This window comes from Arachis hypogaea, chromosome 1, assembly GCF_003086295.3.
Source record: "Arachis hypogaea cultivar Tifrunner chromosome 1, arahy.Tifrunner.gnm2.J5K5, whole genome shotgun sequence".
Classification (NCBI taxonomy): Eukaryota; Viridiplantae; Streptophyta; class Magnoliopsida; order Fabales; family Fabaceae; genus Arachis; species Arachis hypogaea.
Window position 1 is genome coordinate 101,208,122 of NC_092036.1, and position 60,948 is coordinate 101,269,069.

At 30.2% G+C, this 60,948-nt stretch overlaps 10 protein-coding genes and 1 non-coding gene across 13 annotated transcripts in view; 7 read left to right on the forward strand and 4 right to left on the reverse strand.

Annotated features, from left to right (window-relative positions):
• Positions 1 to 1,609, forward strand: part of LOC112703516 (protein DEHYDRATION-INDUCED 19 homolog 3) — a 2,323-nt gene extending 714 nt beyond the window's left edge. Inside the window, exons 2-4 of the mRNA XM_025754994.3 lie at positions 95 to 754; positions 843 to 997; positions 1,275 to 1,609. Coding sequence (XP_025610779.1) covers positions 694 to 754; positions 843 to 997; positions 1,275 to 1,355 — 297 coding nt within the window. The 5' untranslated portion in view covers positions 95 to 693 and the 3' untranslated portion in view covers positions 1,356 to 1,609. The remainder of the gene's footprint in view (positions 1 to 94; positions 755 to 842; positions 998 to 1,274) is intronic.
• On the reverse strand, positions 369 to 442 carry TRNAT-AGU (transfer RNA threonine (anticodon AGU)). The gene has a single exon. It is a non-coding gene; the product is annotated as a tRNA-Thr (tRNA).
• A 268-nt stretch (positions 1,610 to 1,877) lies between the features above and the next one.
• On the reverse strand, positions 1,878 to 5,897 carry LOC112703506 (uncharacterized). 2 transcript variants are annotated; one of them, XM_072201058.1, is made up of 6 exons: positions 5,428 to 5,897; positions 4,820 to 5,314; positions 2,980 to 3,259; positions 2,812 to 2,897; positions 2,617 to 2,708; positions 1,878 to 2,529 (listed from the first exon to the last, which is right to left on the reverse strand). In XM_072201058.1, the coding sequence occupies exons 2-6, from the start codon at positions 5,197 to 5,199 to the stop codon at positions 2,285 to 2,287; spliced, it is 1,083 nt and encodes a 360-aa protein (XP_072057159.1). In that variant the 5' UTR covers positions 5,200 to 5,314; positions 5,428 to 5,897; the 3' UTR covers positions 1,878 to 2,284. The 2 variants fall into 2 exon arrangements, with proteins under 2 accessions (XP_072057159.1, XP_025610768.1); XM_025754983.3 differs by having other exon boundaries at positions 4,820 to 5,031; positions 5,428 to 5,872.
• A 6,105-nt stretch (positions 5,898 to 12,002) lies between these two features.
• Positions 12,003 to 12,986, forward strand: LOC112703534 (class 10 plant pathogenesis-related protein 2E). The gene is made up of 2 exons (XM_025755018.3): positions 12,003 to 12,444; positions 12,551 to 12,986. Exons 1-2 carry the CDS (start codon positions 12,267 to 12,269, stop codon positions 12,844 to 12,846), a joined length of 474 nt encoding a protein of 157 aa, XP_025610803.1. The 5' UTR covers positions 12,003 to 12,266; the 3' UTR covers positions 12,847 to 12,986.
• Positions 12,987 to 22,269: 9,283 nt separating this feature from the next.
• Positions 22,270 to 23,401, forward strand: LOC112703549 (pathogenesis-related protein 2). Its single transcript, XM_025755038.3, has 2 exons — positions 22,270 to 22,622; positions 22,771 to 23,401. The coding sequence occupies exons 1-2, from the start codon at positions 22,445 to 22,447 to the stop codon at positions 23,064 to 23,066; spliced, it is 474 nt and encodes a 157-aa protein (XP_025610823.1). The 5' UTR covers positions 22,270 to 22,444; the 3' UTR covers positions 23,067 to 23,401.
• A 7,306-nt stretch (positions 23,402 to 30,707) lies between these two features.
• Positions 30,708 to 31,862, forward strand: LOC112703541 (pathogenesis-related protein 2-like). The gene is made up of 2 exons (XM_025755028.2): positions 30,708 to 31,071; positions 31,422 to 31,862. The coding sequence occupies exons 1-2, from the start codon at positions 30,894 to 30,896 to the stop codon at positions 31,715 to 31,717; spliced, it is 474 nt and encodes a 157-aa protein (XP_025610813.1). The 5' UTR covers positions 30,708 to 30,893; the 3' UTR covers positions 31,718 to 31,862.
• Positions 31,863 to 37,972: 6,110 nt separating this feature from the next.
• LOC112703527 (class 10 plant pathogenesis-related protein 2E) lies at positions 37,973 to 39,345 on the forward strand. Its single transcript, XM_025755006.3, has 2 exons — positions 37,973 to 38,371; positions 38,750 to 39,345. The coding sequence occupies exons 1-2, from the start codon at positions 38,194 to 38,196 to the stop codon at positions 39,043 to 39,045; spliced, it is 474 nt and encodes a 157-aa protein (XP_025610791.1). The 5' UTR covers positions 37,973 to 38,193; the 3' UTR covers positions 39,046 to 39,345.
• Positions 39,346 to 44,555: 5,210 nt separating this feature from the next.
• On the forward strand, positions 44,556 to 45,997 carry LOC112703564 (pathogenesis-related protein STH-2). The gene is made up of 2 exons (XM_025755074.2): positions 44,556 to 45,100; positions 45,442 to 45,997. The coding sequence occupies exons 1-2, from the start codon at positions 44,917 to 44,919 to the stop codon at positions 45,738 to 45,740; spliced, it is 483 nt and encodes a 160-aa protein (XP_025610859.1). The 5' UTR covers positions 44,556 to 44,916; the 3' UTR covers positions 45,741 to 45,997.
• Positions 45,998 to 46,603: 606 nt separating this feature from the next.
• On the forward strand, positions 46,604 to 47,251 carry LOC112758753 (uncharacterized). Its single transcript, XM_025807529.1, has one exon. It carries the CDS (start codon positions 46,604 to 46,606, stop codon positions 47,249 to 47,251), a length of 648 nt encoding a protein of 215 aa, XP_025663314.1.
• A 434-nt stretch (positions 47,252 to 47,685) lies between these two features.
• Positions 47,686 to 52,987, reverse strand: LOC112703557 (uncharacterized). 2 transcript variants are annotated; one of them, XM_025755051.2, is made up of 13 exons: positions 52,772 to 52,987; positions 52,125 to 52,268; positions 51,916 to 52,031; positions 51,553 to 51,707; positions 50,984 to 51,072; positions 50,231 to 50,777; positions 49,814 to 49,972; positions 49,530 to 49,672; positions 49,282 to 49,361; positions 49,020 to 49,131; positions 48,617 to 48,691; positions 48,373 to 48,531; positions 47,686 to 48,052 (listed from the first exon to the last, which is right to left on the reverse strand). In XM_025755051.2, the coding sequence occupies exons 1-12, from the start codon at positions 52,859 to 52,861 to the stop codon at positions 48,391 to 48,393; spliced, it is 1,851 nt and encodes a 616-aa protein (XP_025610836.1). In that variant the 5' UTR covers positions 52,862 to 52,987; the 3' UTR covers positions 47,686 to 48,052; positions 48,373 to 48,390. The 2 variants fall into 2 exon arrangements, with proteins under 2 accessions (XP_025610836.1, XP_025610844.1); XM_025755059.2 differs by having other exon boundaries at positions 49,530 to 49,657; positions 52,772 to 52,985.
• A 1,104-nt stretch (positions 52,988 to 54,091) lies between these two features.
• LOC112703568 (probable polygalacturonase) lies at positions 54,092 to 56,999 on the reverse strand. The gene is made up of 6 exons (XM_025755085.3): positions 56,547 to 56,999; positions 55,767 to 56,084; positions 55,554 to 55,674; positions 55,289 to 55,463; positions 55,108 to 55,178; positions 54,092 to 55,024 (listed from the first exon to the last, which is right to left on the reverse strand). The coding sequence occupies exons 1-6, from the start codon at positions 56,550 to 56,552 to the stop codon at positions 54,336 to 54,338; spliced, it is 1,380 nt and encodes a 459-aa protein (XP_025610870.1). The 5' UTR covers positions 56,553 to 56,999; the 3' UTR covers positions 54,092 to 54,335.
• Between the last annotated feature and the right edge of the window lie 3,949 nt (positions 57,000 to 60,948).

The window sequence follows — 60,948 nt, forward strand, 5'->3', positions numbered from 1 at the left end:
AATGTCCACATTTGCTTTTCCCTCATCATGATTAGAATAACATATCCCTTTAGCTAACGAATATTACATCATCCTTCTATATGTGTCAATCCAGGAGGAACAATCATAGGGTTCAATTCTATCCTCTCATCGTAATATGATTGATGGAAAGTCCAAAAACGAAAAGGAACAAAGCAAGCCAAAATAATTGGACGAAGTCTTGCAAAGGGTAAATCGGTAAATGTAAATGGTCACATGCAATATCTCAACAGCTTTCTTCCTTTTTTTTTTTTAGGACCCCACAAGGGGTATTGGGCTGGGTCCTTTGATTGGAAAAAAAAATCACTAATGATGGATCTCAACAGAGGCCCACTAGAAAGTTAAAAAACTGCTCTCGTTGAGAGTCGAACTCAAGACCTCCCGCTTACTAAACGGGTGCTCTAACCAACTGAGCTACGAGAGCTTGTTGGTAAGCATAACATTTAAATTATAACTATTTAAAATATGTTCCTGGGAAAATTGGCGGGTGTCTCCTGAAGCTGAACGGTGAGAGCCTGAGAGGCAGTTAGTTATGAATTCTCAAGTGTGATTCGGAAATGTGAGAGACACGTGGCGTTCTGCATTCTCTTCTCTTCGCTGAGTCTTCGTTGAGGTAGTTAGGGTTTTACTTACCAGTGTGTCTGAACACTGAACTGAACTCAATAGAATTCAAGAATGGAACCCGATCCTTCCTCTTTAGCTTCTTTCAGCAGCACTGATATTCAATCTCTTGCCGGTTCTCTCTTCTTTTTCTTAGCTATTTTTCCTTCTTTTGTTTTCGTCGTTTCTTCATTGTATCAGTCAATGATCGCATTGTGTTGCAGATCTGCTCGCAGATCTGGTCCTCGGTGAGCAATCGGTCGATGATGATTTGAGGCCGAAGCAGGAGTTTATGTGCCCTTTCTGCGGCGAAATTCACGACGCCGATTCACTTAGCTACCACATTCATGATCAGCATCCCCGGCATCTCACCAATGGGGTATTCACTTCTTTCTCTTCTCTTCTCTTCTCTTCTCTTTCTTTCTTTCTTTCTTTCTTTCTTCCTTTCTTTCTTTCTTTTAGTTCTAATTCCGATGTCCTTTGCCGTTATTATTGTTATTTTTGTAATCATAATAATTTCTTGTACGTGTGCAGCTCCTTTTCAATTTGTTGTTTCTTGCTTTAATAATGATCATGGTGTTATTCTGAAACTTTGAAAGGTAGGAATGTCGGTATTTTATGTTTTGATCAAAGAGTTTTCGTGCTTGGAATCTCAGGTTGATATGACCATGTTTAGTCTTGCTGTCAAGATCGTCCTTCACAGCTGTTTCTTTCCTTATGCTGTTCAGAGAACCTGAACCGTTGCAACCATTGGACAAGGATCAAGCCGAGAAAGATCCAAGGTTTGAGTTCGTTCAGAGGTTACTGATGTCTGCTATTCTTGATAATAACTTACCAATGAAATTGTAGCTAGTTCTGACGTTATTGAGAGAGGGGGTTTATGCTCATTGATAGAGTGGATATGTGGCAGAACGATTGAATGTGTCCATAATGTAACTAGACTTATCTACAATTGTTCATATAAATGCAATTAATAGTATTTTGATTGTCACCTGTGTTGCTTCCTCTTGGCCAATTGCCATTGTGAATGAAATATCCGCAAACAAGCATGGATCCTTGGAGAAAGCAAGTACTTGGAATCTTAGATGAGTGACAATTTCGAGTCCCAACCCAAATAGTTGCCAATTTGCCATTTTACAATACATTACTTTATACGTCGCCCAGCTTTTAAATTGGCGGTTAACCTTCTATCCAACATTAAACAACAAACATTAGGAAGCAGCAGCTTGTTAGTGTAACATCTGATCTTAACACAAGGATTTGTATACTGGGAATCAACATGTATCGCATATGCTAGACAACAATAAGTGAAATAAGTTCTTTTACATAGACTTTGGCTCTTTTCCCCATGATCTAGATAAGCCACATAAAAGAAGAAAACCTTGGTTAAAAAGACTTGACATCCTGTGAAGAACAGAACTATAAAAGTAGACCATCCTCAAATGAAGAACGTATAAATTTCAATGCCTACTCTTTTCCTGAAATACTTACAGAGGCAGAAACCCTTCTGTACTATTTTAGGAAAATACAAGTGATCCTAAAGTTTATGTATAGCCTTCCGGAAAAATAACTGTTCAATTAATGGACAACACAGTATATTAGGCAGGAGCTGAGCAGCTTCTGTTTTTGAAATAAAAAACAAGGTAAGAAAAAATTATATCTTTGCTCATCTCAGATATGTACAACGGGTAATAAAGTAATTATAATCAGGATGTTCAATACGCAATCGCCTGAGCCAGTTTTCGGCAGATTGCATCAGAGAATTGGCTTTCTGACATTCGGAAACCCCCTCAGGATCCCAGACAGAAACTTTGAACTTGTGAAAAGCAAGCCCAAAGATTGGCAGGGATAACTTTGATGATATGTCCCTACCTCTTGAATAATGGATATGAAGCCCATCAGTATTTGGACCTGATTCAAAGGTTAAGCAGGTAAGATTGATGTCCCTTCACATACATTTTGCACATATAAAAGCTTAACAAAGATAGCAAGGCATACTCTGCAAAGCCGTCGACAGGGAATGGTAGGTCAGGAAGCAGGCACTCAGGCTCTGTAGCGTTGGACCAGTAGGTATTCTATATATTGGATACCTTCATAACAGAAACAGAAAATATTCCTTTCAAAATTAACAATTATAACATGAATCATCCACCCACAACAATTTGAAAACCAATAAGTATAGAAAAAACATACCAAGCCAGTGAAACCCAACTAGCAGGTGAGAGATCACAGCTCCAGTATGTCTTCAACTCTGGAAAGTGACGTGCAAGATCAGAAATCTGAGTCAAACAATATGAGGATTTGTTAGACTTAAAAAGAAAAAGTCCCAATGTGGTATTTTACCAAAGGAAAATGTCTTGCCTTGTCTGCTAATGGAGCACGATTATAAGGTGTCTCACGCTCGAAGTATTCAAATATTTTCTGACCAGGTGGGTTGCAGCTCTGAGTCTCATCACTAGATGAACTCACAAAAGGCATACTTCCTGACACCCTTTCCAGACCATGATTGTTGGCATCTGATATGTTAAGATGATTCCTAATGCTAGGGATGCTATTTGTTCCTCGTTCATGACAATAACCACTGCTACTATCACTGCTTGTCTCTCTTGCTGATTCAGAATCACTTTCTTGACTAGGCTTCCTGAAATAAAATAAAATTGAGAAGAACACTATGTTATTGACACACTAAACAAGTGGTTAGCTAATCAACTTCAGTTGAAATGGTAAACTGGCCTCCTGTAAAAGGACCAGGTTCTAGGCTACATTCATTTCAAAATAAGACTGAGAAATGGAAAAAGGTAAAATAACTAGGTGGTCTCCTATATCTGAACTCCTAGTAAATGGGTGACTATATCTTTTTTATCATAACAGATATAAGATAAATACGTATCATACTCAATGTCATCTAGAACTTGCAGGAAAAAATATGAATAGTCCTCCTAGTAGGCAACAAGAAGTCTATAAGCAACAAATGCACAATTGACAGTATTTAATAGAACTTAAGGTGGGTAGCAGACAGAGGGAACACGCGCAATGTTCCACTTGATTCAGCTAATATGTGTAACATGAGGTAAGTAAATCAAGTTTAGCTGTGATGGTGTATTGGTGTGACCCTAAAACAACTAGCTCAAGATAATTTAGTAGCATCATATGACAAAGGAGGGCAGATCATGGTAGCCACTTTATTATTGTGGTCAGCTAATGTTTCTCATACAGATGTTTCATCTATATCAGTTTTCAGACTTTCAGCAAGGCTAAGGAATTTGAGTTCTTTAGCTAGTTAGTCCATCATCATGCTTGCACCAAACTGTTATCATTCATCATGCAGTTACTGAGAGAAAGTTATCAATATTCAATACCATGCCAGTAGCCAAGACAAGATCAATGATAGCTAACTACACCTAAGCATGATTGGATAAAAAATGAGTGCGCTATAGAGAGAGAGACTTGGGAATAGCACCTAGCATTGAGAAGATGTTAAAATCTTGCCTTATATGGTTTCAACATAAATGGAGAAGACCTGTAGAGGCTCTCCTAGTAAGAAAGAGTGTTAAAATAATAGTTCAACATATAGCTTAATAGTTAGAACTATAGGGAGACCTAGAAAAACCATACATAAAACTATTAACATTTAGATCGAATACCAAGATGTTGTTTGATTATTGTAATTAACCCCACCTAGTGGGACAAGACTTAGTTGCTCTTATTGTATTGTCATCCCCACACATGCAGTGATCAGCTGGAGCATATTAAGAATAGATAAACTAGAGCAAAACTAATATGGAAGGGGTATCATGTATCACGGGGGCATAATCTCTGAACTCTGTCATTCTTCAATCCGTAGAGAAAAAAGAAAATTTGGTCTTAGCCTCTTCACCACCAGCAACAGTCATGCATTAATCAACATAACTTTATAAAGCTAAGTAATACACACTCAATTATTTAAGTTCTACTCAGAGGAGGCTAAGCATCAAGCTACTAAAGAGAATCTTAGTGTGATTGCTGTTTAGATACATAATCCTAATTTTTATGTCTTCCCTTGTAAGAGAGGATTACAAGTACAACCCTCCAATGAATAATAACAAATTGAAAAAGAGCAAAAATTAGGAAAATTGCATCAGAATATATTAAATAATCAGAAATTGGCCAGTCGTCTGAGTTTCTACAGTTAGAACTAGCTTGTTTGCAGTGGCACACTGACCTTAACCGTGAAGAAGGTTTTGATGGGTCAATGTAGAGCTGAATGGCAGACAAGGAAACATTGTAATACTGCGTCACGGATTCACTCCCATTCAACATCAGAGGTACACCCGCCCCATATGCACTCCATTCCTTAAAAGATTCCCACAAGTCCCCAAGCACAAAGTATGGATGTAACTCTGCCTCCGTTGGCTTCCACTTCTTAGAGCTTGTCTGTTGATTCCCAAAAGAAAAAGAAAGTTTCCACCCAAATAAGCCAAATTGCCCTTTGAAACAAACCCAAACAACGGAAGCTATCTTGAATAGCAAGGGCATTCTAATTATATATACGCCACCTTCTTTGCAATAGCTCAATTTAAGGAAAATCTCAAAGCAAGGCATAAATTATAAAAACATTGGTAGCATTCATCTATAAACGAAGCATTGATTAACTCAAGATCCCTTTTTTTTTCTTAAACAAAAAAATTCACTAGTAGGGTCCATTGCTCCTACTTCCCTACAAATAGAGAAAATTCACCTCATCGGTCATGCGAAAAGCAAAGAGTGATATGAATATCAAAAAATAAAAAATCGTTGCAGGATGAAGAAAAGGATTGAATTGATGAGAACCTTGGGGAGATATTGGGCGGGAACAAGGGGAGTGGTGTACTCCAAGAAGCGATCCAAATTGGAGATGTCAGATGTAGCACGCGAAGAAATCGAGCAATCGGAGGAGGAGCCGGGCCTGTTCTCCGACGAGGTTCTGGAAAGCGAAGACCTCTGCGGCGGGTCGTGGTGGTGGTACTGGTGGTTGGGGTGGTGCTGCTTCTCCCTGTGTTTGCGGAGGGGCGGGGGGCTGTAAAATCGATTATCTCCGAGATGGCGATTCCGGGTGCGGTTTCCGCCGGATATAGCGGCGCCACCACTGGCCGACATTGAGTTTGAGAAATAGGAGGCGTAAAAACGACGACGTGTTGGGGATGTTAGGTTAAGAGAGTGTGAGTGAAAGTAACTAAGTGGAGAGGGGAGAAGAGTTGAGGGTTTAACCTATTTTATGCTATTCCCTATGTCTCACGCAATAGTCAAAACGCTTGTTCTCTTTCTTATTTTATCGCGCGTGTTTAAATTATTATACTGAGACCGGTAGTTTTAGTTTACGCAATGCTACATGCCACGTCACTTAATCCGTAAATCACTACACTTTCCTGTATTCCTATTCCCTAGATTTGCACCCCATGTGGAAATTATACCAATTCGGTATTCAAAAAATCTAACATTAATATCTGAAAAATATTAAAAAATATTAATTCAGTATATTTAGTCAATTTAGATATAATGTTTTATTTAAGGGTCGACTATGACTAAAATTTTGATCTGATCTGTATTAAAATTATCAGATCAAATCGAATTCAATATCCGTAGTTTTTTTGCTTGAATCCAATCTGCGAATCGAATCGGATATTAGATATATCTCCGAAACACACAAATATTTTTTAAAATTTATTTTTATTAAAAAATATCAATAAAATTCATTTTTCTATTCTTTTAAACATGTTTACTATTAAAATAATATTAAACATATTTTTCTTAAATAATAAATTAAAATAATACAATATATATAATAATTATTAGTTCAAATAAAACATAAAAAGAATATTTACTTATTTATTTTCTTATTTTTGCGGATTGGATATACGGATATCTACACAAAATCCGCAATCTGATCCTATTAGTATGCGGATCGGATCCATATCTGCAACTTTCGGATCAGATTCGGATAAACACCACAGATATGCGGATCGGATCCGATCCATGAATACTCCTAGCTCATCTATTAAACATAATATTATGTCTTAATATTCTATACTTATAAACAAACGTAGTCATACAGTTTGATATTATGGCTATCATTGACGAAGTAAGTACACAACATATGTTTCATATTCACTAGCAAACTCAAATACAATAGTCAAATATTAAGTTGTATGTTGAGTTTGAATATATAAGTGAGGATGGAATTCAACATGACCTAGATATAAAATATGATAAAACTGAAGTGACGAAGGAACAGTGATAATGAAAAAGACTTTGAATCTAACTACGGAGCTTGTGGCGAGAATGAGGATGGTGATGGGAGAGGCGAGACAGTTATGAAAAATATAGTAATTTCACCCGCAGTCAGTCCTTAGATGTTCTACCTTTTATGTATAGTTTGGATCTTGACGTCATGTATACACTGAAATTATCCAAATATGTGAATATAGGTACATGAGGAGTGAGTGATATATTTTTCTCTGCAGGTGTTGTTGTTCCTAAAGATGGAGAGTTCAGGATCGAAATGGAATACAGTTTTAGATAATCAATCGTTGCGGCAATTAGGAGTTACACTATCTTTAGAGGAGTCGATTACACTGTGTATGAGTTTGAGTCACATACATTGTATGCAAAATGCAAGACATATGGTCGTGCATGCGATTGGCTTATTCAATATTACTTGATACGGAAGAAAAATTGTTGGGAGATACGGAGATACAACGGGAGGCACACGTGCACCATGGGAACTATTCACAGGACCACTCCAAATTAGACTCAGACTCAGACACAATTGCAAAGACTATAAGACCATTGGTTGAAACCGCCCCATTCCTGAAGGTGAAATCTATAATTACGGAAGTTCAGTTCAGGTTCAATTACAATATCAATTACCGGAAGGTTTGGTTGGAAAAGTAGAAATCGATCAAAAAACTCTTCGATGGTTGAAAAGATTTTTATCAAGCTTTGCTATTGTGATGCATGGTAATGGTTCATAAGATGTCTGGCTCAGTTGTCCAAATAGAAACACGACTCCTATATAACGAGAATGAAGAGTTGGACGGTGTCTGGATACTTCACCGAATATTCAAGAGTTTCAATCTATATATTAGAGTGTTCCGACATTGCAAGCCTCTAATTCAGGTTGACGGCACATGTCTTTACAAAAATATAAAGGTATCCTTTTGGTTGCAGTTACATAATATGTGAACTAAAATATTGTATCAATTGCTTTTATCATCATGGAAGGAGAGACTACAGATGCGTGATACTTTTTCTTCAGTAATTTATGAAGGCATATTGTTAGGAACAACGGTGTGAGAATAACATCCGATTGCTATGAATAAATAAAGATAGCAGTCTAGCAATGTTGATTGGAAATTTTTCTATTATTTCTTTATTTCTCACTTTAACGAGTGAAGCAAGCTTTGTTTATGCTGAATTTAAAAGCCAAATCATTACTGCATCACCTATTCTTGAACATACGTTTGTCTCCTGCATGTAGGTAGGTATAACCCGCATGTTGAAAAAGAAGTTAAAAGAAATCTGAAAAGGTGAACATAATCTCTAAAAATGTAACTAAAATCTCCGACGAAGGAAAGCATTACGTCTCTTACGTGTTGAGTAATAATTGACACGTACACATTACGTCTGTGTATTGTATCAGGACAACTCTAAACATCTACAATACTATAAATCACCTCAAATATCAATATGGTGCGAATACAATACTTATTTTTTTATATAAAAAATAATTTATATCCTAGTTCTAGATAACATCAATACTTAAAAAAAATATTATTTTAAGTGTATACAATTTCAAATTGTATAGCAAATAAATTATTAAAAATACTTACTCATAATATACATGTATAACATTTTTTTTATAAAAGATAATATGTTAACTAAAGTTTCTAATGATATTAGATACTTTAAAAATTATTTTCACAATACTAATAAGATAAAAAATAGAAATGTTTATCGGTGTATGTAAAAAATATTTTATGCAAAATATTTTGTAAATAATTAATAAATGAATTGTCTCTACTTATATAGAATGTGTATTTATTCGAATTCATAAAAATAACTCATCCAACATCAATAAATTTAATATGTGCAATAATAATGCATAACGTTTTAATTTATGTAATAATAGTACATGAATAAAACAAGCTATATATTCGTTTACCAAAAAAAAACTATAAATTATTCCTTGCGAGTATTTAGGAGGGGAAATGTGAATCAAACATAAAAATTTTATACACACAAGATATACAAAAAAAAAAAAGTAGAAAATTGTGGTATCAACCATGAATAATAAATTAAACTAAACGTATAAATATATTTGTTTTCAAAGAGGTTTACCCAAGCTGATAAAAGATTTTGGACCTGATGGAAGGGTAGTCCGAAACTCTTGGGCCAGGTCAGGTATACTCATATTTGGGCTTATTATGGACCCTCTTCAACTCTGGTTTCTTTAAAGAGGCGTCGTAGTCCCTTTAATTTACCAAAAAAAAAAGAGGCGTCATAGTAAAAGAGTGGACTTGTGTGGTTTTGGGCTACGTAACAATATCATAAAAGGTTATGCGGTTCAGATCCTTACCAAGCCTTTATCTGCTATTTCTTTTGAAAAATTGAGAATCAAGCTGTGAGTTGTTCTTCGATCATATTCAATATTCAAATTTGAGGGAGTATAAAGGAGAGAAAAAATAAAAATTTTAAATTTTTATTCGTAACAGAATTATAGAAGTAGTTAGTTTAGTTTTATTTGATGGTATATTCTATTTTGAGTGAGTTTTGATATAAGGCAATTATACATATTTTTGTATTGTTTATATATATAAGCTACAACAGTAATTTTAAAAGTGCAAATATATTCGTTCTCTTTCTATTTTTTTTTTTTTTTTTGCCTTCTATTAGTCTGTCGAATTGGGAATACCGTAAACAACAAAAAAAAAAGTTATGCGAAACAATTTTGCATTATTTTTTGAATACACTTCTTTTGTACATTTTTATAATATAAAAATAATAAAAATAAAAAACTGAATAAAGGAGGGATAGATATAGATAACCTATAACGTTCTTGAAAAGTTATTATTCAATTGGGTTAGATTAAATAAATTTTAAAAAATTGATCTAGGATCCAATCCATTTTTTTTGTGGTTTTCACCTTTTGTTAAGATCCAGTATAATTTAAAATTTTACAGTTCTAACCGAATTAAATGATCAGTTTTAAATGAGGATAGATAGAACTCCTGTTAAAGAAATGGGGTTTTGCGGTGGGGTTGTGTAATTTAAAATTTGTGTTCTAGAAGGGCGTCTATAAACTTTTGTGCCCAGTGCATTATTAAATTTCTTTGGACCATTAAATAGTAAACATTACACACTTTCGTTGAACGACTTATGGATAATCTTATAACTTTCCTGAAATTCCGTTCGTCCTAATCGCAATGTTTGACAAACTGCTAAAAAAGAAGTGGAAGATGTAGAAGAAATCTAAGAGAATTTTACATAAAATATTTAATTATGTGTTATCATTATAGCAAAAAGTTTATTAATTTATAACTTTAAGAATTTTATTGCATGATGATAATAAAATTAGACACTCTCCTTATATATATATATATATATATATATATATATATATATATATATATATATATATATAAAAGTGGATCTTATTTAATCTTGTCATCATACCCTTTTTTTTATGTAGAAACTAGTGAGGTTTAATTTGCTTAAACAATGAAAAATGGCATGTAATATTCTAGTTTCTAGAAAAAAAATTGGATTAATTAATGGTCAAATAGTCAATTATATTTCATGCGTTAATTTATTAATTATCAAAAAATTACTTATCTAAAATTCATCCCTTAAAAGATACACGAGTAAAACAAATTAGTAGTTTCATTAGTTAGACTATAATATTTTACTAATTTGATTCATTAGATACTTTGGGATCAATTTAAAACGTTTAATATTAAAAAAAAGTTAAGTATCATTTTTGTTCCTAACATTTAGGATAAGTTTTAAAGTTTTCTCTAACATTTTAATGGTTCTATTTAAGTTTTTAACATTTTAAAATTGACTCAATGTTGTCCTGCCGTTAGGGATCCGTTAACAAAATTGACGGCAGGACAAAATTGAGACAATTTTGAAACGTTAAGGATTTAAATAGGATGAAAATGTTGGGGACAAAATAATACATAAAAATAAATTTTAATTTTATTCTTCAATAATATCAATTTTTTACTGTACATAGTATTCAATTATTTTTTAATCACATCGAAACAAATTACAGTTAATCACATTACTTTCATTCTAAATAAATTAATTTTTTTATAATTTTACTCATAAATTACAGTTAATCACATTACTTTAAACATAAAATTATAAAAAAAATTAATTTATTCAGAATGAAAGTATAAAATTATAAAAAAAATTATAAGTAATGTAATTAAGTAATAAAAGTAAAATTATATTACTTTAAGTGTAAAATTATAAAAAAATAAATTTATTTAGAATAAAAGTAATGTGATTAAGGATAGTTTACTTAAATGTGATTAAAAAATAATTAAATACTATATACAGTAAAAAATAAAAATTATTAAAATTTATTTTTATGTATCATTTTTGTCCTCAACGTTTTTATCCTATTAAAGTCCTTAACGTTTCAAAATCGTCTCAATTTTGTCCCACCGTCAATTTTATTAACGGAACGATAGGATAATATTGAGTCAATTTAAAATGTTAAGAACTTAAATAGGACGATTAAAATATTAGGGATAACATTATAAAAATGATACTTTACTCTTTTAAAAATTAAGTTGGTGCGCTCATGATCTTGAATGAAATTATTATAATCTAATTAAATTGATACACTCATGATCTTGAATGACCAATATTTTAGTTAATAAACAGTTTTTTTTATAACATAAAAAATATATTTGTAAAAATAGAAAATATACTTGATTAACTTTTTTTTTACTTTTTTTTATATTAACTATAAAAATATTATTTACACAATAAAATTAACTGTTAAAATTAACAATCTTATATTTACATATAAATATATACAATTTAATTTATTTTTAATATATATTTTATATTTTAATATATATTCTATCGTAATAACTAATTTTAACCGCTTATTTTAGTGTATAGTTAATTATATCAATCCCGCTACGTTATCAATAGTATTTCTGCTAACATCTGTTAACTCTTATTTATAAAAGTATTTAATAAAAATGTATTTGTGAAGGTGTCTAATAAAAATATCTTTTTTATAGTTGTGTTTAATAAAAATATCTTTATAAATATATTTTTTAGATGTATCTCTTTATATATATGTTTAAAATATAATAATTAATAATTATTAATAATAAATTGACAGATAATATATTGGCACCTATATTTTTTTTAATTATATATAGTTGAATATAAAGTATGATTAATGAAAATCAAAGACGACCCAACATGGCGGTCGTAGCAATGATGAGTCAGCACCTTCACATACACACCATCCCCTCCTCATTCCCCATCACCCCGTTACCATTATATGCCTATAAATAGAAGCCACTCTTCTGCTCATCAACCACACACTACAAATCTACTTCTCATTCCTTTCATTCCTTCCCTTAGCTTCTTAATTCACAAGCATGGCCGTCTTCACATTCGAGGATGAAATCACCTCCACCGTCCCCCCTGCTAAGCTTTACAATGCTTTGAAGGATGCCGACTCCATCACCCCTAAGATTATTGATGACGTCAAGAGTGTTGAAATCGTCGAGGGAAACGGTGGTCCTGGAACCATCAAGAAACTCACCATTGTCGAGGGTCAGTAACAACTACTCAATTCAGTAGACATACTATATATATATATATATATATATGTGAGAATTATGTGTTGTGAATTGTAATAATAATAATGATAAATATGCAGGTGGGGAAACCAAGTTTATCTTGCACAAAGTGGAGGCAATAGATGAGGCTAACTATGCATACAACTACAGCGTAGTTGGAGGAGTGGCTCTGCCTCCCACGGCGGAGAAGATAACATTTGAGACAAAGCTGGTTGAAGGAGCCAACGGAGGATCCATTGGGAAGCTTACTCTCAAGTACCACTCGAAAGGAGATGCAAAGCCAGATGAGGAAGAGTTGAAGAAGGGTAAGGCCAAGGGTGAAGGTCTCTTCAGGGCTATTGAGGGTTACGTCTTGGCCAACCCTACTCTGTATTGATTACAACAACATCATCAATTCTGTGTCGTTCAATGTTGCATGTTTCTTATACCAACCAAATTTGTGTGCTTGGTTTCTAATAAAATTTGAGTCTTTGTATCCCACTTCATCAATATAAAAAGTTAATACGGTTTTTTGAATTTCTTTGTTAATTCTTTTCAATTATTTTTCTTCTTTTTATTTATTTTCGCCCTCCGTACTATATACGATTGTCCATTATTGGTTGACGGAGTCGTATATGAATTCAACCACGTTACCGATAGATCTCATTAAGACACTTTGACAAGTTTGTTGAATCCTAAGCATGATTGAGAAAACTCAAAAATAGCGTTTGACAGAGAGACAGAAACAAAAATAATGAGATTAAAAGACAGAAATTAAGAGATAGAGATTGAAATAAATTTTAGTATTCTGTTTGGTGTAAAGTATGAGACAGAAATTAAAACAAGAATGACATTCTAATTTAATTTGTACAAAGGGTAAAATTAAAATTAATTAATTGAAATGAGAATATTTTAGATATAAAATGTTATTAAAGTTTTAATCTCAATCTCTAAAAATTTTAATCCCCTTTCTCCCTACTTTTTGAAGGTACTGAAATATTGAAATTTTAGGGACAGAGACAGAAATTTTGATACCAGTCTCTGAACCAACAAACATGATACTGAGTCTCAGTCTCTCAATCTCTGTTTCAGTACCTCAAAACAAACGCTACCAAAGAATCCCCTCGTTTGCAGAGAAATGCATATAAATTATGAATAATGCTAGGAACCAAGAAGGGGTTAGCAACTCCTGCCAATCTTATTGGGTTCGACTCCAAAGTCCACCACAAAAAGAAAAAAAAAATCATTCTCCCACCACCCCATTTGCCCTAATTATATTTCATTTGCCCCAATTTACCCTAATAGCATTACCATTGTCGTTCCTCACCTCTCTATCTCTGTCCCGTCGCTCAAACTCTAGCAAACAAAAGCGCATTGTAGACCTCTTTCTCACGCCGTCAACATTGTCCTCAACAACACCGCTACACGTCATCATCTTTGCCTCCCAAATAGACGACGTCACCACCACATTCAAGGACGCTGTCGTGGTCAATAGCGCTTCTCATCCCTTCCATTCGCTGGTTCAGACTCGGGTCAATCTCGCCGGCGCGGACTCGCCTTTTTTCTAAGCTCACGACGTTGTGAACACCCACCTCCAAGCTGTGCCTTCTTTGCGCCGCTACCGTGCTTCTCACAGACAACGCTGTCGTTGGTCTCGAACCCTCCCCTGCGTTGCGTGTTTCGGACGTTAACAACCACGAGAAGGATCTCTGGTAGTCTCTCGCGGCCTCGCGCCTAACCACGGCCTCCATCAGTCTCGCGGCCTCGCGCCTAACCATGTCCTCCATCAGTCCTAAGTCAGGCCCTCTAACACCTCTTCTTGCCGTTTCTTTTGACTTTTTGCTTGAATTTTTCAACTGCTTGAACTGGGTTTTCGGATGTTCCTTTACTGAGAAAATGGATATTTCTTCGCATAGGGTTTCACATGTTTCTTCCTATGTTAATGTTTTTCCTAGAACCGCTCATCGATGACTATCTGTTAGTTAACTAGTGTTTTCTTCTAAGCTCTCTGGATGTTCCTTCGACAGGGTTTGAAATGTTTCTTTCAATATTTGTTAGATAAATTGTTTGTAACTTTGTGTTAGTAAACTAAGAGCAACTTATTCAATGAAATCAATGAATGAATGGAACAGATTAAATTTCGGAACTATGGCTATCTTTTTTAGTTTTGACATTGGGTGCTTCAAAAAGTAATTACAAATTTTTTTTATTATACTTTTAAATAACATCAACTTCGTCACATAAATATCAAATCAATTGAAAAAAATAACATTCACTTAGTTTACAAAAAAAAAATCACATAAGACTAACTAAATACAGCCCATTTCAAGGAAAAAAAAAACAAAATCATTAATGAGATGGAACACTCACGATGTGAAAGAAGATGACATGGTAACAGAGCCGTAAATCACGTTTTTCATGCGCAGTAAATACTAAATCTTAATTTTTTAAAATAATCATTAATGATAATTATTCAAATTATAATTTATTAAAATTAATATAATTAATTTAGTTGTTTAAGTTGGCTGATTAAAAAGTTAATTCTCTATATTTTTTCATAATTTATTTGATATTATTGAGCTTATATCACATATGGTTCTTGTGCGACTTGAACAGAAATGATCCTAGCCTTTTTTCTTTTTTCTTTTTCCCTAAAGAAAGAGATTTTTATTCATAATGGAATAAAAATACAAAAGCCTAAGTGTTGGGTCAGAAGACAAAGAAATTGGAGGTCTTCCAACTAAAACACTCAACAGAGCAAGAAACATGATTTAATTAACAACAATGCTAGGATACCAACTTTATATAAGTCAAGAATCAGTCAATTGGTAAATCTGAGGTACCGGTAATTTTAACCGGATGTTGCTACTGATAGGCACACGGATGTTTTTTTTTCTTGTAAATTGGATGATTTTGGATATGATTTCTATATTTCATATGTTACGCATTAATAAAACATAATTAATTATATAGAACCAACTAATGAATGATTAAAGTATCTGTTCCGTGACTCTCTCTTATCACTAGCGTATCTTCCCTCATGTTTTAAATGTGGTCAATAATAATTTAAATTATAAATTAATAAAACTAATTATAATTAATTATATTGTTCCATTCTTAGCTAATTATTAGTTGGTTCCATATACTTTTCCTTTAATTAAACAAACTGGAACTTTGAACATGATTCATAGCCTCTCCATCCCTTTCCTCTCTTCCAACTTCCATCATTATTAAGCAAGCTGCTACTGTTGTACAAAAGACATAAAAAAAAAAACAATAAAATCAAAAAAACAACTATAAATATCTATTGTCAAAAAAATCTATTTACAGTACAACAAGTCTTCTTGAGCTTGTATCTCTTGTATCTCTTCTACTACAAGCCCAATCTTTGCAAGTTGTTCAGTTAAACATTTCGGAACAAATAGTAAATACTATTTTCCTTCTCAACATTTATGTTTTATCGTAATTTTATTTTTAACGATTGATTTCAATTTTATCCTGAATCAAAATTTCAATATGTTTTAATTACACTCATCGATTGAACAACATATGACGTGACAATCATAGGCTAATATATCATTGATATGTAAATTGTTGCCACGCGTTAGTAATACATCTATTTCTATATATATATATATAATTTTATAATTAAAATACGTTAGATGTTACTTTTTCATTGCAATTAGATTTAAATATATTTTTTTTAAATTAAAGAATTTTTTTTTATTAGTTTTATAACCAAAATGTGCCACATCTCTCGTTATAATTGAAATTAAATTTTTTCCTCTAAAATTAAAGAATTTTTTTCTCTTCTTATTAATTTTACAACCAAAATATGGCACATGTTACTTCCTCATTGTAATTGAAATAAAATATTTCTCTCCAAAATTAAAGAGTTATCTCCTCCATATTCCTTTCTCTATTTCTCTCATTTCTTCAAATACTCTATTTATTTTATATGTCATTATCAATATCAATAATTAATTATTAATTTGACAAACAAAATATGCATGACATTCTTTAATTTCATTAAAATTAAAATTAAAATATTAAAATTGAATTAAAATATACATATATTATGTATCATATATTACTATCTAATTTAATAATCAAATGTGTCACATGACACTCTCTTATTAAAATTGAGAGAAAATATTTTTTTTAAATTAATAAATTTTCTTCCTAAATTCTCTCGTCTACCTCTCTCTATTTTTCTATTTCTCTCTACCATTATTACTCTATATATAATTTATATTTTATATATATTAATAATTTAACAAATCAATTCCGATATTTTTTTACAATTAAAATAAAAAAATTTTCTTCTAAAATTAACAAACTCTCACCGTCACTCTCATTTTTCATCTTTACCTTTCTCTCTCTTTTCTCTCATTCTTTATTTTTTCTATCTTTCTGTTCTACAGAAAAAAAATTAACAAAATAATGTAATTTAAATAAAAATTATTATTATTATTTATTAATTTTAAATTTTTACCGCTTATCTTTTTAATCTATATTTTTGTTTTTCTTCTTTTAAATATTTATTATATATAATTTGGAGAGAATACTAATATTGTAATTAAAAGTTAGAATCAAGATTCAATTGTTTTAAACAAATTAATTTTGAGCTAATTTTATAACTATCAGTATAATTTTTTATGCTAATATCTAATTATATTTTTATATACATAGAAAAAAATATTATTTTTAAAATAGCAAGTATAAAAATTCATTATTTCTATTTGTGCAACGGACTTAACATCTAATTAAATGTAAAAGTATACACGTTAAATTATTTTAAATTTTATATAATGAATATTAAAATTAATTATTAATAAAAATTAAAATTTTTCATATAAAATTAATAACTAAAAATCTTATTATTTGATTTTTTATCTACAGATACATTGGTCTCTTAGCCAAAAAATTTTGTCAACCTACGATTTTTTTGTAAAAGTAGTTTAATTTTATAATTTTTTTATGTCATGCATAATCTATAGACCATAATTATAAAAAATTTATATTTATGTAATATTAGTACGGATAAAAATACCAGTTAATATATAATTGCCATATTAGTATTTTCACTAACGACATTAATTATTAAAGATATCTTTAAAATGCTAGAAAAAAATTAAAATAAATTAAACGTTAAAAATATTTTTAATAATTTTTTAATTTTTTTTAAATATACTTTATCCTTAAACTTATTATAGATAAAAAAATATAATATATCCATAAAAATCATGAGAAATAATATTCGCTTTTGTGTAAATATTTTTACTTTCTTATAATATATATAAAAAATCTTCTATCTTCTCTACTTCATATTAATGATTTCTAATACTACGAATAAAAAAATATATGAAAGAAGTATATACATAAAAATAGTATATATAATATTCTTCGAAAGTAATTATTCAATACTATTCATTTGGATAATAAACAATTTTAAATATTTAATGATCTAAAGATCCAATTCAATTTTGTGGTTTTGACCTTTTTGTTAAGATCCAATATAATTTAGAATTTTGCAATTCTAGTTGAATTAAATAACCAGGTTGAATTAGAGGATAGTACTCTATCTCTTAAACTTAAAGAATATGTTTTGGAGATATGGGCGTGTTTAATTTAAAATTCTGGCTCTAGAAGGGCGTCTATAAACTTTTGTGCCCGCAATACACTGCATTATTAAATTTCTCTGGATAGTAAACAGTACACATTCGTTGAACGACTTATGGATAATCTTATATTATTTATAACTTCTCTGAATTATTTCCATTCGTCCAAATCGTAATATTTGACAAACTTAAAAAAGAAGTGCGTAGAAAATATCTAAAAGAGAATTTTACACAAAATATTTAATTATGGTTTATCATTGTAACGAAAAAATTTATTTAATAATTTATAAATTAAATTTATAATTTTAAGAATTTTATTGTATGATGATAATAAAATTAGACACTTTCCTTATATATATAAGCAATTAACTTTAAAACTAGAACATATATGATACAAAAAGCTAACGAAACCACCACTACTAATTATTGGTTTTGAAACCATTGAGATTATTATAAATTAAGATCCAAACCTATTATGTTTTGTTATTTTGTCAATTGTTGTGTTTATATTAAAATGAATTGAAAGGATGACCTATTTATTTTATAAAAATAAAGTGTATCATATATTTAAGCTTGTCTTCATATACAGTGCATGTTTGGGCGTTATTATTTTGTTAAAAAAATTTCTTTTTCCAATGAAAAAAAATCTTCTTTTATTTTTTAACGTGTTTGGCAAATTTCTAGTAGTAAAAGTAAAAATACCAGTAAAATAAAAAAAGATCTTTTTTAAAAAGTTGTAATTTACATCTTTTTTAAAAGATCTTTTTTTCTTAAAAAATATATTTTTCATGTAATAAATAAACAAAAAGTACTTTTATATTGTTATACCCAAATATAATTGATAGATAAAAAATCTTTTTACATGAGATATCCAAACATAAAATTACTTTTACTTTTCTATAAGATCTTTTAAAAAAAGATAACTCAAAAAAAGATCTTTTTTTAGAAACTCACCCAAATAAGCTATACTAATATGCTTAAGTGTACACTAAAATTAATTATTTATATAAAATATATATTAAAAATAAATTAAATTATATATATATTTATATATAAATATATCATAATTAATTTTAATAATTAATTTTAGTATATGAATAATATTTTACATATATATTCATTTCTTTACGTAGAAAGTAGTGAGGTTTAATTTGATTTAAACAATGAAAAATGAGGATGTAATACTAATGAAATAAAAGATGAATTAATGGTCAAAATCTTTACTAAAAGATTATCCGTTAATTTGGTTTTGAAAAGATTATATGTCTCAAATTTGTGTCCTACAGAATATTTATAACAAATTAAATTGCTGTGTTAGTTAGATAATAGAATTATAGAATTTAACTTATTTGGTTCATTAAATTTTTTCTGAAAAATCAACATGCTAAACCGTGTGAATCCTTACTGATTTAATCAGTTTTCCGGTTAGCAATCGATTTATCTATTTTTTTTTTTAAAGATGGAAAGAGTCAAACTCGTAAATTTTAAATGAGTATAAAAAAATTATATCATTTGAATTATAATTTATTGTCGTCGATTTATCTAATTTTTCAGCAATAATTTAATGCAAATATATTTTTTATAGAGCTGAATTGGTCAAAAGACTCCTTTTGGTTTCATTCTTAAAAGCATGATTTTTGGGACCAATTTAAAATATAAGTTATGCTATATGTACATTAAGTACAAAATACATGTTGAAATATAAATATATATTAAAAATAAATTAAACCACATATTTATTTATATACTGATGATTTCAATGGTTAAGAGAAGGGGGTTGAATCTTAGCTCCTTTTTACTTTAGAACTTTAGCTGGTCTTTGAAACAACTTCTGAAGGTTTATTTGATTTTTGTTTCGTTCCTAGCCACGAGACTTTTTTTTGTCTCGTCACTTGGCACGAGATATTTTGCGGTTTTATCTCCCATACAGCAGAAACAGAAAATGGAGTAGAAGAGAAAGAGAATTACATCCAAATATATCCTGGTTCAACTGCTAAGTGCAGTGCAGCCTACATCCAGTCTCCATCACAACAATGATAGAATTTCACTATAATCATTCTTGATTACAAGCACCAATTCTCCCTAGGAACTACTCTTCCTATCTAGGACAAATCCAGAATTCTAAACCCAATCCTGAACTTGACTTGGTCACTGCCAAGGTTTCAACTGTAAAGTGCTAACCCAACTTACAAGGGGATTCCCACAGAATCATGATACACAACACATATATATAAAAGAACTCTAAGGACATCTATGCCTTTTTCTTTTAATTTTGCACTCTCTGCCATTTTTCGCTTTATGGCTTTTTCATACAAACTTCACTGTTTACCTTTTTTCCATGAGACTCAAGACATGACAAAATTAAACAGAAAAATACAAAACAGAATATATTAAAGGAGAAGAAAAAACTGCTAGCTTAGATAGCTATGAGAACACTGTGCCTTGCACTCTCACTTCTTTTCCTTACTTCAAACCCTGACTGTTCACTCTTACTTATAGAGAGAAGCCTTCAAGGTTGAAACCAAACAAACCAAGCTAAACTTCTTCTTCTTCAAAAACAGAACCGGTTCGGCCATAGAGAGAAGAGATAACCCATGCAAAACCCAACATGCAGTTACCTCTAGTCCTTCCTTGGTCACCAATCTTCATCAATCCGAACCCTTCATCTTTTCTTGTTCTCCAAAATGAACTCCTGGCCCTTGATGCTTCATGATGATGATAGCTTCATCTGCTCCTATCTCTGCCTCTTCCATCATGTAGCCACTGTAGCTACCTCCTGTGGTGGTTGAGCAAGATCAGAGTCAAGCCATCCATTCAAAGATCTTCTCCTTGCTGGCCGAAATCTTCTTCAACTATTTTTGGTATGAAAGAGCCAAGATCTCATCACCAAATCTTACCACAAGTGAATGAGAATCTTAGCCACAGCATACTTTTTGTTTGTTTTTTCTTGCCATCATTTCGATGTTCTTGTAGCGTGCATTTCCTTCTTTTCGGTAGCTCAATGTAGCTTCCATGACTGGCTGTGTAAGGACCGAAAGAGATGAAGAAAGTTGAGAGAGAAGAAAGAGAACTTTGAACATTAACTAATGTATTTTAGTAAAGCAAATTAAATGTCTACTTCCCTTTATTTTTCGGTGGCGTGCATCATTAAAGGAGCCATTAAATCAATCATAATTTCTCTCTCATTATTTTAAGGACTGAATTAATTTATCTTAATAAAATTTTGAATTCCATCACATGATGAATAAGGAGATCCGTTGGAAGCAATGGAACTTGGCTTTTCTTTGCTTATTGGATTCGGACCATGTATTGGTCTTTTTAGCAAAAATTGCAATTTGTGCTATTAGTAATAATTCAATCTGGCTCAATAACTTCAATAATAATTCAGCTTAATTTTATTGAATAATTTTTGAATCAATGCCGAATAAAAAATTCATACTTGGCTTGCAACATTTCATTTTAATTTTCGACCCAATATAAATCTGCATTATAAAATTATTTTAATCAATATTTAATTTAAAATTAATTTTGCAATCAATTATATTAATAATGTTTAGTCATCACAAATATTAATTTAGAGTTTTCCAAACTCATCGTATATAAATACATTGATAACTGATTTTAGTGGTTATTTTTTTTAATGATTAATTTTATATACAAATAGTATTTTTGTTAAAGTATTTAATCTTTTAAAAACCAAAATCACGCACATACGAGATCTTTTACTAAAGATTTTAACAAATAACCAATAAAATATATGTTTCTTCTTAAAGAGAAATAAGTTTTTCAATTCAAAATGTATATATGTTTAAGTGATTAACAGTTTTTTAGTTAATAATCTTATTTTCATTTTTTATTTTTCATTTATAAAAATAGAAAATATACTTGATTAAATAGTTTTCTACTTTATTTTCTTTATGTCAACTATATGCCGTTGTATATAACGTATAATTAATGAGGACTAATACGCAATATAAAAAAAATGTTAGATATTTAGTAGAATTTATTATTTTTGATCAATAATTAGTCAATAATATTTAAAAATATAGACTAAAATTATATTATTAAATTACTAAATTAAATATATTAAAACAATTATTAAAAATACTAAAACAATAATAAATTTTGATAACCATTTAATTTTTTTTTCCTTTGAAAATAGAAAGAAATGGAGGAAACAACAAAGGCTGTTGTGTGGTATGTTGACATTGTGGTTTGTTGGGCACATCAGAGCAGAGAAGAGATCACAGCACCACATCCCACAGGGCAGTGCCTATAAATACAAGCCACTACTCCTCTCTTCTTCATCAACCACACACTCATTCTTAATTACTTTACATTTTCTTCTTTATCATCGACATATATTCAACAAGCATGGCCGTCTTTACATTCGAGGATGAAATCACCTCCACCGTGCCCCCTGCTAAGCTTTACAATGCTATGAAAGATGCCGACTCCATCACCCCTAAGATTATTGATGACGTCAAGAGTGTTGAAATCGTTGAGGGAAACGGTGGTCCCGGAACCATCAAGAAACTCAACATTGTCGAGGGTCAGTAAACATAATACTATATATATATATATGAGATAATCATAGTTGTGAATTGTAATAATAATAATAATGATATATATATATATATATATATATATATATATATATATATATATATATATATATATATATATATATATATACGCAGATGGAGAAACCAAGTTTATCTTGCACAAGGTGGAGGCAATAGATGAGGCTAACTATGCATACAACTACAGCGTGGTTGGAGGAGTGGCTCTGCCTCCCACGGCGGAGAAGATAACATTTGAGACAAAGCTGGTACAAGGACCCAACGGAGGATCCATTGGGAAGCTGAGTGTGAAGTTCCACTCCAAAGGAGATGCAAAGCCAGATGAGGAAGCCATGAAGAAGGGGAAGGCCAAGGGTGAAGCTCTCTTCAAGGCCATTGAGGGTTACGTTTTGGCCAACCCTGCTCTCTGTTGATTACAAAAACCAAATTGAACAATGCTAGAGGCAGCAATTTTTGTGATTGTTAGTCATCAATTAGCCATCAATGATAATTTGATGGTGTGAGATTGGTGTGAGATTTCATCCAATGGCTCACATTTCTCTGCTGGTTATATGCTGGCCAAAATTCAATAAAACTGCTGCCCCTAGAGTTTTCTAACCAAATTTGTGTGTTTCATTTCTAATAAGCGTGCCCCTTTCTTAATTTTTTTTACTTTCCTTCCTGTGTGGCACCGCATAGTAAAATTTGAGTCTTTGTAATTTGTATCCCACTTCATCAATATAAAAAGAAAATACTTTTTTTTTTTGAATTTATTTGTTAATGCTACTTAGCCAATTTTTTCTTTTCAATTCTTTTTCTTCTTTTTATTTATTTTCGCCCTCCGTACTATATATGACTGTCCATTATTGGTTGACGGAGTCATATATGAATTCAACCACGTTACCGATAGATCTCATTAAGACAATTTGATAAGCCTGTTACACTTAAGCATAGATTGAGAAAACTCTTAAGAGTTCCCTCTTTTGCAGAGGAATGAATAGAATTTATTTGATATTAATTAAGCTTATATCACATATGCTTCTTGTGCGAATTGAAAAGGAATGATCCTAGCCTTTTTTCTTTTTTTCTCCCCCTAAAGAAAGAGATTTTTATTCATAATGGAATAAAAATACAAAAGCCTAAGTGTTGGGTCAAAACACAGAGAAATTGGAGGTCTTCCAACTTCCATCATTATTAAGCAAGCTGCTACGCTGTTGTCGTGTTGTTCATCTTCTTCATCTTCTGTCATTCCATCCTCTTGTCCTGTGACTGCTACTTGCTATTGTTATTAGCCTTCACCCAAAAAAAAAAAAAAGAATTAGGCCATAATTTAATTTGACATTCTCATTATTTATTAGAGCAAATTTATAAAAGTTGTGTAAAAAATAAATATTAGCCACAGAAATAGAATATTTTAAGTTGGTCTTCTAAATTCCTTACTATATTTTTCCCACCATAATTAATTACGTGAGTATAAATAATAATATTGGAAGATCATCTACATCAAGAAAGAATTTCTAGTTGTTTTGATAACTCGAAAAATTAAATTATTAGGATCGAATCTTCACAATACACACAATGGATTCAAAATGGCCAAAACCTAATTTTCTGGTTATTGACTTTTATGAACTCAGTTTTCAAACCAAATGGTTAGATGTGTCTATAGCTATTAAATTTGGCATAATATTAAGTCTTATTTTGAGGAGTCAACAAATTTTAGGATCAAGTAATTGAAGGCACAACTCTAGAATATCAAGATACACAATCTTACTGCATCAGAGTATATTTCCAAAATCAAAACAATTGCAGATTCTTTCGCAGCCTTGAAAAAGCTTCTCAAACCAGAAAAACAGGTTAAATCTATTCTTAAAGGACTTAATGAGAATTATCAAATGCTTATGACTACTGTCAATTTAAAATCAGAAACGTTTAGTTTTTGTGAGCTTGAAACTATGCTGCTAACTCATGATGAAATGCTTGATAAGTATCGAAAGCCAGAGAATTTGGTGATGCAAGCGAATCTCACACAAACTTCCTTTCCATCCATTCCAAATTTCAATCATGGAACTAGAGGAAGACGACTAGACGAGGAAGAGGAAGACAAACCAGAGGGGGAAGGTCCTTCTATACTTCTCCCAGACCTCAGTGTCAAGTATTGGCTGTTTTGGTCACATTGCTTGGCACTGCTTCCATCGATTTAACCAAGAACTTCCACTCCCTTCTCAGTCTCAGTCATTCAGGCCACACACGTAGGTTTTCACTCTACATTCCCCTCTTCATCACAAAACACTTTCACAGCTTCCACTCGTCTACCACCAGTTTCATCTTTTCATAATTCACAAGCCTTTCTTGTTGCACCATCCACCATATCTGATCCAGCATGGTATCCAGATATAGGAGCTTCGCATCATGTGACTCCAAATCAATTTAACTTTCTTTCTTGCTCAGAGTATAATGGTCCTGATCAGGTTCAAGTTGGCAATAGTTCAAGTAGCTCTATATCTCATATTGGTAGTTCATTTTTGCATTCTTTGGATTCTAAACGATGGTTTCCATTACAACAGCTCATACACATACCACACATCACTAAGAACCTAATAAGTGTATCCAAATTTACTCAAGTTAATTTTGTTTATTTTGAATTTCATGCAACTTATTGTGTTGTTCGTTGTTAGTTCATCAAGAGAGTTCTTCTACAAGATTTTAGAAGAGGAAGTCTTTATCAGTTTGTGAATGTTTCTATGCTTCAATCTTCATAAGTCCTTAATACTCCTTATGTTTTTCTATTTTCTATTCTAATTTTGGTCTATGGCACAAATGCTTAGGTCATTCTGTCACCAAAATAGTTCAATTAGTTCTCAATCAATGTAATATAGCTTATAATAGTTTTAGTTTTGATTTAATTTCTAAGATCTGTAAAAATTGTGCTAAAACTAAAATGCATAAACTGCCTTTTTCTGATTCTAATACATCTTACGATGCACCTTTATAACTTGTTTATAGCGATGTTTGGGCCCTTCTCCTGTTGTCTCTCATCTTAGTTATTGATACTATGTGACTTTTATAGATACATTTAGTAGGTATACTTGTACTTTTTTGCTTGTTAATAAATTTCAGGTGTTATATGTTTTTAAACAATATAAAAATCTCATAGAGAATCTTACTAATTGTAAAATTAAAAAACTCCAATATGATAATTGAGGTGAATACAAATATCTTGTTTTTACTAATTTCATTGCATAAGAAGGCATTTCATATCATTTTTCATATCCTTATGTTCTTGAGCAAAATTGCTGTGCAGAGAGGAAGCATAGACATCTCATTGAAATGAGTTTGTCTATGCTATCCACTGTGTCTATGCCTTTAATCTATTGGGATGAAGCTGTTATTATCTCAATATATTTAATTAATAGATTACCTACTTCTATTTTGGCAAATAAATCACCATATGAAATTTTATTACATTAGAAACCAGATTATAATTTTTTAAAATTTTTTTGCTATTCTTGTTATCCATTGCTGCGACCTTATTCTAGTACTTGAATCTAGATCCCACAAATGTTTTATTTTTAGGCTATGCCACAACTTATACAGGCTACAAATGTCTTGATTCTACTAGCAAGATTTATGTATCTAGGCATGTAAAGTTTAGTGAATCTGAGTTTTCATATCTTAAATTATTTCACAAATCTTTTTCTGAGAACTCTTCACAGGTTCCTAATAGTAATGATCAGATATTAAGCATTATTTATCCTTCAATGGTTCCTGTTTCATTATTACCAAATAATAATAATGCTACTACTTCTATTGATAATTGTGCTGTTAGTTCTGCTTTTTAAAATGACATTGTCACTGCCAATCATAATTCCAATGCTTTTTATACTAACCTTCATCAAGATTTTAATACTAACCTTAACAATCAACATTCTAATTCTTCTCCCTTAGTTAGGTTAAGCCCCACTTTGGTCCCTGAGATTGGCGAGTTACACTGATTTAGTCCTCGAAATTTTAATTGCACTAAATTAGTCCTCTAAATTAGAAAAAATGCACCACGTTAGTCTTTCCCCCTTTTTTTGTCACCGAAGCACTGACGCCGTCAGTGACGTAGCCAATTCTTGCCACACTGGATACAGTAACAGTTAGATGATATGGCATAAAATTTGATTAGCTCCAATTTGATCATTATCCTTTTTTATATCCTAAATTGCTTCCCTTACTTCTTTTTTCTATTTTTTCTGATTTTTCATCTCCTTACTCGTTGTGCACCCTTCTGATTTTAAGATCACAATTGCAAATGGGAGCCAGAGCTCCATACGGTCCAATTAAAGAATCTCATAATAAGTCAAGTCAAATTAAAGAATCTCATAATATTCATCATATGGCTACCAAGTCTAAAATTGGACATTCTAAACCAAAGATCTATACTGCTACTGTTAACAGTACTTCTCATGCAGATTATATACCAAAAACTTTCGAGGTTGCTCTTAGTATTTCACATTGACATAGAGCTATGATTGAAGAGTATAATGCTCTTATGAGAATAAAAATTTGAGATTTAGTTTCCAAACCACTGAATGCCAAAATTATTGGCTGCAGATGGGTTTACACTATTAAAAGACTACCTGATGGGTCTATTCAAAAGTATAAAGTTAGGTTAGTTGCTCAAGAATTTCATCAGCAAGAGGGATTTGATTTTGAACAAATTTTTAGTCCAGTTATCTCACCTACTACTGTTAGACTAGTTTTAAGTATAGCTCTCTCTAGAAATTGGGTTATTAGACAATTTGATTTCAATAACACTTTTTTAAATAAGGATTTACAGCATATTATTTACATGTCTCAATCTATTGGTTTTGAACAACATAGTGATACTCATGTTTGTATGTTGAACAAGTCCCTTTATGCCTTAAAGCAAGCCCTAAAGAAATGGTTTCTGAAGTTAAGTAATACCTTGAATCAGTTTGGTTTTAAAAGTGCTAATTCTGATACCTCTTCATTTATTCGAAGAACTATAGATTCTTTAATTTGATTTATATCTTGTGTTATGTCGATGATATAATTGTAACTAAAAAGAATTCTACTCATATGTAAATTCTATGATTAGGCAACTTAATCAGATTTTTTCTCTTTGAAGAATTTAGGAACTTTGAGTTATTTTTTGGGTGTTGAAGTCCAACATACAAGTAATGGAGTCTTATATTTGTCTCAAACAAAAATATATAACATATTTATTGTCTAAAATAGGCATGAGAGAGGCTTCTCCTATGCCAACTCCAATAGTTTCTTCTTTGCAGCTTTTGTCTTCAGGTGCTGAAACTTTTGAAGATCCAAAATTATTTAGAACTGTGATCGGTTCCTTGCAATATCTTACCATCACTCGACTAGATCTCTCATTTGTAATTAACAAAATCAGTCAATTCATGCATGCTCCTCTTTTTTCTCACTGAAAAGTTACAAAGAGGATCCTCAGATACTTGCAAGGAACGAAGGAACTTGGCTTGGCCTTTCATAAATGCGCTGACATAAGGCTTTATGCGTTTTCAAACTCAGATTGGGCTGCTGACATTGATAATAAAAGGTCAGTATATGAATTTTGTGTCTATTTTAGGACTAATTTAGTGTCTTGGTCATGTAAGAAGCAGTATACTATAAGCAGAAGTTCTACAGAGGAAGAATTCAGGAGCTTGGCGTCTTGTGAAGCTGAATTGGTCTGGCTGCAAAATATTCTTCATGAACTAGATGTCTCTCAGCTGACTCCTCCTACGATTCAATGTGATAACCTGAGCACCGTTCTCCTTATGCATAATCCAATTCTCTATGATAAGACGAATCATTTTCAACTTAAAGTTTAGCTCATTAGAGATAAGTTGAGGAACAACTCTCTACATATTGTGCACATTCCAAGTGCTGAGTAGATTACACATATCCTTACCAAGCTTATATCTGCTACTTCCTTTGAGAAATTGAGGATCAAACTGCGAGTTGCTCTTCGACCATATTCGAGTTTGAGGGGGTGTAAAAGAGAGAAAAGATAAAGATTCTAAATCTTTATTCATAACAGAATTATAGAAGTAGTTAGTTTGATTTTATTTGGTGGTATATTCTGTTTTGAGTGAGTTTTGTGTAAGGCAGTTATACATATTTTTGTCTTGTTTATATATATAAGCTATTGCTGTAACTTTAGAAGTGTGAATATATTCGTTCTCTCTTTATTTTTTTCTTAATTTTAGCTTCTATCTTCTATTTTTCTCTTCTCAATCTTTTTTTTCTTTCTTTGGTGTTCTGCTCTCTCTTGTTCAAAATTCACAATTCTAAAATGGAAAAGTATGAGTAACCAATGGAATAGTTGTACAATGTGTACAATGGAGGTTTATAGAGTATTAGAGATATAACCATTAGTGTTACATTTTTTCATCAGCTGAAATTTTTGGAATGAGTGTTATCATGACATGGTATTAGAGCGTTAGATCCAAAAGGTCAAGAGTTCAATCTTTTGTAAATCCCAAAATCAGTTTAAGCTTTTGGAAAGATGTTTATTATCCCTAGTACCCAAATAGTTATTCTAGATAGTATGAAAAATATTAATTTTGTAACTCAATAACTCATTATACACATTATACAAATAGTCTATTATCTTCCTACGAGACTCTTCTAAAACTTTTTTAAATTTCATTATAAAGTGATCACTTACATTAGTATCACTATAAATACTTCACTAACTCAAATAATTAAAGTGCAGTTTTAACACACACTACTCCATTAAAATACCTATTATTTTTGTCATCAGAAATTCTTGTAGGTACTACAAGGCGAAGTCTTTTTCTAGAGCTTGTATCTCTTTCACAACAAACTCAATCTTTGCAAATAGTTTAGTCAAATATTTCGGAACAAATAGTAAATACTATTTTTGTTATAGTAAATATTTTTTTATTCTCAATATTTATGTTTTATCTTAATTTCATTTTTAATGGTTGATTTTAATTTTATCCCGAATTAAAATTTTAATATATTTTAATTATACTCATTAATTAGATAACATATGACATGACAATCATCTGCTGATGTATCATTAAAACGTGGATTGTTGTCATACGTTAGTAACACATCAATATATAATTACCACATTAGTATTTTCACTAACGATGCTAATCTTAAGGATATATTTGAAATGCTAGAAAAAAATAAAATAAATTAAATATTAAAATTTTTTTAAAAAATTAAAAAATATATATATTTTATTCTTAAATTTATTATAGATAAAAATATACTATATCCATAAAAGTCATGTGAAATAATATTTGCTTTTGTGTAAATATTTTTACTTTCTTATAATATAAAAAAATCTTTTATCTTCTCTACTTTATATTAATAATTGCTAATACTACGAATAAAAAATATATGAAATAAGCATATACATAAAAACAATATATATAATATTCTTCGAAAGTAATTATTCAATACTATTCATTTGGATTATATTAAATCAATTTTAAATAGTTGATGATCTAAGATCCAATTCAATTTTGTGGTTTTGACCTTTTTGTTAAGATCCAGTATAATTTAAAATTTTGCAATTCTAGTTGAATTAAATAATCAGGTTGAATTAGAGGATAGTACTCCTGTTAAACTTAAAGAATATTTGGGGGTGTTTAATTTAAAATTTTGGGTCTATAAGGGCGTCTAAAAACTTTTGTGCCCGCAATACACTGCATTATTAAATTTCTTTGAACCATTTAATACTAATAGTAAACAGTACACTTTCGTTGAACGACTTATGGATAATCTTATAACTTTTCTGAATTTCCATTCGTCCAAATCGCAATGTTTGACAAACTCAAAAAAGAAGTCGTGGATGTAGAAAAGATCTAAATGAGAATTTTACACAAAATATTTAATTATGGTTTTTCATTGTAACGAAAAAATTTATTTAATAATTTAAATAAAAATATATTATTAAATTATTAAATTAAAAATATTAAAATAATAATTAAAATACTATAAAAAATAATAAATTCTGATAACGATTTAATTTTTTTTCTTAGAAAAATAAAAAAAATGAAGAAAACAACAAGCCTGTGGAATGTTCGCATTATTATGGTTTGTTCTTTGTTGGGCACACAAGAGCAGAGAAGAGATGACACCACCACATCCCACAGGGCAGTGCCTATAAATACAACCCACTACTCCTCTCTTCTTCATCACTCTTAATTACTTTACATTCTCTTCTTCATTATCAACATATTTATAACAAATTAACAATCATGGCCGTCTTCACTTTTGAGGATGAAATCACCTCCACCGTGCCCCCTGCTAAGCTTTACAATGCTTTGAAGGATGCCGACTCCATCACCCCTAAGATTATTGATGACGTCAAGAGTGTTGAAATCGTTGAGGGAAACGGTGGTCCCGGAACCATCAAGAAACTCACCATTGTCGAGGGTTAGTAACTATTCAATTCAGTCAGAATGATTACTTTTTTTGCCGGTTAAGTATTGGACAAATTTTAATAAAAGTGCTGGTTTGGTAAATCTATTATAACAGATATTAATATAAAAATTAAATTTAAATAAAATTATATTAAATTTTTTAATTTTGATAAACATAAATTAATTTAAAATCTTTTTAAAAATTAAACCAAGCATACGAGTTTTTTTTATTTATTAAATATAAAATAAAATTGTTATGATTTTTTAAAAGTACAAGCGTCTCTTTAAAAAATTTTACTAGACAAAATTAGTAGATGAAATAATTATGGATTGTGAATTGTAATAATAATGATAAATATGCAGGTGGGGAAACCAAGTTTATCTTGCACAAGGTGGAGGCAATAGATGAGGCTAACTTTGCATACAACTACAGCGTAGTTGGAGGAGTGGCTCTGCCTCCCACGGCGGAGAAGATAACATTTGAGACAAAGCTGGTTGAAGGACCCAACGGAGGATCCATTGGGAAGCTTACTCTCAAGTACCACTCAAAAGGAGATGCAAAGCCAGATGAGGAAGAGTTGAAGAAGGGTAAGGCCAAGGGTGAGGGTCTCTTCAGGGCTATTGAGGGTTACGTCTTGGCCAACCCTACTCTGTATTGATTACAACAACATCATCAATTCTGTGTCGTTCAATGTTGCATGTTTCTTATACCAACCAAATTTGTGTGCTTGGTGTCTAATAAAATTTGAATCTTTGTATCCCACTTCATCAATATAAAAAGTTAGTACGTTTTTTTTTTTTGAATTTCTTTGTTAATGTTACTTAGCGAATTTTTTCTTTTCAATTCTTTTTGTTGTTTTTATTTATTTTCGCCCTTCGATCAGTATTAGACGATTGTCCGTTGGATGAAGGAGTTGTTAGGCTAATTTTTTAATATAATGATTTAGTTCTTGTGAATCACTTAAATGTTAGGTTATTTGGTGTTTAACAAATTTATTGGAACGATTTGTGACACAACCAATTTGCAAGGGGGCATATTGTAAGAAAAAGTAAGTTTTCATTTATAAAAATACAATTTGCTAGGGATGTATTGTCAATCCGTAAAAAAAATATTTTTCTATTCGAAAAAGTATAATTTATGGAAACATATTATCAATTTTTTTTTTTTACTAAAGATAGGAGACTCGAACCCCAACCTCTTAAATGAGTATGGGAAGATTATGCAATTTGAACTATTACTCATTGACAGAAACATATTATCAATTCGCGGTAACGTATTGTTAATTTTTAACTTTTTATTAAATCCTATCTTTTCAATATGTGTTTGTTTCAAGCACTTTTGTATAGTGTAATTTATCTAAAATATGGATAAATAGGTAAATTCGTTATTAAAAAATTATTAATTTTTTAAATTAGTCTTCAAAAATTTTTTTAATTGAATTTATCTTTTAAAAATTTTAAATTAATTACGTTAGCCTTTTTATTATTTTCTTTGTTAATAATGATAAAATATTTTTTTTTTTAGAAAAAGAATGAGCATTATGTAAGAAAAGAACATACATAAGGGGAAAAAAAGTTAATTAATTTGAATGAATGTTTAATATTCTTATAAAAGAATGATAAAATAAAAACAAAATGATTTTAAGAATATAGTATGTTTCTTGTATGGCATGTTCTTAATGTAGCTTGTCTTCAAATGATCGTCTTTCGGTCTTCAATAAGTTATACTTTGGTTGCTAAAGAATAAGAAAGGGGAATGAGTATCTGTGGAAAACATTTCGATATTTAAGTTAATCTGAGATTTATAAACCATTTTTAAGAATAGTAATGATAGGAAGATAAAAAAATTAAAAAAATTGAAACTTACTTTATTTTAGTTATTTTTTTTCTTATTAAACATTTTCGTTTTAAGAAAGTAATATTATATGATTGTCTTATTTTTTTTTTCAGACTTACCCTTTTATAAGTGTGGTGTGTCACTAACTGTTATCGGTTATCATTATGTTAATAATTATAGTTATAAAAATCAAATCGAACCGGTCAGTTTGACCAGATTAATTAGGAACTGGACATCTGGCCGATTCGATCGGTGTTAAAAACCACTTGATAAAGAATCAATTTAAGAACTGACCGAATCAGCAGTTAACTGATGAATTATTAGAATCGACCAATTTTTTTTAAGATTTCTAGTTTGGTGGATGCCCCTTAAAATGGCGTCGTTTTTCTTTAAAAAAAATTAGAATTGAGATACAATCTCTCTCTCTCTTTTCAAAGTCATTGTCAAACTCTTCTCCTCCGGTAGAGAGTATCGTCGTTGTCAAAAGAAACAGACCGTGGGTGCCGTCATTGCTTGTGGAAGGTTTGCTCAACCCTTCTCTCGTCGCCATCGCACAGAGCTCTGAGTTGAACTCGTGGCGTCGCCAGTCGTGAAGGGTACCATCCTCCCTCCCTCCCTCCCTCTCTCTCTCTCTCTCTCTCTCTCTCTCTCTCTCTCTCTCTCTCTCTCTCTCTCTCTCTCTCTCTCTCTCTCTCTCTCTCTCTCTCTCTCTCTCTCTCTCTCTCTCTCTCTCTCTCTCTCTCTCTCTCTCTCTCTCTCTCTCTCTCTCTCTCTCTCTCTCTCCGAGCTCAGTTTCCATCGTCACTTTCTATTCTTCTATCGACGTCATTTTTCTTCCTCTCTCGTTGCCGGTAAACGCTGCAACTTCAATTTAATTGTGAGTTGCTGAGTTGTCTGAGCTACTTCAATTGACTGATTTTTTAAGTTGCTAATTTTTTAAAATAATTGTTGAATTGAATGATTTTGTTGATTGTTGAGTTAATTTTGTTGAGGGTCAATTTTTTTGTTGTATGTTGAATAAGGAACAATCATAAAGTGATCAACAACCACAAAAAAATGTTGTTCAAAAATCCCAATCAGATTCTTCTGGAGGATTGGAACACTTTCAGTAGTGCCTTTGATAATAATTTGTGATGTGTCTTGATTAGTTGAAAATTTGTTTGTTAATGTTTTTTTGGGTAATATAACATTATATGTTTGTTATTTATGTGGGTTTTGATTTTTTTTTAGTTATAAATTTTTATGTTTGAAGTTGTTTGTGAACTTTTAATTATGTGAAATTGTGAAATTGTAAATTTTATTAGTTTAAAAATTATTGAATTTAAATATTTAAAATTATATATTAAATTTTTAATATTTTTATTTTATATTTAATTAAACTAGTTAAATTCCAATTGAATTTCGATTAGATCACTGAAACCATTAAACCAGTAATTTTATTGATTCATTGACCGATTCGATTCTCGCAACCTTGCTAATTAATAATAAGAAACAAAGATGTTAGAAACGATTCACGCGATATCAATATTAATTGTTGATTTGTAATGTTCGGGGTCAAGTTATAGCGTATACACGATCCATAACAGGTGTATCATAATATTTAGGGTTAAGTACGATTTTGGTCCCTAAGGTAGGGGCTAAAAATTTATTTCGTTTCCGGCCTCTTTTTTTGCTATAAAATGATCCCGAAGGTTTAACTAAGTTTTAAAATCGTCATTCGAATTCCCCATTCTTTCCCAAAATCAACCAAAAACAGAACTGAAGCCCAAGTTGAACTAGAACCCACCACCATTATCATCATCATTAGAACTTCTCCAAAATCAACCAAAATCAACCAGAAGCAGAACAGAAACCCAACTTGAACTAAGATCCACCACCACCACCACCATTATCATCATGGTTATCATCATCATCATCATCAGAAGAACAATGGATAATGGAATTATAAGAAGAAATATAAGAAAAAGAACAACAACAACAATGATAATGAAATCATAAAAAGAACAACAAAACTCTGAATCCACCACCACCACTACCACCCAGAACTCAAAAAATGAGAACAATCAAAACTCAAAACCATCAACAAAACTCAAAACTAAAATTCTTCCTTTTTCATTAACAAAACTCATATGCAATTACAATAATAAAAAATTCCCAAATTCATCTTCAATTACAATAACAAAAAATTCATAAATATAATTACCAAAACAAATGATAAGACGAGGTGCGACGGCAAAAAAGAGGTGTGGCGAGACGAGGTACAACGGCGAAGAGGAGGTACGGCGAGACGATGATGACAAGGGCGAGGAGACGATGACGGCAAGGGCGAGGAGGAGGAGCAGAAATGGCTCGCAGCTCGCGGCGCGCAACGTCCACTCTCACAGTAAAATCTAGCGATGAAGACTAAACAACGAAGAGCAGGAGCGGCGGCGGTAGTGGCCCTTTCCCTTCCCCTTCCCTTCCCTTCCTTTCCTCATCTTCTCCATGAACCAAAACCCAACCCCCTTCTAGCTAATACCCTCCCCCTTTTTCTTAACTTGTGCTCCTTTTCTTTTTTTTTCTTTTTTTAGTTAAGAATATTTTAAAATAAAAATAAAAAATTTGGTAAAAAAGACGATTTAAAAATTAAGTTAAATTTTTGGAATCATTTTAAAATAAAAAAAATCGAAAACAAAATAAATTTTTAACCCCTATCTTAAAGTTTAAAATCGTACTTAATCCTAATATTTATTTAAAACTTAATTTACTATATATAACAATAACAATATATCTTAACCCATGGTTAAAATATAATTTTTAGTGGCGGTTAAATTTAACTTCAAAAGTAATTAGCCCACCATATTGATATAGCAATATTTAAATATGATATATATAGAACATGATCCAGTCATTATATATAACTCGGTTAAATCCAAAGTACAACTCGGATAAAATGATCACATCAATACTATAAGTCGGAAACAGGTGTAAAGTTCATCGCCTTCATTATGATCATTCATTTCTAGATAATAACAGAATATTTCAGGAGGAACGTTCTTAATTAATTAAATTTTGTTATACCTCATAAGAAGATATTCACCATCTTATTATTGACTTGAATATTGAAATATTTTTTGAGAATTATTTAGATAAAGATGTTTAAAATATTTATTTTAAAGATATTTTTTAGTAATTAAAATTTAATACATATAATCAATTAAATTATATTATTTTTATCAAAATTAGGCTAAACAAATTAATTTAATCAAAAAATAGTTAATCAAATTTTGAATTAGTCTAAATTAATATTATTTTTTATAAAAAATGACTACAATACCCTTATTATAAAAAATAACTAAAATATTCTTATTATATATATTAATTTTGAGAATCCTAAATTCTAGTCTTTTACTTCTCTACTAATATAGGGTTAGGATTTAGAATTTTTAAAATTAATATATATATATATATATAATAGGAGTATTTTAATCATTTTCTATAATAAGGATATTGTAATCATTTTCTATCAAAAATAATATTAATTTAGACTGGTTCAAGATTTGATTCACTATTTTTCGTTTAAATTAATTTGTCTAACCTAATTTTGACAAAAATAACACGATTTTATCAATTATATGTGTTAAATTTTAATTAATAAAAAATATCTTAAAAAAAATATTTTAGACGTTTTTATTTGAATGGTTCCTATATTTTTTTACAGATACCCAACTTGTGTTTTCTAGAAGTTGAAGCATACTTCATACCCAGAAAAAAAAAAGGAATAAGCCTAACTTCTTTGAAGTCAAAAGATACCTTAGTGGGATCATCAACACAAGAATATAAGAAATATTAAATTTGCTCCAAAAACACCTAAGAATTAAGAAACTCTCATATAATATAAGTACTATAGTATATGAGGCTATGAGCAACGACAAAAGTTGGTAGCATACCATAGAATTTGTTACATCTCATTTACAAGAAGAGAAATTAATTGAAATTACTTTTGTAATATCTTTTTTATCGATCATGCTATTTATATATTAAAAATTATCTACCAAATGATTAGTTATATGTATAAATTGTATGCTGAAATAAAAAATATATATTAAAAATATTTAAACGATATATATATTAACTGATTTTTAATATAATATATTATTTTTCTTTTAAATACCTTAAGTGTATGTTCTTTTTCTTTCTTATATTAAAAAATTTATATATTTTTTTCTCTTCTTCCTTCCTAGTGATAGGCACGCTTTATACTTTAAAGAAAAAACAAAAGAGTGTAGTATACGATGCATAGAAAGAAAACGATATACAAAATATGAAAAATTGGGAGTTCTAGAAGGGCGTCTAGAAATTTTCAACCACTTTAAATTCCACTACATGCATTTTGTTTCTGTTCAATATACTTGAGTAGTAATTTATTTCATCAAATATCGTAAACATTAGAATACGACTGATAACTGAGGAGAACGCCTTATTTGAAACTTGAAAGTGATGTGTTCAATTTAATGTTAACTTTGTTGAATTTGATTGCTTCCAATTGCAATATTTGACAATTTAAAGCTTGAATTAGTCTCCACCAATAATATTCTTCCACCCGAAAATGGGATAAAATAATGCTTGATATTAAATTACTTCTAATGATAATATATAGTGTCTAAAAAAATATTATAATATTTAATTTTTTTAGTCAACTATCAATCAACATTTTTTTATTAATAACAATTCAAATCTTAATCCTTATTTATATTTTCTTTTATTGCTGAGTAATTGTTAGTTAAGAAAAATTAGTTTTTAATATATGTGTCTGCTTAGCTATTTTATATATATAAAATTCACAGTTGGTATAAGGTGACATGCACTGACCGATGAGTAGAATAGTATTTAGAATAAAATTAAAGATATGTTTGGTTAATATTTTTATTTTTTATTTTTAAATTATTTTAGATAAAAATAATAACTATTTTCTGTTTCTAATTTTTTTTAAAGATTTTAAAAAGAAAAATATTAAAAATAAAAATAAAACTTAACAAACTCTAAAAAAATAAAAAATTAACATTAAAAATACCCAACATGGCAGCCACAATAAATTAACAACAAAAATACTATTTATTAACAATAAGTGAACATGCAGTCAGCACCTTCATAATTCGCATACACACCATTCCATTGCAATTCCCTTGACCCCATTATATGCCTATAAATAGAAGCCACTCCTCTGCTCATCAACCACACACTACAAATCTAAGCTCACTTATTACTATCTACTCCTCATTCCTTTCGTTCCTTCCCTTAGCTTCTTAATTCACAGTCATGGGCGTCTTCACTTTTGAGGATGAAATCACCTCCACCGTGCCCCCTGCTAAGCTTTACAATGCTATGAAAGATGCCGACTCCATCACCCCTAAGATTATTGATGACGTCAAGAGTGTTGAAATCGTTGAGGGAAACGGTGGTCCCGGAACCATCAAGAAACTCAACATTGTCGAGGGTTAGTAACTATTCAATTCAGTCATCACCATTTTTTTTCTAGTTAAGTATCGGACAAATTTTAATAAAAATGTTAGTTTCGTAAATTTATATGACCGATATTAATATAAAAATTAAATTTAGATAAAATTATATTAAATTTTTTAATTTTAATAAATATAAATTAATTTTAAAAAGTTTTTTTTAATTGCTTTCAAAAGTATTTTTAGTTTTTTAAAGCTAAACACAAGCATACGAATTTTTTTATTTACTAAATACAAAATAAAATTGTTATGATTTTTTAAAAGTACAAGCATTTCTTCAAAAAAATTTATTAGACAAAATTAGTAGATGAAATAATTATGGATTGTGAATTGTAATAATAATGATAAATATGCAGGTGGGGAAACCAAGTTTATCTTGCACAAAGTGGAGGCAATAGATGAGGCTAACTTTGCATACAACTACAGCGTTGTTGGAGGAGTGGCTCTGCCTCCCACGGCGGAGAAGATAACATTTGAGACAAAGCTGGTTGAAGGAGCCAACGGAGGATCCATTGGGAAGCTTACTCTCAAGTACCACTCGAAAGGAGATGCAAAGCCAGATGAGGAAGAGTTGAAGAAGGGTAAGGCCAAGGGTGAAGGTCTCTTCAGGGCTATTGAGGGTTACGTCTTGGCCAACCCTTCTCAGTATTAGAACATACACTTTGCTCAATCTTGATACACAAGTTTTTCTTAGTATTATTTCTATACAGTTTTCTTTGAGTGAAAATAATAGTTAAATAATTTCACATGTTTGACTAAACAATATATCATTTTCACACGAAGAAGACTAGTTGGGAATTTTCATTTTCTTTTGGGCATATGTTTGTGTGGTGTGGGCTTGTGCTTCAAATAATTGGTTTTCTACTCTGTAATAAGTGTTGTCTTCTGCTGCAGCTTTGTCTTTGTGTGAGCTTCATATCAATAAAATTTAATACAAAAGAAATTTGAATAATTATTGTTTTGCTCTTGAGTCTTACTCATTTGAAGTTTGAGATCAGTTCTAAGAGGAGAGCAGTTAACCTCTAATAACAATCTCATCTCATATAATCAACTAACCTAATTCAACAATTTCATAGTTTGTTTTCTTAATTTGGTTGATATATCTTAATTGACCCTCAGCTGAATAAAGCTCTTGCTTTTGCGTTGCATCTATTATTCAAAAGATGTGAGACATATTTTGACCAAATTAAAGTCACGCTTAAAAAAAAAAAGTTATGTTAGGTAACTAATAATTTGTTTGAACAATATAAACAACCACCAATTAAATCAAAACACATTATATTTTTAAATTATCTACCTAAATCTTAATATTAGAATAATCATTCATACACCTAATGAAATAAATATTTGATATATCCATTATTCATATTGTTTAATATTTTTATTATCTATCTATACTTTTTAAAAAAAATCTCTTAACTGATAACTAAGGGTAAAAGATCCATAAATAAGTAATTTAGCTCTAAAATTTTTCGAAATTCAAGGTTTCTATATATATATATATATATATATATATATATATGCAAAAATACGTAAACGCAATTTATATATAGATTAAATTATTTTGTATCTTAACGACACATTTAAATAGTATTATAATAGAGTTTTTTAAAAAATTTAAAAATTATTGATAATTTAAAAAAAAAGCATAAAATATATTCTTGTATTTTGACGATCATATTTTTTTTGGGTGACTCAGGATCATATATATATATACTCTTCATTTAATATTGATGGTGTTTTCATCCATCTGCCCCACACGGTTTGAGTCTTTGAGACCATTGGTTATGAATCAGACTAATGGCATAGAAGAATTTATATTAAATAGGATCAGCTGCGTAACGCATTGGGCAATATATTTGGTGATTGTTATGATATTTAAAAATAATATCTAATTTATTAAAAAAAATTAAAAATTAATATTTAATTTAAAAATATAAAAATAAATATTTTTTAAATATTTAAAATTATTATATTAAATTATTTTTTTTATCTGAATTTATGACAATAATAAAAAAGTTTTACAACCTACAAATTCAACCCAATAGAATACACAAATTTATCAACTTTTAAATTTAAACTATAAAAAAATGTACAAATAAATAAAATGGCTAAAGAGTACTTTAACTAAAGATCATCTTTTCTTTGCATTCAAAACCTAGTCATCTGTATATTATTATAATCTTTGTCAAATAAACTAAGTTGTCCCAATTTGGGTGCAATTTTACAGCATGGAGATTGAGCAGATAGCATTTCAAGTTCCTTCATACTTTTATCTTTTTCATAAGCAATTATCTTAATCTTTTCTAATCCAATGGCAATTTCTCTTTCTATGTTTTTCTGTCTCTTTATACTCTTTCTCAACAGTTTTAGTTTGGGCCTCAATCCTAGCTCACTAGAATCAGCATCAGATTTCTTCTACAAATGTGAGTTGCGATGGCCTCGTTTTTCCAGTTTATCAGCACCAGATTTATGTACACGTCCTCTTGATCCTTTGTGCATGCCTCTCGGAATCACTCTGAACCTAGCAATAAAAGTCGGTGTGTAACAAATTCTAGCAAGTCTTTGAGGTGGCTTGTTGGACAAGGTATCATTTTTTTTATTCATACTTTTTCTAGGATTTGTTCACACTTCAAACTTCTCTCAAACTCTTCCCATTTACCCTCAAATATTTGGTTGAGTTCCATTGCAACTTTATAAACTTCATCACCACGGGCATAGTATATCATGGAGTTATAGAAGGTCAATCATCAGCCACAAAATCCTCCATGAAAGAATAGCTATTTGATTCAAGCTTGCATTTAATTGTGCCTAAATTCATGGGATGTGAAATGATATCAAAATAATCAAGAATTTGGAATAAAACAGGATCTACTAGCCGATTGAAAAGCCATCCATGTTTGTGAGAGGACAAAATATTGAGAATGGTAGAACATTGGCGAGATGCTTTCAAATCTATGGTCCTCCTCATTTTTTGCTTCTTTTCCTTTCGGCACTCTGTACTCTCTGCTCCTCTCTTGAGGGATACAACTGCTTCAATGTCACTCATTTTCATGAATTTGTTCATGATGTGCTTCTGTTACACATTTTTTTCTTTTTCTTTAATAAAATTGTGAAAGAATAGAAAAAGAAAAAAAATGAAAAAATTTTATTGATTGTTGATAATAATAATATATAAAATTATAATTAAATTTCTATATTTTATTGGGTTGAACTTATAAACTGTGAGATTTTTTTATTTTTGTTATGGATTAAGATGAAAGAGTAATTTAATAGATTATAAAAAATAAATTAAATACTAAATAATATCCGTGATAAAATTGACCAATATATTTTAAGTATTTAACACTTGACAGTGTATAGTCCAAAGATCCTATCTAAATTGTATTACCATAAAAGGACTTAGATGAGAGAAAATTTAACCTTTCTCTCTTTTTTTTTTCAAATAAAAAAAAATAAAAGCTCCATTATTGCATTACTTAAAATCAAGATATTAAATATAACTATACAATTCTAAATTTTAAAACATACCAAAATTAATTTTCAGTATAAAATATATATTAAAATAAATAAATAATATACACATATAATTTAACATTAGATTCTAAAATTAGGATAAGAATATATTGATTTGGGCATTTAATTTTTAACTTCGAGGATGATTAAATTGATTTAAAATATCATATCATTAATTGAGTAATGTTAGAGGGACAAAAAAATAGCCAAAATTTATCTTATTTAGCATTTATTAATTGTCGTAACAATTAATGAATACTAAATAACACAAATTATAGTTATTTTTGACTGATTTTTTTTTATTACCAAATATTTCTGTTATTAATTTAAGAGTGAATTATATCATCTAATTTCAGTAGTCACTTTAATATTATGTTCATCCAAAATATACGCCAACTAAGTAATGAATATGTTTATCAAATTTTAAAATTATTTTTAAAAAATTTGTCGTGAACATCTTTTAAATTTTTTTGTTAGTACTTAAATATTTTATATACCAAGAAATGATGATTTAACTACTAACGAAACAATATTGTAAAGCTTGGTCTCGTGGCATTTATGGATGTCTTGCTAGAAGTGTATCAAAGTTTAAATAATTTTAGCTATGATTAAGAAGTGGTTAAATGAAATTCATTGAGAGAAAAAGTATATGTCAGTTAGGGTGTATGACAACCTTATACCTGCTTCAAGTTTGTCATATATAACCTCAGGTTTCACAGTCACAGTAGAGGTAGGTAAGGATAAAAAATGTTTGTCGAATAAAAAAAAACGGAACAATGAAGTTTGAATTCAATTTGTTTAGGTGGATTCTATGGTGTAGAAGCCAAAATAGTTCTACACATGTATAAATATACGTGTCATTCAACTGAAGGAGAATAAATTTAATGTGTAACCCAAAAAGAGATAATTCGTGCATATTGAGTCCTATCAAGTCTATAAGAGTTAAAATTGAAGGCCCCACATGTAATTAAAGTTCTTATTAACCCACTTGATTATTTTTTTTGGTGACTTATTAACCCACTTGATTAAATCATGATATTAGCTACTAGTATTTGAAGAAAAAATAAATAAATACTTTTTTAAATAAATAAATATTTTATTAAAATGAGACAAACAGTTGGACTACTACTCATTAACACATCACAAAAAAATTATAAAATATGAAATTAAAATATAATATTCTATTTGTTGAAACAAATTAATTTTTATCTTTTAATATTTACCTTGTAATAAAGTCAGTTTATTATATTTATTTTTATTAATAAAATTTTGTTGTAAATGTCTCTTGAAATGATTTCAAATTTTATAATTTATTTAAAAGTGATTACAATCACTCCAAATTTGTGTATTTATTAAGTACATTAAGACTAGAAGTGAATCGAGTTAGACCAATTTCAAACTTGACTTACAAAAATTAAGCTTGATTAATGATGCATGAGCATCATTCATATCTTTTCCTATTAACTTATATGGTGAATTATTAAATTTTTATAGAAAATAATTATATATAAAAAATGACTATAAAATTTTAAATAATTAAAAATATTAATATATATGTAAAATTATATATTATTTGAACCAGTTTGTTGAACTGAATTTAAACTCAAATAATATATAATTTTATATATATATATATATATATTAATGTTTTTAATTATTTAAAATTTTATAGTCATTTTTTAAATATAATTAATTTCTCTAGAAATTTAATAATTTACCGTACAAATTAATAAAAAAAGATACAAATAATACTCATACATCATAAATTAAGATTAATTTTTGTGAGTCGAGTTTAAATTTGATCTAACTCGACTCATTTCTAACCCTAATATACTTAATGAATATACAAATTTAGAGTGATTATAATCATTTTAAATGAATTATAAAATTTGAAATTATTTCGAGAGATATTATTTACAACAAAATTTTATTAATAAAAATAAATACAATAAACTGATATTATTACAAGGTAAATATTAAAAGATAAAAATTAATTTGTTTCAACAAATAGAATATTATTATGTTTTAATTTCACTTTTTATAATTTTTTTGTGATGTACTAATGAGTAATAGTCCAACTATTTATCTTATTTTATACTTTATTTTTTCTTTAAATGCTGGTAGCTAATATCATGATTTAATCAAGTAGATTAATGAGAATTTTAATTACATATGGGGCCTTCAATTCTAGCTCCTACAGGCTTGATGAGATCTAATATGCAGGAATTGTCTCCTTTAAAGGTCACACTTTAAATTTATTTTCCTTAACTGAATGACACGTATATTTCTATATGTGTAGAAATATTTTGGCATCTACACCATAGAATTCACCATTTGTTTATGTATGAATGCAACTCATGCGAGCCTCCAAGGTAGCCAGTAGCCACATGATCATATTCTACCAATAGTCATCCCTGTCTGGGACCATTAGTCTCAATAATATGCTTATTATTTCTAAATTATCTAGAGATATTTTCATATAAAAATAACCTAGGTAAATCGTTTGATAATTTAATATTTTTAATTAAATTATTTAATGTAACATGTATTCACATCTTAACTATTATCTTTACATAAAATATTTTCATATAAGTATTCACAATTATATGTAATAGTTATATCAAAACAAGGAAGTATGTGTGTTTTGAGTTTGTTAGATAAGAAGAATTATAATACGCTTCTTTCTTGATTTTGTGTAGTTGTCGGTTATAATTTTCCAAAATTTAATTATTTATAATTATATATCCTTTTTTAATAAATAATAATTTAAAAATGTATATATATACCCAGCAGCCTTTAGCATTGGAAGTCATCAAATAAGAAAAGTCACATTTATCATTGCTAAATTCCAAAATAAAATATTTATTTAATCAGAGGACTCATTTCTATGAAACTTCATTGATTTATTGGGGACCTATAAAACACCAAAACTTGTCCCTGAGGTTCTACATCATTTCATAATCATAACTTGGATTCTCTGTGATTTCTACATCCTACAAAATTCACCATGGGAGTCACAACCTTTAAGCAGGAGTATTCATCTTCTGTTGCACCATCACGTATGTTCCAGGCTTTGATCATAGACTCCAGAACTTTGATTCCAAAGCTGTTGCCACAGTTTGTAAAAGAAGTCAACCTCATCCAAGGAAACGGGGAAGCTGGTAGCATTGAACAAGTTAACTTCAGTGAAGGTAATTAAGCAATCAAACATAGACAATCTGAATTTTAAAGGACAAGTAGCATTTTTCATAATCAGTGAAATTAATAATTTATGTTGTGTAATGATTGCAATTGGCAAACACTGTTGCTAGTTCTAAGGAATTAGAGTTTAATTTTAATGCAAAACATTTTTATAATCGTTCAATTACATCAATTTTCACTGTTATCAATATGAAAGTAGTTATTTTACTGACGTAATTGAATGTACGTGTAAAATTGTTTTATATTTACTCTAACTTAGGGGTAAACACTTGATCCAACACTATATATATATATATATGCTGAATATGTTCTTATGATTGTTGTTATGCAGCTGGTCCATTCAAATATCTGAAACACAGGATTGATGAGCTTGACAAGGACAACTTGGTTTGCAAATACACTCTGATCGAAGGCGATCCGTTAGGCGACAAGCTCGAGTCTGTTGCTTATGAGGTGAGATTTGAGGCGACTGATGATGGAGGTTGCCTCTGTAAAATGAGTAGCAATTACAACACCATCGGTGAGTATCAAGTGACAGAGGAAGAGGTGAAGGAAGGAAGAGAAAGCACAATTGGAATTTACAAAGTTGTGGAGTCTTACCTGAAGGAGAATCCAAATGTCTATGCTTAATTGCTATTATTGAATTTATTGTTATTATTATTCAATTATTGTTACATGTGTCATAGATTTGATATACAAAGTTATTCAAATTATTTTTTACATTTGATAGTGTGCATCCATAGCCACAATTAGAAATGGTTGCAAAGATTTGAACTACTCAATAAGGCATTAGCATGTATTGCCATAAAAGGTTGTGGTTTTGCAGAATATTTGTACTTTGGTTTTGGTAGTAACAGAATTGAGGATTTGAATCACATTTTTAATCATACTTTGATGCTATTATTTCTGCCCAATCTTAAGGTAAATAATAAGCTTGTATATTCCTTATGATAAAGTTCAGTCGCTATATATTTGTGTATAAATATATATATTGTTTTACACATTTTTAATGTATATTTTGTATGTCAATATATATTTTATATGAGTGAATGATTTGATAGCTGATTTTTCGTGTACATGTAGCATAATTGTTGAAGCTTAACCTCTAATCAATCATATTGATAATGTTTAATAAAAATTAGAGTGACTGATTTGGTAGCTGATTTTTCGTGTACATGTAGCATAATTGTTGAAGCTTAACCTCTAATCAATCATATTGATAATGTTTAAAAAAGAAGTTAATATAAAAGGATTAATAAAAATTAGAGTGACAAAGCATATTTTTACCCCTGAGAAAAACAATTCCTTGCATTTCTGACATTCCTAGTCTTTTACATATTCCTTGCCCGTGTGCAAGGCATGTCCAAATAGAGATTCCATTCACATATTCTTAATCCATAATCCACTTCCTTAAACCAGAAAACATCTCTTTGATTTCTCCAAATTCAGAGATCCATGGCAAGCAATCTTTGCAAGAGTGGCTAATCCATAAAATGCAGAAAACTCGCGTCACGCAGATACAGGTCCGAGTGGACTGTAATGGATGTGTGCAGAAGATCAAGAAAGCTCTTAAAGGCATTCTTGGTATACATGATCTTCATATCGATTTCAATCAGCAAAAGCTAACAATCACTGGGTGGGCAGAACCAGAAACTATTGTCAATGCAATTAAGAAGACAAGGAAGAAAGCTATCATCTGCGCTGATATCGAACTGTCCCTTCCTCCGTCTCAAACAACAGAGTCAAAGCCGAAAGCTAATCATGCAACAGTCGACAATGCAACACAACTGCCACCAGAAGCCTCTCCACCACCGCCTGAGGCAACACCACCATGGCCACCCACATCTACAGAGAACAATTCAAGCCAGCAGTGGGAGAGATACCCAGGAAGGAAAGATGTAAGAGAGGTTCATGTGATTCACCACCATCTGCCAAACTACCTTAACAGAGTAAATTCTAGTCCAGTGCTTGTGACAGAGAGTTATAATTCTTACATGCTTTCACATTATGTCAGTGAATATGAATATGTCATGCCACCACCAGTGCACACACATTACAATCTTATAGAAAATTACGGTGGAAACGGTATCATCACATCCATGTTCAGCGATGATAATCCGAATGCATGTTGTATAGTCTAGTTTCTTGTCATTGCTCTCTAAAGTCTTGATGAGCAAGTTTTCATGGTAGAAGATAATTTGAAAGGAAATTGAATGAGGGAAGAAGTAATGAAATAGCTTAGGGGTGAAAGGAATCAGAACAACAATTATCATATTCTTAGCTTCTCAGGTCCTACATAAGTTATTCTGGATTCCTTTCGTGAAAAAGGTTTTCTTGTTCTTTTATTTTAAAGAAAAAGGCACTGTAGATTGAAACTGGAACAAGCCCTATTTCCCGAAATCCTTTTAACACTATGTTTACAATCTCTGTTTGAGTCTATGCATATCATCATATTGCAGAACACCATGTCAGTGGATAAACAAATGCATGTTTATACCATATTAAATAATTAAATCACCACAAATGCAAATGAAAGAAGAATCCATGAATAAAAATTGAATGTACGCACGCCAACTGCCATGAAATAAATTTAAATTATACAAATTTTATAGCAGTAGAATATGGGTATGCAAAAAATGTATGAAGAATACAAAGATATTACTCTCGAGGACAAAAATCCTATAAGATACGATTTTCCTTGGCTATCTTGTATTTTAACTTATCAGTGAAAATGTCAGTACATAATGGAGACGGTACCATTTTTAACAAATCTAGATGCTAACAAAATTTCTTTCTCCAAGAAAGCAACTATCTATATGGCCACAAGTCGTGCATGGAAAAGTTGGCTCAGGTCCAGCCAGCATGTTATGCCTTTAAACCTCTTTCCGCTGCAGAGAGGCTGGTAACTCCTAATCTGTGCAGAGAGGCTGGTAACTCCTAATCTGTAAAGTAGAACAGAAATAATTAATTATATAATCCAGTCACTGAGCATACAAAATATCATATAAAAGCTACTACAATCTACTATCCAGTACATCATGAGACTCGAATTTTCTAGGATGAAACACATGTAAAATAGGCAACTAAAAAAAGCGATCAAATAAATCTTTTGGCACTTTATGAAGCTTAGTCCTAGGGAACAATCTAGTGCTGCAAAGGCGTAGCGTATACCAAATTTATACATTATGTCATAACCAAATTGCATTTATCTTATCCAATTTTTGTAAGAATCAATGAATAACCCGGGAGAATTTTGAATTACCTCTCATTGAAAGAAAGACTAGCTTTCATCATCACTGCTTATTTCAGAGTCATCATCTCCTTCATCATGAAAATATTCATCCTCTTCATCCTCGTCTCCACTTTCATCGATTTGGAGATCATGTACTGGATGACTTACGGTCTGAGATGCCTTGTCAATCTGAAAGAAAGCCTGAATTAGGCTACTGCGCACAAATAAGATTCACCAGAAAGCCAAATTAATTATAAGCAAATGTCAACCAAACCTGTGACGTCATTAGTTGCAGGCGACCTGATAGTTGTAATAAAGACTGAAACGTAGGCCCTCTAGAATTGGTAATCTGAAAAGTGGCAGACGTCAATTCAATTTTCCTAACAGTATGTTTGTCACAATCAAGCTAAATTACTTAATCTGAACATGAACCACTGGAAAATCAGAATGCCTAGAAGAAGCAAAGTTGAAAAAAATAGTTACACAGCAATATTGTGCATATTCCTGCTGTGATTTTAGATCATACAAAAAGTTGCGGAAGAAACATGCCGCAAGAACAAAATTAGTAGTAGTACAAGTGTAGTTGAATTTTATAGTATCTCATAAATAATGTTTGACAAATGAAGTCGAGACCGTGGAGACAAAGCATGTAAATGAAAAACTTCAAACCACAATACCTTATACAAGGAATCAAGCATACATGTTGCAAATTCTTCAGTGGTGAAATTGTGACCATGATTTACTAATATGTTATATATCCAGGGAAGAACATACTTTCCGCTAGATGACCTGTTGAGTACAGATTTACAAACGTTAATATTACTGAATGAATCAGTATAGCCATGTACAGAAAAGGAAATATTTGCTTGAAGATATCACAAATGAACTTATAAGTTTGTTTACGGCCCAGACAACTAAAGACAGAGCAATAAAACAGACCTTGACTGCCAAGCAGCCAGTAACGGTTCAAGTAGCTTGACTGCTTCACTTGGCTCCATTGACAAAACAGTTGCTCTAATCTGATGGAGAGTGGATCTCAAATTCAGTCACATAAACACATACATACAATTTAAAAAGAAAACAGAAAAACAAGAATGCTTGACAATAAAATAAAAAAAATCATAAAAATTGAATCGATGAAACTAAAGAATAATACCAAAAGATAATCATGCCAATTCACAGCTAACCTTTTTCGTTGGAGTAGCAGCTTCAAGATTAATACCCTTCAATAATGGATAGTATTTTTCAAGGTTTGATGAACACTCTTTTTCACTTTTAAGTATCCCTAGTGATCTCAGCTGGTCCTCCATACAAACTGCATTGATCTCATCTTGGATCATTTCAGATAAAGTTAACAGAATAACAGATTAGAATAAGCAGAAGAAGTAGCTTCCCTTCCTTTGTTATCTACTTAATAATTCGATGCATTATATGGGTATATTTCATCAAGATGAAAGACTGACACAAGTACCTTGTTTCTTGATAGAATCAGCTTTATTAATTCTAAACAAACCATCTGTTGCATTTCTGTCTGAAGAGTCTTGGAATGCTCTCTCTTTCTCAGAAGAATAAAAAACCTTAGGAATCGGAAGCAAGGCATCTTCTGCATTAGCACGGTCTAGTGCAGTTACTGTCAAAACATTGCACCAGCAGTTAGAGACATACACCAAGATCAAGAAGAGAATTACTAAGGCATAATGATAAAGCTCAATAACAAGAGTATGAGCACCAAAACCAAGCAGAAAGTTAAACCCTAAAATATATATACATAGAAAAATTCTTGATTTCCCTTAATAACTCATTGGGACAATAAATCCTTGACAAAAAAAAATATCAAATAAGAAAATGCTTATGAGAAAGAGTAGCTCAAAGGCACAGAAAATCTCACCTCTTCGTTCATCTGACCGCTTCTTAGATTTAACAAGAGATTGACTCATTGGAAGAAGAATACCATCATGGGATACATTCAACTGTACATCTGTACCAGAATGCACTAGAAGTTTTTGAAATGATGGTTTTACAAGCAACCCAGAAACAAGAAAAACATGCCCAGATGCAGGCTTCTGTATGCCTTGTAACTTTGCAGCATATATTGTTGGCAATGCACCCTTGTATTTTCTTGAGAATATATCTTCCGAAGATAATGAAATTTTTGTGGGTTTGGCATTACGTAGTTCTTCAATACTATTTCCAAACCAGAAATAACAAACACCAACTTCTGAGATGGCCAAAACACATATGCCATTCTCATCATGTTCCCCGCTATCAATGCACCTGCTATCAAGAAAGACAGCAGGATGGTCCATTGCAAGAACACAACTAACCGACTGCTTTCTGGCGCCATCTATCCTCCACAGAGCAACATATCTTTCACCAACGGCAGATGAAAGGATATACTTGCCATCTTCAGTGAAGACCAAGCATCTAACATATCCCTATTAATTAAGTAATAAATTATAGTTATACAAATGACAAAATCGCAAAAAAAGATGATAGGGGAAAAATGCATTCCTGTCTTTAGGACACGTATCAACCCACCTATATATATATATATATATATATATATATATATATATATATATATATATATATATATATATATATTATTACATGAACAAAGATAAAATTATGTGAAACTCACAGGATGACCAGAGAACTTTTGAATCTTTTTGTGATTAGAACTGTTAAAGATCTTCAATTGTGATGCTGCCGTAGCTAAAGTCTTCCCATCTGATGGAAGTAAAGAATCCAAGTATCAAAATCAGATGTTTTTTTTTTAAATAAAATAATAATAATACTTGGAAATTGCAAAGTCATCTTAGCTAATTCACTGAACACCTGACTGAATGAAGCTCATGCAATGGTGTTAATACTTTAGAATCACTCATTCAGACATATGAAGCTAAAATGCAATGAATCATAATACATAAAGAAATTAACTCATAACTTGAATGGATGGCCTTGAATTATTAAAATTTGAATCATGAATCATACATAAAGAAATTTGTGCTTTCTATTTGGAATGTTTTACTGGCAATCAAAATGGGAAAAAGCTCAAAGAATTCCTAGGAAACTCATTCAGGTTATACAACTTGTCAAGTGTAGAGCTCAACTTCAGATTAACCAGCTAGCATCCAAACACCGATGCATTGACTGCATTCCTACCACAAAAGTCAAAATATTTCTGCAAAATCTATGAAGGAGACATACCTGAAGAAATAGTCATACAGGATACAGCCTTTGTAGAAGCTTTAAATTTCTCCAACAGGTTTCCTGAGACGGAATCAATTCTACATATCATCCCATCTGTCCCTGCAGTATAGATACATGATCCATTTGCTGACGATGAAATGGCTCTCACACCTCTGCAAATAGAGTTGAGTGAGCAAGAAACACAGAAAAAAGCATTAATAATTCTTTCCTAATAATATGGATTTAAACCACCACAGCCACTGAAATAACATTAATCTTAGAGTCAATAGTTACAATTATTATGAAGTTACAGGATACAACAACTGCAGAGAATCGATTCCTCATAAGTTATAGTTAATTACAAAAGAACTCATATCATACCCTGGATGACAGTTGCTAATTCTCCAATTCAATTGACCAGCAGACACATCAAATGCTAAAACATCACCACCACCAGTCCCAAGCACTAACAATGAGGATGCATGCTTTCTTTTTTTCTGCAACATGTCACAGTACCATTGAGAATATTATTGCATAAAGAAATAAAAGAAAGACAAAAGGAAAGAAGTACATCCAATAAAACAATCTACCTTTCTTTCCAACGACAACCACTTCATGCACGTATAGTCTATTGAGAGATGTCCATTCGTGGATCTATCATATATACTTCTTGTGTCATTTGATGTCATATCTGCAAACTCAGTCTGTACCTGACCCTTCAATGTATCCCATATCTATACAATGAAATTGAAGATACGTCTTAGAAAAACAAGATTAACCAACAAATAAATTTATTTTAATGAATAAATATGCTTCTTCAATCACTGCAAAATATCCACACTCATACATAAAAGCACACTGTTTATCTAACAGCATGACTGAATCTGAATAAACCTTCCTATAACCTATATTTTGACAACAAAAACCATATTCACCATAAGGCAAGTGAACAGAACGCTAAAGAAGTGCTCGCAACTAGATTCAACTCTTGCTCGATCATCACAATTCACGAGTCAAGAAGTCAAAAAAGCTAACTGAAAACTCAGCTATATAGTTAATGGAATGTTTTGTTAGCTAAGCAGGAAACCATAGCCGCCAAAAGAGAAACGTTAGCATGCAACATTAGCAAAACAAAGTTGATTTCATGGTTGAATAAACTGAAAAAAGGAAGCAACGGTGTGACCTATGACTAGAAGCTGAATGAAAAAAGCATAAGGAAGATGAAAAGAATGGAAACCTTAACGCGGCCATCGCCGGTGCTGATGGCGAAGTAGTCCAAAGAAGGACTAAAAGCTGTGAGAATGTCTCTGATGTCCGTTGAAGCCATAACCAAAGAGTTGAAGCTCCCAAAAACCCAGGGAAGAAGGAACACGAAAGCAGAGAGAAGAGAATGAAGGAGGAGCAGAGCGAGCTATGCCGAAACCCAAAACTGAAACCGAAACTCAAACAAACTAGGTCGGGTTGGCTAAACTGGATCTTCGGGTTATGGGCCACTCTTTTATTATTGGGCTTTAAAGCCTTACTCTAAGGCCCAATCTGTGATCCAAGACGATGGGTTTTCAAGTCCAAAAGGAAAGATTACATGGTTTTCTCCATTCTCCTTAAGTATCTATTAGTTGTTTTTTTTAATTAAACTTATGTGCTTTGAAGATTTTAAAAAGTGTTTTTTACTTTCCAGAATAGTCTGATGTTCTACTTCAATATTAATATTCGAGAGAAAATATGAGAATCCAAAACCATCACAGTTATAAAAATAAAATAAAATTACAGCATTTTGAACCTTTTTTTTTGGTATTCTGAACCTATGTTTTATTACAAGATCACCAAAGAGAAAGCTAAGATTAGTAGATTACCGAGTTTATTTCTTAATAGTTCTTTTTTATGTCTTTTGACTTTCAATAAAAAAGCATTTTTCCGTTAAAATGATAGGGACTAAACACCTACTAGCAGGGGAAAAAGGTTAAAAGAATGTCACAAAAATCATTTTATTTTATTTGATTATGGCTTTTTATTTTATTTTTAGTGTTTGTTTGGGTGCTATTATTCTATTAAAAAAATCTTTTTTTAATGAAAAATAAAATTTTTTTTAGCGTGTTTGACAAATTTCTAGAAGTAAAAGTAAAAATACTAAAAAAATTTAAAAAAAAACATATTTTTTGAGAAGTTGTAATTTACATCTTTTTTTAAAATATCTTTTTTCTTTAAAAAAAGATGTTTTTCATGTAATAAATAAACAAAAAAATACTTTTATAACATAATTGATAGATAAAAAGATTTTTTTACATAAAATATCCAAATATAAAATTACTTTTACTTTTTCATAAGATTTTAAAAAAAAAAATAACTCTTAGAAGCTCACCCAAACAAATCCTTAGTGTTTTTTTCCGGATAAGGTAGAAGTTCCTTGTGTTTTATTTATAAGTACTCAACAACTATGTACCATTCGAAAGTTATATAATAATCACTCATAACCTTGTTTTAATATATGATGCTCGGAGTTAACTTTCTTTCGCACTGTAATCACAAATGGACTAGAAATCTAGAATAGACTGTGATATAATATAACAAGAAAACTATCAAATGAAGTTATATAAACTACCAAAATTTCATTACATTATGAATCAAAGAAATTAAACTGTACAAATAATATGTTGGTTGTTTCATTTTTTTCTCTCAGATGTTGTCTTATTGAGAAGATTTAAGGATAAAAAATAGAAGAAAAAGAAAGAACCAAATAACCCCACCGTCTTATTGGAAAGAATGTGTCTTGGCACTCTTTTGTTTTTTTTTTTTCATGGACATCAAGCAGAAGAATATGAAGCTTGTGTTGTTGCCTTTGCTCTATTGCTTAGCATGGAGGAACATGCTGTGTAAGAAACTGAAGGGGTCTCAAGATCAAGACAAGGTTTTGGGACAACAGATTCAGAGAATCCAGAGACATTTGAGCATTCCCATGTAAAGGGAGACATAGAATTGAGAGAGAAGTTTAGATTTGAAAGGCATATGTTAGTAAAAGGAGATTCTTCTAGTCCAGAAAAGGTTCCAGCAATAGTGATGTTTGTCCCAGTCATGTTCTTCAATATAATTTGATCCAAGTGTGGGAGAGCATTAGGATCAAACTTGTCATCAGGATGAGATCCACAGTGGCCTGTGGCCGCGATTGCTCGGTATATGTTCTCCATTTCTATGTCTGATATAACTATCTCCTTCATGTAACCACCTCTTCCCCTGGTGGTTCTGAACACAATGCCGGTTTTTGAGTTGTAGAGATGAACATGCTCCACTAGGACATTCGAAATGCCGCCGGACATGTCGCTGCCAAACGCAAGAGTAGAGCCGGAAGAAGATTGGAGATGCACCCTTCTGATGTGCACATTTTTTGTAGGCCTGCCATAGGCAATGCCATACTCATCCCAGCCACTTTTGAGTGCAATTGCATCAAACCCCATGCTAATTGTACAATCTTCTATACACACATTATCAGAAGAATCTGAAAAAACAAAAAAGAAAAACACATTATACAACAAGTTGATTAAGAAACACATGATTAAGGCATGATAACAAGTTTCAAACCTGGTACTATGCCAACAGTGAAAGGGGATTCTGAAGGAGCTGATATTGAAATATTGTGAATATGTACATTGCTGCATTAAAATACAGTACATTACATTACATTACACCAGATCAGTAACCCATTTTCTTTCAAAATAAGTAACAATGTACTCAATGCTTTAGAAGGAGCATAAAATGTTACCTGCAATAAACTGGGTGGATGCCATATGCAGGGGTATTCAGGAATGTGATATTTGAAACTACCACCGAGTTAGATGCGACTAATTCGATTAGATGAGGTCGACTATAGTTCAGGGAATGAGAAGTAAAGGATCGCCACCAAATCGATCCAACACCATCTATGGTCCCATTGTTGCCTGATTATGTAACACAGAATATGAGAGCTTAAGTGAGAAAAGAAACAGACCAAATTAATTGAGAAGAAAACAAAGATCCTAAACAAAAACCTGTAATGACCACATCATTTAACATGTATCCATTTATCAAGCTAAGGTATCTTCCACCGGGAGCTTCGATTCCTCGTCCATAAGAAGGTAAAGGATCAATAACTTCCCAATGAAATGGATCCTAAACAAAGATGAATCACATAGCAACATGTCATCTCTAACAAGTTAGTGAAAATAGAGGAATCAAAGAAGCACAAAAGGGGAAAAAAATACCTGAGATCCAATAATGACAGCACCTCTTTCTAGAAAGAGGGTAAGATGGCTAGTGAGGTTGAAGCTTCCGGTGAGCCATTGTCCAGGCGGCACATAAAGCTGAGCGCCGCCCTTATCGGCGAATGACTTGAGATAGAATATTGCATTCTGGAATGCAATGGTATTCAGTGTCTTTCCATCCCCAACAGCACCAAACTCCAAAATAGACACACTGTGTGGTCTTGGAGCTAGTTCTGGACTATACTCACATTGCTCAGAACCACCATAACCATTAACTCTTACTTCATTGCTCAATGCCAGCAGCAACACTAGTGCCACCTAAAACAGTATATCAATTGCAGATTCATTCAATTTCTCCTAGGTTAAGAATTTTCATTTTCTCCAATATGCAATCAACAAAATCAATGAAAATAAGGCAACAATCATAGGGCAATGCATATATATGTCTTTATCCATAACCATATGAATCAAGGAATTGAACAAAGAAGAACATCAAAGAGTGCCTAGTGAAAAATAAAGTTTGCAAATTTATTGGATCAAATTGATTTTAATTGAAGCTAAACCAACCAACTACCATTGGATACACCCAAACAGAATCAAACACATGTATAATCAGATGTTTCATATTGATGTAAAAACAAGAAAGAAATCAAAACATGCATTGACTCTACCTAAACAATCCAAACAAAGATTCAATCTTGAAACGAGGAATAATCCTACACCAATTCTGAATACAAAACAAACAAAACAAAATAAATGAAAGCATAGAAACGTACTTACTAGCATGTTGTGTTGGTCAAAGCGGAGTAAAGAAGACAAAAGGAAGAGACAGTGGCCAAGCACCAACACAAATAACAAATAAGCTTTCAGCGCAGAGAGAGAAGAAGAAGAAGAAGCAGCAACAACACCAGCAGCAGCAGAACAAGAAGCAGAGACAGGACAATTTAGAGCATATTTATTTTTATTTATTTATTATATTATATTATAAGCATTAATAATGTTCCCGCATACATCTATGTAGATATGGTAAGAAATTTTCATGACAGATTATATTTCTTTCTTCCTTGCATGTCTGTGAAAAAAAATATACAAATGAGGAAAAGAAATTGTGACTATACAGAGTAAGAAATCTCCATTGATAAATACATACCAAATTCAGTTAGATGTATACATATATATAAAGTCAAAAACGCAGAATATTATATAAGAACAAAATTTTTATATTTCAATAACATTTGAGTTAAATGTCAAAGTAGTGGTTTATATTGACTGCATGCATTAAAATAATTTGGGATATATTAATTGTAAAAATTTCTTCTTTTAGACAAATAAAAAGATACTATGTTAATTCTTTAATTTTTTTTTCTGTTAAGCGACTTTTTATGCCGTTAAAGATTTATATAATTTATTTTATAGGATCTAATGAATATGATTAAAATTTTAAAAATTATTTTAGTATATACAATTAATTTAAGAGACCACTTAAGAATTAAGATGTAATAATTTATTAATAAATAATAAATTTTTAAGTAAAACTTCAATCAACAATAAATTAATTTTTTAGTCTGTCAAATTAAAAGATACAAATAAAAAATTAATAAAAAAACACAAATTAAGAGTTTAAGTTGAAAATTTATTATTTATTATAATAATATAAGGGAAGAAGCGCATGTGGGGTGGGGTGGAGAGTGGACCCACACCAATCATGGGCCAAGATGCTAGCCTGGCGTGCCGTCAATCACCTCATTAACAGTATATATAGGATATATGTCATATCTTATTGTTCTTATCATTATCATACACAAGTTCCTTTCTTTTCTTTTTTTTTTTTTCTTTTTGAAATATGCTAACCTCTAATAATGACTAATTAATTTTGTAAGATATGTGTAATTACTACTCTTTCCTTTTACCTTTTGGTTTTTGAAAGTATTGTCCCTTCTTATTATTAAGAAATGAAACAAATACTTCTTAAATATTCTCTCAAATATGCTCTATCTTAATTAGTAATTTTTGTAAGAATTAAATTTAAAATTTAGAGAAATTATCAATTTATCTTTTTTGATATATTAAATTACCAATATTTTTATCCATATACACATAAATTCTTGTCACTCATAAAACATTAATAATTATATCCTTAAATATTTAATTTGACTCAATCCAATTAAATATGGTTGTCAATCTAATCCGCTACAGATAGAATTAAGCGCAAAACGAATTAATTTGCAAGGTCGGATAAAGTGTGGATTGAGACCCAACATTACTCTACCAATTTGCACCTTATATATGATATATTATATAAGAAAATGTGTTAGAGATGAATGTCGAACTAAAATCTTAATCAATATACACATCAGTCCTCATCAGTAAAGGTGGTAGCAACAACCCTATTCGAAGATATATAATCCAACCTAACCCAATTGGATAGAATTGTCATCTGACCTATTTGCGGGTAGTATTGAATGCGAAATTGGTTGATCGGCAAGAGTAAAATAGGGTGTGGACTAAATATATATATTTTTAATATTTTTTGTTATTATTTAATCAATATAAACACTTAATTGTCTTTAACAAATAAATTTTATTAATTCATGTGTGCAAATTTTAGAAAATTTGGGTGCAAATTGTATTGATTCATGTGTGCATAACTCTTATAAATATAGATATAAATTATATTTTTGTTGTGTGCAAAACATTTATAAATATAGGTGCAAATTAGTGCTAGCTAAATATTGACAAAAAATAAGAATATTTACACTCCCTCTCTCTCTCCCTCTCCTTCTCTCTCTCCCTCTCTCCCTCTCCTTCTCCCTCTCCCTCTCTCTCAATAAGGTGTCGAACCAAAAATTTCATTTATATAAAAAAACTTTAATCATTAAGCTAATATTTTCAATTAAAAATTTAACACTTTTTTGTTTATATAAAAACCAAAATCAGTTTATATATATATATATATATATATATATATATATATATATATATATATATATATATATATATCACTAATTTTACAATCAAAATGTATCACATGTCATTCTATCATTATAATTAAAATCAAATTTTTTTTCTCCAAAATTAAAGAGCTCTCACCTCTTCTCTCTTCCTTTCTTTATCTCTCTTATTCCTTCGTTCTTTCTATCTCTCTTATATATCATTATTAATGACTAATTACAAATTTGATAATCAAAATATATAACATGACATTCTCTAATTATATTTAAATTAAATTAAATTAAAATTAAAATATTAAAATTGAAATATAGTTATATTATATATTATATTTATATATTATTAACTAATTTAATAACAAAATACGTCACATGATACTCTCTTATTAAAATTTAGAGAAAATATTTTCCTCCAAAATTAGTAAACATCCATCTTATTTTCTTTTATCTACCTCCTTCATTTTTTCTATTTCTCCAAAATTAGTAAACATCCATCTTATTTTCTTTTATCTACCTCCCTCATTTTTTCTATTTCTCTCTATTCTTTCCACTCTATATATAATTTATAATTTATAATTTATATTTTACTTTAGTAATTTGATAAATCAAAATGTGTCATTAGATTTTTTTTATTATAATTAACAAAATTTTTTCTTAACTTCCAAAATTAGCAATTTCTTTATCTTTCTCTCTCTTTTCTCTTATTCTCTATTTTTCTCTATCTTTCTAATCTACAAAAAATAAAATTAACAACATAATATAATTTAAATAAAAAATATTATTATATGCATATTTTTTATTAATTTTAAATCTCTACTGCTTATCTTTCTAATATATATTTTCACTTCTTTTCCTTCAAATATTTATTATATATAATTTAGAGAAAATACTAATGTTGTGATTAAAAGTTAGAATCAGAATTCAATTGTTTAAAAAAAAATTTGAGTTAATTTTATAATTATTGATATAAATTTTTTTATGCTAATATCTAATTATATTTTTTATATATAGAAAACAATATTATTTTTAAATAGCAAGTATAAAAATTAATTATTTCTATTTGTACAATTAATTTCACACCTAATAAAATATAAAAGTATACACGTCAAATTCTTTCAAATTTTAGAAAACAAATTTTAAAATTAATTATTAACAAAAAATAAACTCTTTTATATGAAAATAATAATTACAAATTTGATTATTTAATTTTATTTTTATTTACAAAGACCCTAATTTTTTTAGTTGACAGAAATTTTTGTCTCTTACAATCATTTTATAAATATAGTTTAATGCTATAAATTTTGTATGTTATAATCTATAATATCATGACTGATGTAATTTTAAAAGATTTTTATATTTCCGTAAAGTATTACATATAAAAATACTAGTAAATACTAAATTACAATCTCAAGATCTCATTAAATTATTGAGCATTATATTTTTTTATAACTTGCGGGTAGGATTATATACCTGCGAATTGAGGATAAATAAGATTAAAATTAACATGTTATAAATTCACAAATAAAATAAAATAAAATATTTATAAAATTTAACTCATAAATAAAATTAAGATTAAATCTAAACTCTAGACTATTTACTATCCAATCATACTCATCATTCTATAATTTATCTTTTTATTTTATTTTTCACTTGACAATATAATTACTACCGAAATAAAAAATGAGGACAGTATGTAATGCCTAGCTCCTTATGCTTCAAAGTTGAAACACTTGCCAATTGCCTTGGGTTTATAAAAATATTACGTATGTACAAAAGGTTAATTTAAATGAGTTATTATACATTGTGTATATATATTGTTTTATTTAAATCTTTTATATTTTATACAATTATAGGTTAGTGATTACTTTTTAAAAAACTAACAATATAATTTTTTTAAATGTAGTTATCATTGCTAACAAGTATAAAATTTAAAGGCAAAATACGAAAGGAATAACAGCCATACTTGCAAAAGAAATAAAGGGAAAAATGAGGTTAGATGTGCATCCAGTGTCAAAGAAATTTTTTTTAGGAGAATTTTTTAAAGATTTTAAAGATCTCCCTTAAAAATAAAGTTATTAGTGCAAAGAAATCTAAGATCTTTACACTTGTAAAATCTCTTTTTGAAGATGGTATAACGACGGTGGTAGGTAAGCAGGTGATTCCCAATCTCCGTGTGTTAGCTTCATAAAAAAGGCAAAATTCTCCTTGGCAGGACTTTATAAATATGCCTTAGC

Coding starts and splice junctions, on each gene's coding strand:
- LOC112703506 (XM_025754983.3), bottom strand. CDS start 5,733: ATGTCGGCCAGTGGTGGCGCCGCTATATCCGGCGGAAACCGCACCCGG. Junction 2,898..2,979: donor GTGCTCCATTAGCAGACAAG/GCAAGACATTTT, acceptor TGTTTGACTCAG/ATTTCTGATCTTGCACGTCA. Junction 2,530..2,616: donor CCTGTCGACGGCTTTGCAGA/GTATGCCTTGCT, acceptor CCTTTGAATCAG/GTCCAAATACTGATGGGCTT.
- LOC112703534 (XM_025755018.3), top strand. CDS start 12,267: ATGGCCGTCTTCACATTCGAGGATGAAATCACCTCCACCGTCCCCCCT. Junction 12,445..12,550: donor GAAACTCACCATTGTCGAGG/GTCAGTAACAAC, acceptor ATAAATATGCAG/GTGGGGAAACCAAGTTTATC.
- LOC112703549 (XM_025755038.3), top strand. CDS start 22,445: ATGGCCGTCTTTACATTCGAGGATGAAATCACCTCCACCGTGCCCCCT. Junction 22,623..22,770: donor GAAACTCAACATTGTCGAGG/GTCAGTAAACAT, acceptor ATATATACGCAG/ATGGAGAAACCAAGTTTATC.
- LOC112703541 (XM_025755028.2), top strand. CDS start 30,894: ATGGCCGTCTTCACTTTTGAGGATGAAATCACCTCCACCGTGCCCCCT. Junction 31,072..31,421: donor GAAACTCACCATTGTCGAGG/GTTAGTAACTAT, acceptor ATAAATATGCAG/GTGGGGAAACCAAGTTTATC.
- LOC112703527 (XM_025755006.3), top strand. CDS start 38,194: ATGGGCGTCTTCACTTTTGAGGATGAAATCACCTCCACCGTGCCCCCT. Junction 38,372..38,749: donor GAAACTCAACATTGTCGAGG/GTTAGTAACTAT, acceptor ATAAATATGCAG/GTGGGGAAACCAAGTTTATC.
- LOC112703564 (XM_025755074.2), top strand. CDS start 44,917: ATGGGAGTCACAACCTTTAAGCAGGAGTATTCATCTTCTGTTGCACCA. Junction 45,101..45,441: donor ACAAGTTAACTTCAGTGAAG/GTAATTAAGCAA, acceptor GTTGTTATGCAG/CTGGTCCATTCAAATATCTG.
- LOC112758753 (XM_025807529.1), top strand. CDS start 46,604: ATGCAGAAAACTCGCGTCACGCAGATACAGGTCCGAGTGGACTGTAAT.
- LOC112703557 (XM_025755051.2), bottom strand. CDS start 52,861: ATGGCTTCAACGGACATCAGAGACATTCTCACAGCTTTTAGTCCTTCT. Junction 52,032..52,124: donor GGTTGTCGTTGGAAAGAAAG/GTAGATTGTTTT, acceptor GACATGTTGCAG/AAAAAAAGAAAGCATGCATC. Junction 49,673..49,813: donor TGATTCTATCAAGAAACAAG/GTACTTGTGTCA, acceptor AAATGATCCAAG/ATGAGATCAATGCAGTTTGT.
- LOC112703568 (XM_025755085.3), bottom strand. Junction 55,179..55,288: donor ATCCACCCAGTTTATTGCAG/GTAACATTTTAT, acceptor ATTTTAATGCAG/CAATGTACATATTCACAATA. Junction 55,025..55,107: donor CACTGTTGGCATAGTACCAG/GTTTGAAACTTG, acceptor TTGTTTTTTCAG/ATTCTTCTGATAATGTGTGT.